The 72,089-nt window shown below is 37.4% G+C and overlaps 1 protein-coding gene across 1 annotated transcript; it reads left to right on the top strand.

The window, feature by feature from the left end:
* The first annotated feature begins 14,050 nt into the window (after positions 1-14,050).
* Positions 14,051-65,452, top strand: LOC139716678 (fascin-like). Its single transcript, XM_071628211.1, has 5 exons — positions 14,051-14,870; positions 22,126-22,312; positions 34,084-34,385; positions 34,943-35,140; positions 65,256-65,452. Exons 1-5 carry the CDS (start codon positions 14,051-14,053, stop codon positions 65,450-65,452), a joined length of 1,704 nt encoding a protein of 567 aa, XP_071484312.1.
* Positions 65,453-72,089: the final 6,637 nt, after the last annotated feature.

The raw sequence follows: 72,089 nt of genomic DNA, 5'->3' as shown, positions 1-72,089 counted from the left end.
TACCTCTGCCATTTTTACCTCTGCCATTTTTACCCCTGCCATTTTTACCTCTGCCATTTTTACCCCTGCCATTTTTACCTCTGCCATTTTTACCCCTGCCATTTTTACCTCTGCCATTTTTACCCCTGCCATTTTTACCTCTGCCATTTTTACCCCTTACCTCTGCCATTTTTACCTCTGCCATTTTTACCCCTGCCATTTTTACCCCTGCCATTTTTAACTCTGCCATTTCAACCTGGCACCTTTTTTTGCTACGCCGGTGCTTAGAAGGGAACTTTATGTAAGGGCGGAATCTGTGGAAATTCAAATTCGTGGGTGTTGTGATTTTTCCCCCGATTTTCCTTTTTTCTTTCTTTTTTTTTTCACGAACCAAAAGTGTGTGTGTATGTGTGTGTGGGGGGGGGGGGGGGGGGGGGAGCTACATCCCCAGCCCCCCGGTTCCGCGGCCCCTGTCATATACACAGGTGAAAATTCTTATCTTTTCTGTTACTTGCAGACGAGTGAAACGTAATTTCTCACATCCAGATCCCTACACCTTAATGAAACCTTAAATTCTGAACTTCAGAGTGAAGGAGAAACAAACAAAAAAAAAATCAGTAAATATTTCGTAGATATTTACGAGATTCATCTGAGCTTATCTAATCAAATGTGATTTCTGTACATATGAATTGTGAAACAAAGCATATTTCTTGCTATGCTACTATTGAGGCATCGCTGGAAAGGATTTATTTCACTATATCCGATGATGGACTGTTTGAAATAAATCTCTTTAGTTATTGAGTTTTGGTCTATTAACAGCAACAGCATATCTCACATGAGAATATGAATATAAATATAAGGTAACTATAATCCCATTGCATAAACATGTTAGCAGGATAACATGGATACAATAAACGAAGATTTATGTACAGGTATAGATACATGCATACATAACCACAATGCATACATATTCACATTCATTGTTTAGGAAAGTAATTGTTAAAATGTGGACGAAAAGTTAGTCCAAGTGCTAGTCGAGAATGGTTCTCCTTTACTGTAAGTCCCACAACTAATTCTCTACATTGGAAAAATAAACACCCCAAAATACCTATACTATACAAAACCGTAAATTTAATTCATAATAGACTTACATTTTATCATCATATTTTTACTCTCAATCAAATCTTAACCTCTTCAGAATTAAAGCACTTTTAAAGCACTTTTGCGTAAGATGCTTTGGGGCAAACGATTCCAAATTTCGCTTGGGTAAAAGAAATAAAATGCGTACCATGGGTTGCTTTACATTTAAAGAGTCTAACCATGGCGTTTTCTATGCTTGTGGTTCTGGCCTCAGATATGATTCAACATATCATATTGTTGGATTAAAAATGTGGTAAATGTCCTTTATGGAAACCATATAGAAATGCTTCTACTGCAAGTTTATGAAGATTATAAATATCCAGTACTTTTGGTATAGACTGGTGAATAGTGGCCTAGTGGTCATGGCCATTTTCTGTGCCAGAAATACACAATCAAGGTGACTTTTGTAACCACTTCCCCAAACTTTAATCCCATAAAGTGCATGTGACTTTATCTAAGAATAATATACAAAGGCATGAGAAAACCAATGGAGCGTAGTTAGGTAGACGCGCATACATAGCGTATACGAACACAACTTTACAAAAATAATTGAGACATTGCAAACAGAAATAGATAAACATTTTATCACAGTAGAGTGTATTTACCTGCTTGGCAGACGTGTGTATTGCTTTGGGGTGTGTTGATGTTGTCGGCGGCGGGATGAGGAGAGGTCATGTTATGTACTGGGAGGGAGGGTATCAGGGGCTATGGTGTTGTGCGGTGGTGCGTGTCTGGCAGGGTTTGATTGATTTGTTCATGTGAGTGTGCCAAGGGAAGAATATTATTTTGGAGTATACTCTCTTAATTCCTAGATTGATTGAAAATTAGATTGAAAATCGCAATCTGATAGATTGGAAGGCAATCTAATTTTCAAGTCTCTCTATGGATTTGTCCATAACCACAATCTGAAAGATTGATTTCCAATCAAAGGAATGTATATATACCGTATGTCCCCCCCCCCCAAAAAAAAAAAAAAAAAAAATTACAACGGGACTCTCCACAAGGGTAAATCGTGAATCAGTCCAAATATAATTTCAGGGTATGAAACTATAACTTATTACCCACATCTTATACAAAAAACCATCCGATTTGCTTTAGTGGTCAAAGAGAAATAAGGAGTTTTCTTGAGCATGTCAGGAATCCCTCCCTCCAAGTTTTGTCCTTTGCGTTCACACATTATGCAATTAGAAGAGCATCCATGTATACTAAATTTGGAAAAATGACATGCTTTTACAAAGACCCACATTTCTCTGTAACCACCTGACCAAACTAAGTGGGGTTTTCTGCAAAATATAGCTTAGACGTTGTATTTTGAGACCCTAAAGTAACATTAATACAGTTTAATCATATTGGAAGTTTTCAATTTGAAAACCCGATTTTTTTTTTTGTGTGTGGACATATATATATATATATATATGCATATATATGCATATATATATATATATATATATATATATATATATAGTGAAAACTTTGAGCAAAGAAAATGGGTTTTCATCGGGATTCGAACCCGAGACCTCCGGATAACTAGACCGGTGCTCCACCGACTGAGCTATTAAAAGCCCGAGGTGTTCGTCCCAATACAAACCCTTAATTCTCTTTGCTCGTGTGGTCAGAAGCTATAGTGTGTGTATGTGTGCCACACACACACACATTAACCTGACATAAACCCAAAGGATGTAAATCAACTTTGGAATAAATGCGAGGGATCGCCGAAGCGATGCAGCTTTTTGTAATATATATTGAAACAAGAAAGGGAAAACTGACCAGAAACAAATATTTTAAATAAATAGTGAAAACTTTGAGCGAAGAAAATGGGTTTTCATCGGGATTCGAACCCGAGACCTCCGGATTACCGGTACTAGACCGGTGCTCCACCGACTGAGCTATTGAAAGCCCTAGATCGGTGTTCGTCCCAAACCCTTAATTCTCTTTGCTCGTGTGGTCAGAAGCTATAGTGTGTGTATGTGTGCCACACACACACGACATGTGCTCTTCATGGTAGATGGAGGAAACGGCTTTATCGGATGTAAAATGAACATGAAATCATCATTATGATCATTAAGTGTGGAAAATCGATACTAGAGTATACCAGTACTATTCAAAATTGAATAACTTTATAAAGTTGGATACTCATTCGAGGAGGATGATGTATTTGTATGAGGAAAAAAAGATTTCAGCGATACTAATAGCACGTTTGTGGACATGAAGAATGCTATCAAAATGAAATGATGCACTATTTTCCCACGCGAAAATACCATAATACGTACATGAATTAATTAAAGTTTTGTTCAATATCTATTTTGTAGAATATTAATCAAATATATATTTTCAGTTTCTTTGGAATTCAAATGTTTCATGCTTATTTGCATGTGTCCAATCCTGGAAGAATTTCGATTCATTGTTTACAGTTTGTAGGAGGAATTTGGGATTACGATGTCGAAAGAATATTAGAGTCATCTGCAAAGAGGATAGAGGAAAGCGAACAAGAAGAGTGAGGGAAATCATAGACATAAGATATGAAATGAAATGTGCCATATAAGGACATGGTGGAACACCACACGATACGTTTCGAGGAATAGATCCATGTCCATTGATAACAAGTAATTGTTATCATGTCATAATGATAACTTTTCATCCAGTCAAAGACCATTTTGACCGTGGATTCCATTATGATACAGTTTTTACAGGTAATTTATTGTGTTAAAGGCCTTTTGACGGGTCCAATCAAATTCCAACAGTGTAAACTTGATCGCTGATTGCATTGGCGATTTTATCCATAAAAGTTATTAAACCATGCGTGGAAGAAAGAAACTAAACTGGGAATCCAAAAAGAAAAGAACAATTTTTTTTTTATTTGAACATCGCAACGTATGTGAATACATATAACTACGTATATGAAATAGACCAATCACGAGAATCTAATTTCTCTTTGAATTCATCAATAGTATCACTTTAGAATAATTTCTAATACCAAATTTATTAGATTTACCAAGTCTTATATCAACTTTTGATATTGACGAATATATTGGGTAATTATCAGAAATATCTGATATACTTGTTCAATCATTAGATACATCACTAACAAATATATCACCACTATAAGGTAGAAGTCATTTCAGACACTCGCGTATAGGTTTCCTAGTCAATGGAATTGAGACATGGAATAGCATTATGTCTAAAAATCTTGATAGCGCTTGCTACTTTTCCATTGCGACAAATTCAAGTCAAAATCTGGCATATTTCCTCTTATCACCCAATGTAGGCATTGGGAGAATAACTTTGAGAGCATCAAAAGAGTTACTAGGGCTACGATCAAGAGGTCTTTATATTTTACCTTAAATAGAATCTTTCTGACCTGAAGTATTAATATCAAGAGAAATGGATTCTATTTCATCAAAACATAATAAGTTATATGTAGTCATTTCCGCTTTAAGTTTATTCGTTATACAAATCCTACGCCCCTTCTTTTCTCATTTTCGTTGTTCGTAAATTGACGATGGAAAACAATACTGAGGACTATTTTTAAGCTATGTTTCAGAGCCAAATTTCAGTTCGTTTGTGGAAGTTGATTTCATTTATATTCAAATGAGAACAAATAGTATGTAGCTGAAGACCTGACTTAATCTGACTTTATGAATAAAACTTGCGATTTGACGTATACTCGCAAAAGGTTCATTTCAATTAAATATCTTAACGGGGTTCTTAAAGTGTATAGTACATACTTGAACTTTGGGAGGAAGCAAATGCTGCAACATTAGAAGAACGCGTAGTAGTATCTATACTAGATTAAAATGATTTTTTACACCGTTATAGAAGTCAAAATACTCTTTAAATGTTAGTCATGAGTAATGCAACTTATTTTCCGGTACATGTGCATTGGGAGCTTATTATGCATACACATTGAATTGGGAGGATATTGTTTGTGCGTCCAGGCACATTAAGATGACGAATATTTCAATTGTTTAAAGAGATCCTTTCAGAGGAGAACACAGTGAAGGTATCAATCTAGTTTGGCCAACATGGTTGATAGATTATTTTGGAAATTCAGAAACAGAGATAAGACGTAACCAAAAAATATGAATTCTACTGATAGAATTGTAGCACAGGCTGCAACTGACATCTTCCTGTCAGCCTCCACCAAATATCGTTTAGAATTTTGACTGACAAGACGGACAGAAAGGAGAAAAAAAAGTGTTTGAGTATTCTATCGATTGAAATTTCATCAACATTACTTTGTGAATGCGTTAATATACACGCAATGAAACAAAATGACGATATCATAGTTTATGTAAAATCATTAGTGTTGAGTGTTAAGAAAAGAAAATGTATGTGTCCATCTGCTTGCTACCATAATTGTGTAAGATGATGATATCATTATCTTATTTCTTTTTTTTTTGGAGGGGGGGGGGGGGGGTCAATATTATTAGCTTGTGCCGAAATTTCTACCGCAAGAGTGAGGCATCCAAAGTTAGGTGCCAGATATGCTGGGCATAATGAGAGGCTACCAGCATCATCCATCACAAAACGTGAACGGTTGTTAATAAATATACTTATGAATATACAGGTACTATTCAGCGCAATAGCAAAAGATTTGTATAATTCTTGTTTACTCATTGACAGAACTCCTACTCAATAAAATCCAATATTAGTTGCAGGTAACGTACCAAATTATGATGACATTTGATTGCATTATGATGTACACATTATGAAGGTAAATCCATCAAATTCCATCTCTCAGTGAAAAGTACACATATCTTCAATATGTTATTGGCATAATGTTAGGAATAAGGCGATTCCCCCTGCCTTCTGAAAGAGGCAAATCTAGTGCTCATTCATTATGCTAGAAAAATGAAACTTGGTTTACTTCTCTTGATGTATGCTTCTCTTGATATATATATATATATAAAAAGCTCTTCGTATTATTTGCAATGAATCGTGGAGAAGTCATACTGATGAGTTATTTCATGAAAACAAAATCTTAAAAGTTAACGATTTGTATTTTTTACACCTAGGACAATTCATGTACAAACTTACCAATAATTCTCTCCCATTTGTGTTTGAGTCCATGTTCACTAAAAATAGATCTGTTCATTTTTATCCTACATGGCAATCCAACTCATTTCATTTGCCATTAACTAGGACTATGTTTGCTAAATCTATATTTTCTTTTACTGGCCCCAAATTTTTGAACTCTCTCGATAATAGTATGAAACATGTTTTAAGTTTAAACACATTCACAGTCAAACTGAAGAAATTGTTCATAAATTCTTATATAGTTGAATGAGTAATATTTCAATTAGCCTCAATTTTGAGCTTTCTTTTATATTCGTTATACTCATTCTTTTCTTTTATCTATTCCTTTCATACATTATGTACATATACCTCGGTGATCCATCGCAACATGTGCCTCGCGTGTGCTGGTATAGACCCTTCATCTCTTCCCCTTTCTCACCTTTTCCTGTCCTCTTGTCTCTTTCTGTTTCTTCTTTCAAATAATTTCCTCTATTCCTCCTTTCCTTCACTGTGTTGTGTTTTTCTCTCTGTATCTTTCTCTTTACAAGAGAGGTTACTTGTGTTTGTTTGTCCGTCTGTTTGTTTGTTTGTTTGTATGTATAGGTCTGCATATGTTGTACACCTTTTATATTATGTCTAGCTAATTGCGTTTTGATGTTATTTTGTCTTTTTGCCCACGAGGAGACTGCAAAATACAAGCTTAGCTTTTTAGCATGTCTCCTCCATTTCCCGCAACTTTAGTTTTAATTCAGTTTTCATTGTTTATTTTGCTTTTGTGATGCGTAGTATTGTCAACTTCACGTATTTTTCTTTGTTACTACATTGTATTGATGTTGTGTTACTTTGTGTATGAAAATGTTGTTGGAAATGAAATAAATGAAATGAAATGAAATGAAATGAAATGCTTCGCATCGTTGTCCTGTACCGAAATCCTTGACATGTGTTCAGCTCTATAGCTGATCATCTCGTAAACCTGAACAAGGAATTTCTATACAGAGGCAACTCTGCTTCTTTGACTACTGCCCACGACTAGAAAGTAAACGTTGGTGAGAACCCGTGGGATTACTATCTTCCATTATTGAAATAAATAGAAATATAGCCCTGGCATGGCTCTTGTTCGACGGATTTTTGTGCATTCTCACTCGTCATTCATCTGTGCTAGAATTGACGTGGTATGCAATTGTGCGATGACGCCGAACTCCTCTCTTTTCAGAAATCAGTGTGTTAATGGATGCAGCGACTCACCCATGGGAATAACCTCATGGTAAAAGGTATGCTTTTTTTCTTTTATTTGGGCGGTAACCAAACAACTTAATTGCGAAGTGAACTTTCGGTAATAACTGCTTTAGAAAAACAGATTTGCTTTGGACGTGCTTATTTCTCGTGTGAAGGTTATTGATCATTAATGCCTGGCATTATTTTTGTAGATTTTATAGTGGGGACTGACCTGAACATATTTGCTCTCTCTTTTCTATTCCCCCTGTTGCAGTATAAAAAAAGGAGGCCTCACATATCTTTCCAAGCTGGCCATACGGCCTCATTTGTGTGTGTACCATTCAGCACAGAATGGAAGTAGCGTAATACAGAGACTATAAAACTCAGGCTTGCCAGTGATGATTAACTTAACACTTTACTGTATTCGTCACACTCTCACACACACGTGTAAACACACACACACACACACTCTCTGGCTCTTTTTTCCCGTCGTCTTTACTCCAATTTTGTTCAATGATATAGGAATCATATTCACAAGCAAAACAAATCACACAAAATGGGAAACAATAAAATATTATTTTTGAGCTCTATTTGAACCGCGTAAGTCGGATGCAAAATATAATTGGCATGAAATGAATAATGATGTTCACAGATATGTAAATAAAGGTGTTATTTGTAGGTTTGTCTGTGAAAGCAAGGATTTCACAGATGATGGGAAATTGCGGAAGCGTTTAACTTTTTTTTTTCTGTTAATATCGATCCGAATCTGGCCCTCAACATTTCACCTGTACATAGACCCTTTCATTCATATTTTCTAAATTCCAATCTTCAGCCTTTATTTTTTTCTCCCTCTACTTGAAGGAGAGGTCTTAGATATTGTCCATTTCCTCAACCATAAGAAGAGTGCAGGTAATGATGGGATTACTAGTCATCTCATGAAATGTATTGTAAATAAAATACTTTCACCACTAACTCACATTTTGAATTTGTCCTAGCTTACGGATATATTGTGCCCACTTAAATAAAAATTGCAGAATTTATACCATTTCGAAAGAAAGGTAGAGAGGAAGAGTTAGGAAAATATCGACCAATATCAATTTTGTCTAGCCTCCTTTTCTAGATTACTTGAGAAGGCCGGTGGTTTATAATCGATTAATCATTTTTTTTTTTTTTTTAATGACTGTAATATTCAAGCTGATAATCAATTTGGCTTCCGAAAAAAAAAATCCCATGCAACCACCGTTGCTATATCATTACTGGTTGAGAAAGTTGTGACAGCCTTCAATAATAGACACAAATAAGACACTCGGTCCGTTTCTGGACTACTCCAAGGCCTTGGACACAACAGATCACGAAATTCTTTTGTACAAACTTAATTATTACGGTATTCATGGAATACTCACTATTCACAGTACAGAATCTTACTGGACGAACTCAATTTGCTACACTGAGTAATCATAACTCTGAAATGAGCTCGATTTGTTGTGGTGTTCCACAGGGCTACCTCTTGATAGGTCCTCTTTCATATATTCTGTATGTCCATGACTTCCGGAACTTATCCTCTCTGCTGTCTTTTCTTCTTTTCGCAGATGACACAAATCTTTTTTTTTTAATTCTCACTCAGATCTTTATGTATTGCTCGATTCCTTGAATAATAAACTTCGATTGGTATTTGAGTGGATTCACGAGAATGAATTATCGCTCAATATAAATACGACAAATTATACGGTTTCCAGTAACACAATAAAGTCTCTTCCAGGTTTAGTATTGGTGAATGGATTGCAGTTAAACCAAATAGATTCGACAAAATTTTTAGGTATTTGTATTCATAGCAATCTGTCATAGAAGATACTTGTTGATTATTCATGTAAATTTTTGTGTTAAAATGTTGGAGTTATTCACAAACTGAAATATCTCTTCCCAAAGCCAATTTCGCATTCTCTCTATTCAACTCTTTCATTAAACCTTTCATGAATTATGGAATATTTGTCTTGGGGAATTGCTCAAAGACTAAAATTTAATGGTTATTTTTTATTCAGAAAAAGGCCTTGCGGATTATAATCGTGCACATTTTTGGATCATACAAATGAATTGTTTGTTTCAAGTAAATTGGTTTTTAAAAAATCTGATATGTATTTATATCATGTTGGAATTTTTATGTATTAGTTGAATATTGGCGATCTCCCTAGTATATTTACCTCAATGTTTGTTAAAGAGATTGGTATCTGTACTTACCCGACAAGACACGGTGAAGCATATTATTTTTCATCGTTCGTACAGTTTTAGCCCTTAATAAGACAATCTCTTCTACCATATGGCAAGCCAATTTGATCTTTAAAAAGATTTGCTGATATCACGAATTCCACATCGTGATATCAAAAATTCGAATTTCTGATATCACAAATGCAATTTTTGATATCACAAATACCCATTGATTTATCATGTAAGACCAATTCATGTTATCACGAAATCGAATCAGTGATATCACACATTCAGTTCGTGATATCACAAATTCAATTCGAGATATCACGAATTCACATTTTTATTATCAAGAAATACATTTGTGATATCACAAATTCCAATTTTGTAATATCGTTAATTTACATGGAATTTCAGCACTTATCTTTCGCCAAAAATCATTTGATTTCGAGCATTTTTTTTTTGGGGGGGGGGGCAGAAAACCACTGTGAATTCACAGGGAATTCAAGCATTAATCTTGCGTTGAAATTTAAGTGTGAATTCGAGCATCAGTTGACGGAAAAACGCAAAAATACACAGGAAATTCGAGAGTTAGTTCAGTGCAGAAAACAACTGTGAATTCGAGCATAAGTTGAGCGCAGAAATACACAGGGATTCCGAGCGCGAGTTCAGTGCAGAAAGCCACCGTGAATTCGAGCTTTAGTTTTGCGCTGAAATTCAACTATGAATTTGAGCGTTAATTTTGCGTTGAAATTCAACTGTGAATTCTAGCGTTAGGTGGGTGCAGAAATACACTGTGAATTCGAGCGTTAGTTTTACGCAGATGTTCCGATGGAATTTCAGGTGTTATCTTTACAGAGAATATAACGGTAGTTAAAGAACAAAAGAAAAAAAAAAGAGTTTTGGCAACCCGTCTTTCATTGAAAGTGATTGGAATTAGTTTTATAAAAATCGATAAAGAAAAAATAGTTTTAAAAATATATCTAAAATTCCATTATTGATATGTTGTCAGTATTAGTCCATCTCATAATTTCGATCATTTTCCTCTCTGTGAAACAATTAATGATATTTTCTAAAAATATTTTTGCTTTATATTTTTTTTCATCTATTGCAAGATGGCTGGCTTTAATGAAATCAAATTAATGATGTGAGTCGTTGTGAGAGTCAATGAAATCACGTGTTTTGTCAAAGCCGACGAGAGGAGGTGCACTGATCACTGATAGACCCGATTACAATGTACTCCTCTCTTGTTAATGCTCTCATTATGATTATCTGATTATTGTGCGCCTTCGATTAAACGACTTTCTGTTTATTGTGCCAGTATGACGTGCCAATAATCAAGGGGAAAATAGAGTTACAGAAAATAACTCCCCAGGACAAAAAAGTGTGACAACAAAGACATATTACCATTTCTCTCAATATGAACATAGATCCAACGAAGGGTATATTCAACTCTTAATAGAAACAAAATACACGTTTTTTTAAATATATATAAAAGGGTTACCCAAATGGGAAAATCACTTTCACGAACATTAAAAAGAACATGACGTATGGAAAGACAAAGTTTAATTTAATATTCAGTGAAAAAAAAAATACATAAACATGTTTGATTCAGAAAGAGAACATTCTTTTTTTTTTTTGCATTTTTGATAATTTTGGAAAGGAATACATTTGAGGGACGCAGTGGAATCTCTTAATTCTTCTTCTCTCGATAAAGTAAAGGCCACCATGCGATGTATTATTCTATTGGTATGGTGTGATGTGCAGGCATATTGTGTACAGCTCAGTGTACGTTCAAAACATTTGCTATGAGGAGATATGTGTAGTGTTTATTATAACGTGTGCAGCTAAAACCTGTTCCTGTGTTCGTATCGGAGCTGAAAATGTCGCACCTCTTCCTTCAAGCGTCCTTAAAAGTTAGAGAAGTACACTTGATGGTCTGGTAAGGTAGGCTGTTCCATAATGCTACGATCTATATTATTGTCTTGTAGTCTCGAGTATAAAACTTTGCTGATAGATGAAGGTTTATGTTTGTAATAGCATAAACCGAGTCCTTCCTTTGAAGAATTTCTGCCTTGTCTTCCCAAACCTCACTGTCAGGAGAAAAATGTGGAAAACACACCAAAAAAAAAAAAACAACAAACAAAACAACAACAACAACAACGAAAACAACAAACAAACCAAACAACCAGCCAACCATCCAACCAACCAACCAACAAACAAAAATCGAAAAAAGCCAAAAACACCAAAATGAAAATAAACAAAAACAAAGAATAAAATAAAACCAAATAGTCGATGAAATATGTCATTTTCGGGTGCAATAATACGAACAGAAAAGCTTTTAAACGCAAAATGCAATTCTGCTCAATTACATGAACACACACACACACATACATACGCACACTGGGAAACAAATAATGGGGACGTTTGGCCTCGAACAGAAAGGAGAACTTTTTATGTCGGATTTTTTTCAGCCTTTCTTGGGCAGTTGAGTTAAAAGAGAGTGTTAAAAGCAAAGTCTCTGTTCTCCAATTAATCGAAGGGATTCAGGCTCTTGCTTGATGGGCGATATCACGAGGTAATCAATTGTTTTCAATGATTCAAATTGTGTCGATCTGCATTGCAAACACTGTTCCACATCCTGCGAGATATTGCATCGTGTGCCGCGTTCAGACACAATATTTCATGGTCACGCTCTCCCTCGTTTGTATCAACGTGGATAATATGGCCGTCGCCTATCGGACTCAATTTTGCAAATTAGCAGGTCGTGAGTGATTGATTATGGTTCTCGAAAGATCTTTACGGCGTAATCCTCACACGATGAGGGATGAAATGCAAAAACTGATAGAACAGAGAGAGAGAGAGAAAGAGAGAGAGAGAGAGAGAGAGGGAGAGAGAGAGGGAAAGAGATGGGGATGAGAGAGGGAGGGAGAGGGAGAGCAAAAGTGAAGTGGAAGGAGTCCACTTATCAAGGCCGCCACCATAAAGCCACTATCGTTCTTTTGTTCTCGCTTTGTTGTCACTAGATACCTCCCGCTCCGAGTGGACTTTTCATAATTTCGCTGCTCTAATTGAATGAAGCGATATCACGAGATTTCCTCTTGTATTCCACTTTAATATATCCCCTTAGAGCATTCATAACTGTTGATGTGATTGCTTTGTATTTTAGTAGGGTTGTGCCTTTTCGACCTCTAATGTTTAAAATGAACTAAAAGACAATGGACAATATAGTCTCAATATAGTGAAAGGTTATCAAATGCAAGTGTTTTAAAGAATGTCGGACAATGCCTCCTATTATGTTTACTGACGTCATAGTTATTGTAATAAAAAATTAATTTCGGAAATTATAGCAAAATTAAGATAGGGCCCTACTTATCTGCTTATGTTGGATTTTATGACAGGGTCAGTTGATTAGGTCTCACATTTTTCAACAAATCGAATGAAATTAAACGTAATTCTGTTACTAATTGCCCGCAAAAAATGAATCAGAGTTCCTGTAAGTTTTTCTAGAACCACAATTTGGAAACGAAAAGATATATAATAAGGATTTCAAGGCTTACATGACAGGAAATTTTATTATCAAAAAGGCTTAAAAGAAGAATGCAAGTAACTGCAAAAGACTGCTTGCGAGTGTCAATGTACATTGTATTCATCTCGAGCATCGGAGAAAAAATAGAGAGAGACAGAGAGAGAGAGAGAGGGAAAGAGGAACGAAAGGAAAATTGATAGATATAGATTGGTAGTGGGAAAAAGAGAAGCGAATGCGTGGAGAGCATGAGAGGAGAAATGGGGTGGGGCTGCTGGGAAAGATCAATTACTCGTACTCTTTATGCGACCGCAGGGACTCACTTTCCACCTCCCTCAATTTTGCATGAATAAAAGCTTTTGTTGTACACCTTCGCAGTTTCCCAGTGGGCCGCCGGTTGTTTCACCGAGTTGATCTCGCGATTACATCCTGTTGTCATGGAAACGAGACTCTGCAACATCCCGCTCCGCTTCATCGTCACCATAATTATCGGGCGTCCGATAAATGCAGATCGTACAACCTTTTCACTCATGCGCTGTGTCAGTGGCTTGCTCCTCCTCTGGAACTACCTAGAAAATGAAAAAAAAAATATCTTTGTGAAATTGCGTGCTTCGTCTCATGAAAAGGACGTCTGGTTTTAATCGTTTGTCAAAGGAATAGAGAGCCTCGCATTTTCTAGATAGAAACTGAACGTTTCTTGCAAGAAGAAAAAAAAATATACCAGAAAAACACGACTTTTTAAACTGGATACTTCGAGATGCTTGAGTTCATTAATCATGCATTGTCTGCTCGTCGTTTCGTGGCCGAACAATTAGCATTAACTGGAAAATTGAATTGGTGCAAGAGTCAAATATGCGATGATGGACTAGGAGAATAGATTGATATTGCATATTCCTCTTCTCAGTTACGTCGCAGTCCGGTGAAACGTGTAGGAACGCAAACCCTGCGAAGCGCCTTTGACAGACTGAGTGAAACATGTCGCGTGCTTACAAGATAGCTTTGCTGTCGTCGTCGGGAAAGTATTTGACGACGGATTATGACGGAAATGTCAGTCTTGACAATGTACCAAAAAGACTGCCCAAGGGTCAACAGTGGACTCTTGAGAGTTCTGCGCCCGAAGGGGATGGATCCTTGTCGTCTGTCTACGCCATCTACTCTACCAATGGTCATTATTTGACGGTTGACAAGTCCGGCAAGGTGTCTGTGGACGCAGAGGAGCCCAAGGAAGAGCAGCAGTTTGAAATCGACGTGGGCTGCTGCGGTAGCGGTGGCTGGCTTCTCCGAAACGTTGCCCAAGATATGTGCCTCTCGAGCAAGAACAAGAAAGTTCTGTGTAAGAAGCAACAGATGCAGAAAATGGATCAGAAGTGGTTCGTTAGGCTGGATATACATCCCCATGTATGCCTCTTCAGCGAAGCCAAGCAGTGCTACGGCCGTGTGCATGCCGGCAGGCTGGCCTTTGACACCACTGTTCCTTGGCAGAGTAACGCGCTATTTACTCTGAAATACACCGAGGGCTATGGCTACTTCCAAGACGCCGAGGGAAAGTATTTGAGTCGAGAGGGCAGGATGATGCGGGACTGCTGTCCACAGTGCCTTTTTGTTCTGGAAGTGACCGGAGATCGAGTGAGATTAAAGGACTACTCCGGCCATTATCTCTCTGTCAACACTCGAGGCCGTCTGCTCAGTACTACCGGGAAGGACCGTGCCACCTTCGACATCAAACTCAGTTATCCCCATGTTACATTTCATCAAAACGTCAAGGGTACCTGGATGAAATTATTTGCTAAAGAAGGTAACCTACTTAAGGCGAAGTCATTGTGCAATCATGAGATATTTCATAAAATACAGCGAAAATTTTGTGTCTATTTCATTGAGGCAGTTTGTCCTTGATCATCATCTTTGACCAAGAAGTAGTAATTAATGCCTAGAAATATGTCACGATTGTGTCAACATGACCTGAATTTAAAAGAACAAAAAAGTGTGTTCAAACTAGGATGGAAAAAGTGTAAGTCGTATCCAATATGTAACGAACTAGTTGCAAGAAATGCGACGAAACTTCACGCACCTATAGACTTCCCCGTCATCGCCCGTAGTATTCATAGTGCGTGCGCGACGGCTTACTTTTGCCCCATCCCGCTATCGATGCAGGCAAAGCCATTTCCAACAATTGGAGGTGCCTTGAAGAAAACGAATTTAAAGTATAGATATACTCTCAGTGATATTTCGCAAACACACTGGTACACTGGTACACTGGTAAAAACGACAACAAACAAACCTTAACAATCATAAAAATTGTAAGAACGTTCATGAACAGAAATCAAACACACCGAATATTACCACTATCATACTAAAAATCTTTACCTGTAAGGTTCCTCTTCTTATTTGACTGTATTACATTAGCTTCCATGTACAGGTTACATTTGTCTTCCATTCGATTCAGTTTAATTTGATTTGATGTATTTCACCGTGGTCTTCCCATATAGAAATTGATTTGCATGAAATGAAATTGAACGACTCATTGATAAAAGCAAATGGCATGGAAGACTCAAAACAAAACGATATGCATCCCAAACAAGAAACTACCCATTCTCATTGTGTATAGAAGAACAATATATTGCATTGTCCATGGACTAAGATATGCATCATCTATATCTTCATCAACCTGTTATTCACTTATCACTTTCAACTACCGAGTTGTATACCCAGCACCCTTTACTTATCATGCTTATAGCACTGAATGGCAAATCAAAGTACATCACATTGCTGCAATAATTGGCAAGCCCAAGGAAAGCCGACTCTCTAAAGCCAACTTGATATAAAACTAAGCCTTGAGTCATGCGTCGGATGTAATGTTTTGCATATAATTTGTGCGTGAATATCAAGTCGATAGGGTATTAAATCGTACCCGTTTTATTTTGGGGAAAAGTTGACTTTTTGCCCGCAGAGATCTGTTTCAGACGCCCTCTCCTGGGAGAGCAAAACAAAACAAAGTATAGAGTCTGAATAATTTGGTGTTTTGAAGTAATGAGAACGCTTAAGCGCTACTTTGAAAAAGTCATAGAAACTAGGTAGAAAGTATAGAGAGCCACTATATTGCTGTTTTGAAGCAATGAGAACGCTTACACACTGCCGTATAACAGCCATAGAAATTAGGTAGTTAAAGCGCACGTTTGTCGGCGCGTGACGGACAACCAAGGAAAGCACAGGCACTATCTGGTGCAGATATCAAACTACTGTCCCCTGCTTCCCCAGCGCAATCCTGTTAATAACCATAATGAAAGGGACAGTGAGTCGACAAAAGACTAGCTCGTCATCATGCATAAATGAGCGATGTTCAAGCACGTATTCATATTTTATCACGAGTTTGAACGCATCCTGTGCTCATTAAGATTATTATGTATCCCATTCACGTACATTCAAGCAATGATACTCATGCACATACATGCCTTATGTGTGCGCTATGTGATGTCCGGTTGTGTGTTTTCTTTATATTTTTACTTAAAAGTTTCAGTTTCAATTTAAAGTAGTTGGTCTACTTGTACAGATTCACAGAGTGCAATAGATTAGCACAAAATTCAAAATGAAAATTTTTATTATTATTATTATTATTATTATCATTTTGTTATTATTATTATTATTATTATTATTATTATTATTGACATTATTATCATTATCATTGAAATGACACAATGATATACTGTTACTCATAACGTAATAGACATGGGGGCTCATTAAAGAAAATAGCATACGTGGGAACATTGACATATTTTATTTTCAAGGTACGAGTGCAAGAGGCCGTCATCTTGTAACATGATGTATGTATAGTAATGCAAACCTGGGATAAGTATTACAGCACGTTTCTGTAGGAGCTGCGAAAGAGTATTGATTTGGTAGAACCGAGTGGAGTTCTACCATCATGCTTTTCTTAACATCTCGCTTTCTTGATATTCAAGATCACACAATAATGTACTTCGCAATCGCTTTTATGTAGCCTGATTGGCTTGGAAAGGCAATTGGGTTTTTTTTTTCTATAGCAAATAACTATTTCCTTTTTAATGCCATGCATGGCAGCCGTACTCTGGAATCAATTATTGTCTAGCCTTTGGTAGTAAGAGTATTTTGCTGTATTTTTGTCTGTTTAGTGGAAGGGACACTTCTAAATTTTGTTCGACATTCTGTTGTCTCATCGTTTCAATGAATACTCCAAGAGAGAGAGAGAGATAGATAGATAGATAGATAGAGAGAGAGAGAGAGAGAGAGAGAGAGGAGAAAGAGACAAAGAAAATATGGAAAAGGGAGATGATTTGCAAATAAGAAGTAGTTATAAATGATGATGTATGTGTGTATGTCGTATATGTGCTCCCACGTGATTAAACTTCTATGTCCTAAAGATTCTAATCAGTAAATTTATATTTTGTTGACTTCACAACAGAAGATTTCTACTTGTGAATAGTCGCAGCTTGACACTATTATCATCACGTGTTTTCTTTACCCCATTTCCTTCTATGTTTTCTTTTAACAGTTACACTCCAAACCATCAATTTGGTGGGTTTGTGTCACACTTAAGCATGAAAGGGTGGAAAAAATGTCAATTGAATCGAAGGTGGTTTGTGGAAAATATTTGAGACAGGTGATCTTGGAGCTTTTCCGTCATAGGTTATGTGTACAGGACAGCTGGCAATGTTGGGATGATAATGATATCAGCATCGTCTTGAAAGAGTAGTGTAAGAAAGTAATATCCTTGCATATGTACTTAAGATAGCTACTTCTTAAGATAGCTACTTCTTAAGATAGCTCATGCTATAGATGATGTTTCTCACACTGTCGGTGTTTTCCTTGACTTCTCCAAGGCATTTGATACAATAGACCATGACATTTTACTTTATAAGTTAAATCATTACGGAATTCGGGGAAGGGCGCTAGAATGGTTCACTGATTATTTAACGAATAGAAAACAATTTGTAAGTATTCACGGTGACGATTCCCAACCAAAACTGATTTCTTGTGGTGTTCCACAGGGTTCCTTGTTAGGCCCACTTCTTTTTATTTTATATATTAATGATATCCAGAACTCCTCTAAGATTCTCTCCTTCGTTTGCTTTGCAGATGATACAAATTTGTTCTTCTCTCATCAAAATCCTGATGCGCTTATAAACATAATAAATAAAGAACTTGTTTCTGTCCAATCTTGGATTTTTGCGAACAAATTATCCTTAAACATTGATAAAACTCAGTATATGTTATTCAGTAATTCGCTACCTGTGTTACCTCTCTCTGTCAAGATAAACAACATTGATCTGTCACAGGTCAACAATACAAAATTTTTGGGTCTTCATATCGATAGTGATTTATCTTGGAGAACCCATGTTAATTATGTAAGCAGAATTATTGCTAGAAATACCGGGGTTCTTAACAAACTTAGCTATTATTTTCCAAGTAATATTCTACAGAGCATATATTCAACTTTGATATCTCCCTATCTCAACTATGGGATTCTGGCGTGGGGAAATGCTTCTAAAAACCTTATCGATTCGTTATTTCTTGTACAAAAACGAGCTGTTAGAATTGTTAACCACACTGGATATTTATCCCACACGAACGAACTTTTTGTAAGTAATAAAATTTTGAAAATTCCCGAGTTATTTTATTACAACGTCGGCCTGTTTATGTTTCAATTTTCAACTGGCCAATTACCAGACGTATTTTCCCAAATGTTTACAAGAAATTATACAGTTCATGATTATCCAACTCGTCAACGTTACGCATATCACCTTCCACGTACCCGAACAATTTTCGCGAAAAAAACCATTATGTTCGCTGGGCCCAAATATTGGAACGAACTCCCTATGGAACTTGTAAGTTGTACCACTGTAACCTCATTCAAACGAAAACTGAAGCAATATCTTCTTAGCAGCTACATTGTACGGCATGCATAGTGTATAGTTCTTGTTGCTCTTTACATGTTACCCCTTGTCTATCCCACCTTAGTCCGACGGGATCCTAACCATGAACACTATTTTTGAACAGTCTGCCTATTGCGCTGTTCATGCACCTATTGTTCCACTCGGTTATCGAAACTCTCGCGCGTGACAGCTGTCGGTTACTATGGTCACACGGAATGCTTGGTTTTAGGACCCATGCTGGAATGTTACTCCTGAGCTTTCGGTATTGTTTACATTCAAGACAAATCTCATTATCCCACCTTCTACTTATGTATTTATGACATACAGTTACGCCATTTTCTATACTCTGCAACACACCCCTTGAATCTCTGCAGTTGTTGTTCACTGCTGCAACATGTGACCTTTCAGCTTTCTGTTTTTCTGTATTTTTATTTAGTGATATATATTTAATTGGATTTTTTGTTTTGTTTGTTTTAATCGGTTTCCCCAGATATAGTTGGTCTTAAAAAACATCCGTACTTTAAACTTCCCCTAATCTGATTACTCACGGGACCTGCGGCTGTACAAGCTAATGCTTTTACGCAGGCCCCATCATATTTTTTTCGCATTATGACCACAGTGTAATTCGCATGCATACAGACCTCGTGTTTATACCAAATCAAACTTCTGTACATTCTGATGAAGTCTCATCTGAATTATGTTTTGTATAATTTTCGTATTTATATACTTTATTGTGATATATGTGAGAAATATGAAAATAAATTGAAATGAAATGAAAAAAAAATGTAAAAAAAGGGTGCGTTTGTGAACAATTTGCGAAGGCATAATCAGGGTTTTGAAATGTATATCTGAAAAACCTGATCAAAAAACGCCAATCAGGTATATCCTGTTTATGCTCTTTTTTCGAGCTTGAGAAAGATCCAATTTTGGAAGTACATTTATGCACTGTGCATTGTTGAAAAACTATAAATCCCTATTGTAGCAAGCTGTTCAGCATATATGTTCCTGTCTACTTCTTGTGAATATGAAGAGTTGAGGTGACGTCAGAATCTTTATACGTGATTTTGCTTCCCGTGTTCAGAGAGAATCACCGATCGTAAACGCACCTTTTTTTTTTTTTGGTGCGATTTGAATCGGCGTTTTGAAACATTGTTTATAATTATCAAATATTTAATTAATGCCCCTGTCACACTTTGCCGGATGAAGCAAACGCGTGGGAAACGAATGTCGATTTTTGGCATCCGTTGATATCCATTTCTATCAGTCTATGCGTTTCATGTCCTTTTCATTCTTTGGATGGACGTTTATATCATGGTGATTTCCGTCAGAGGGGCCAGAAAACTTTGTGCATGCACATTTTGTATTTCTCACCAAATACGGATAACACGATCTGACCCTTGTCTGAAAGATGTACTTTGTCGTTTTCCATACATTTCCATCCGCCAGGCCTTCTGTAGAGTCCGTTGCTGCAACAGATGGAACGGATGGAACAGCTATGTACAGCACATCAAAAGCATACGCACGGTTCTCTATCGATGCACGTCTCATGCGTCACATATTTGTTCCTCGTGCGTTTTGTCCTGTGAGCATACGGTTCATATTCGTTTCTCATGCGTTTGCGCACCTTCCACTGTCATGTACACAGTTGCCCCAGGTGCGTTGTTTGTTCGTTTTGTTCGGCCCTTAAACCGAGCATATACACTCCTCGAATTACGAAAACTTTTGCCCACATTTTATCCCCCGGAAAACACTTTGTCCACCGGATTGACGACTTCAACAACGGATGAGCTGTTAAAATATCGCTCGTTTCTTGTACGGTATGCTGATCCGCGAAAGTGTGACAGGGGTTTAATAATAATAATAATAATAATAATAATAATAATAATAATAATAATAATAATAGTGGCTATTTGTCTAGCGCACAGGTCCACTTTTCAGTGCTCATGGCGCTTCAGAAATGAAAAGATATTTACATGCATATACATATTCAAACATTTCAACAAAGAAGAAAATGGTAAACAAAAACAAATATATACCAAATAAAAAATACAACATATACCAATTAAAAATACAATATTGATCCAACATTTATGACATACAGCAATTGCAGTCCTCACTATGAAAGGAACAGATAAGTTTTAAGGTTGGATTTGAATGACTCTGTAGATGACAGTCCCCTTAACTGAAGAGGCAACTGATTTCACAATTTTCGTCCCATAATGGAAAAAGCACGATCAACCATACCCATGTTTTACTCTGGGTGTTTGGAGTATGAATGTATCTGATGATGAACGTAGTCTTCGTGTCGGATTGTATTTTTGAACAGAATTACTTATGTATACGGGGGAGAAAGAATGAACTGAATGATGTACTAATAACAGAATCTTGAAAATAATCCTTTTTTGTACAGGTAACCAATGCAAGGAAAGGAGAACTGGTGATATTTAATCAAACTTATTAGTAAAAGTTAACAATCGGGCAGCAGAATTGTGCAACTGTTGAAGTTTTGTGACATCTTTTTTTTTTTTTGGAAGATTACATGAATTCGAAAAATCCAACCGAGAAGAAATCAAAGCATGAATAAGTATCTCAGCGGCAGATTTAGACAAATATTTCCTTATGAAACTTGAATTACGCAACTAATATCGAACATTCCGCTGAATATGAGTTACATGACTTCGAAATGACATTTCCTGATCAAATACGACACCTAAATTACGGGCTGTTTTCGACGGAGTAATGCAAGTGCTACCGATGTTGACATGACATGATTGATAATCAACTTTGCTTAACATATGCTTTGAGTCCAATAACAGAAACTCAGATTTATCATCATTTAGTTTAAGACCATTAGATGTTAGCGAGATTTTCAGGTCTTGCAAACATGCTTTGAGTTTTGCAATGGCGGATGAAAATGAAGACACAGTGGGTTTAAAAGACAAATAAAGTTGTATATCATCCGCATAACAATAGTAACAATAACAATGTTTGACAATAACAATAACAATGTTTAAAGGCGTTTTTTTCAGCCTAATTATGACCCCCGAAAGTTCAGCATAAACGCAGTCTAAGACCACAATGACCATGAAAAAGAGAATTCAGCATTTCCGTTTGCCACACCAACATTCTCCTTCATATTTGCAGGCTGTTCGGAACTCGTGTCGATCGAGGCCAGCAAGTGCGAGGATCACGAGGACGAGACCATATTCGAACTCTCCCCTCTCAGCCTCTCTACCACGCCAAACTCCAAGTGGGCGCTCACCACGGCCGATAATAGATACCTGATTGTCGACACGGAGGGCAAACTTTGTGTGTCCAAATCAGCTACGCAGTAAGATCCACACACATTATACACGCACACTCTCTCTGTTTTGTTTACGTGTTTAAAATACTCATAGGACGCCATATTGACATGTACGCCGAGGGGGTCGTTTCGTTGAGATGTGAGAACATGGTTTGAAAAACAATCATCTCAAGTCAGAATGCAATATGATGTTAAAGATTGTTAATAATGCCTCATATTGTCCTGTTCCACTTTGAATCCGCTCAACTGACCTTATCGTGCATGTTTGTGCTCACTTTTCACTACGCCTGCGCGATTGTGAGGACTAATTCCTGGTCTTCAACAGAAAAACAAAAAACAAAAGAAGCGCTGAATATTTCTGTCACGAGTTATCACGAGTTATCATGCCTATAACATTGTATTCACATTTACATATCTTGATTGGGGTTCATTTCATGAAAAGTTTGTATTTGTCTCAGCAAAATAAAGATGAAGATGAAGTTACGCTCGCTTTGACCCCAGTCTTTGACATTAATCATACCATAGAATTAGGCATAACGCATTACAACAAGTTATTTCAAGATGTATGTGTTGGCTAGGAGAAGTGGTACCATCTCATAATTTGTTTTACCAATTAGTGATTTAAGTTCACAATTCACTGCCTGATGCAGACAGGAATATGCATGGGTGCGAAACAAATAGACTCATGACATACTGTTGTTGTTGTTTTTTTTAACCCATCCATGTTCTTCATTTTCAAATCCATCAAGCATCTATTTTTAACGATATCAGCCTCTGCTCTCGTTCATTAGTGATAACTAAACGCAGTGAGGTGTACGGTGCATGAACGGAAATATGAGGTTTCAATTAGATTGGAAAGATGTTCCCAGAAAGCAATCGAGCAAAATGAAGCAACCAACTCTGTAGGTGTGTTAAGTTGACCACATGACTAGCACTCCCATGCTTTTATTGCCTAAACCCCCACCGTCGAATTCATGATTCGTCACCATTCTCTGCATAGATTATTTCCTTTTTCCTGAAGTAAGTTTAGCGTTGTACACGAGGTACTGCCATCAGCACTTCGAGTTCATCTGCATCCATCCACTTTTGAAAACAAGCACATACATACATACAGACAGACACACACACACACACACATACACACACACACACACACACACACACACACACAAACAAACAAATAAACAAACATGATTGCACACATAACTTCACCACGTCTGAAACCCATAGTTCCAGTCGTAAGCTAATTCCCTCTACAGTAGTCTCTAATGCTCTTTCATGAGGTTCGTTCAGTATTAATGTACTCGGCCTTGTTACACTGGAGGTCCTCTTCCAGGTATAGTAATATTAAACCCTCTCCACCCACCCATCACTTACTGGTAGCTGGGTAGAAAACTAATACAAAACAATAAACACTCTGAAATGTAGAAAATCACATAAAGATAATTATAGACAGGACAGATAAGTATGGGCATATAGACATGGTATACCACAGCAGATAGAGATAAAAGGAGATGGGAAGGGCAGATAGGCAGAAAGATTGAGTAAGAGATAGATCAGAAGATATGACAGTGGCTATAGATAATCATAATATATGGCAGATATGACAGTGTGTCAGCAAGCTAGCTAGCTAGCTACATAAATAAATAGATAGATGGATAGATAGATAGATAGATAGATAGATAGATAGATAGATATAGATTGATTGATTGATTTATTGATTTAGGGAGAGAGAGAGATGGAGAGCTCGCCACAGAAACGAAGAAATTAGTTTTCAGCAGACAATTGAATAGATGTAGGTCCGCGTAGACAAAATGACTCTCCTGAGGTGTTTGCAAAATACTTGAAGAATGAGATGGAGATTCTGGATCTCTATGGATAAATGGTGAACATATAAAGAAAGAAGAAGTGATGTTCATAATAACGATAACTAAATGATTTAATGAAAGAAATAGAGAGGGAAAGAGAAAGGGAGGGGGAGGGAGAGAGAGAGAGTGCAACTCTAATTGGAGAGGAAAATGGGGAAAGAGGCGCAGTGTGGGAGAAAGGAGTATTCGTGTTAAAATAGAACGAAACCAAAGGGAGTGTGAGAGAAGGAGAGGCAAGAAAAAGAAGTAATTATTATTATCATTTTTATTATTATTTTTATTATTATTATTAGTATTATTTTAATCTACGGTAGCTGCTTCAGGGTAGGTAGTGCATACACCCGGGTCAAGAGGGACATATGGTTGGTAAAAACATCTTGTCCAAGCTAGGACGTAGGCAGTTGACGGGATTCGAACTCTGGGCCTCCGATTAACAGATAAGAGAATTATCCGCTATTCCTCGGTACCACGTGCCTGGGCGGATCATTACACTGCGGTCAACGTCAGCTTTGAACTTTTGAATACGCAGAAGGAAAAGATTGCTAGTGTCATCATGTGGTGCAATGTATGTTACCATCTCCATTGGCCTCTCACTTTACTTCGAACAGTGCTCGTATAGCCACACATACTTTAAATGCAAAACATAGTTCTGGCACGCCTGCAAAATTATCAAATTTCGCTCCAAAATGTACACGTATGCCTAATCTTAGAACTTACCCGATTGGGGTAAGGCTATTGAACTCGGACTCGGGAACAACTCGGCCTCACTTTGATGGCGGGGCCGACATTGGCCGAGCTGTCCCTCTAGATTGTACAATGTTGTACTATGGGAGCGCTTCGCGTTCTGGCTGGTCGCAGTTATCGTGGTTATGGGCCGAGTTGATACAACGCGCGCATCAAAGAACCTCTTTCGCGCGCCAACAAAAATGTGCGCCTATGCATAGACTGTGAAGATCACGGACTGCGAATAAATTGTCTGAAATAGGGCCGAGTGTCCCTGAGACCGAGTTAACCTGGATCCTTCTGGAATTAAAGTCGGTATACCGAGTCGGTATACCGACTTTTATTATTTATCTCAAAATATTCCCAAACAACTCATCATCCCAGCAAATCGCGTCAGCCAGGTAAGTTTCTTGGTAGACTCTTTCGATATATTGCAAGCAAATATAAAATGGTGCAAGACGGGTTCTCAAACCCTTACCACTACTATGTTTTCACTTTAAGCGAAAACAACTAATATTGCTTTCTTAGGATACGGTCATTTGGATTGATTTAAACTGCATGATTCAGTCGTCAGACGATTACCTGCTACAGGGACAATACATTTTGCTCGCCGTTCTGTTTCTACATGTGCATGTATGTAGCTTGGTTCAACAGACGAGGATGTCATCATCTGCCCCTGGCGCCGGCGCAACTTCACATAATATTGATCGTTAAAGTGAGGCAGTCCTCACGAATTTAAAAAAAAAATGTTGTTGGTACCTCCAATGGACTACTTTCACCAAAAACAAAACTTCAAATCACCAAATAAGCTCGTACATTTTGGTTATATACCGAGAAAACTCCTGAAGCCAGATGTAATCCCGACCATATAATTGCTCATATGAGTTATAGAATAGAAACACCTCAAGCATCGACTTCGAAGAGAACCGAGGAAAGGAAGCGTAGAGAGGTAAGGAAAGTGGCTAGCTACGTTTCATTTACGGTGGGGCTGCAGCCGAGGTTGGACTGCAGTACAGTGCCACTGAGCTAGCTGCTGCCAGTGCCGACTGGACCTGCACGGCAAAGTGGAGCGAAATAATATCCCTGCGGCCCTCTGTTTTTACCCTGCCAGGTGGAAGTCATATTCGTTTGATATCTGAGTACGTACAGAAATATCGATATACAAACAATATTTTCTTTGAAGAATTCGAGTCTCTTATGCCCAGGTAATCTTCGGTTTGATCGCAAAACTCAGTTATACGACGGAGTATGATAAGAATGCGCGCGAGAGTGGTTTGTACGCAAGTAGTATGCAACACGGATGGAAGCTCGAAAAGGACAGTCCCTATTTGATGGCATGTTTGATTTTAAAATGTTTATAAATTCATATTTACAATTTTATTTCATATTAATTATATATGTAAATAAGCTTGAAATATTTTGTTTGAAATAACAAGGCAAGTGCCATAATGTGTCTCGCCCATTCGCGTACAAGAAACTGTACGCAAATGGGATATAACAGATAAAAAAAGAGATATAACAGATAAAAAGAGATATAAAAGAGTAAAAATTTATGGCGAAAAAGAAACGTGCCATAAAAGCTTAACATTGAGCCCTTAAAGTTCGTTGACCCCTGCCTGTGACCTTTGACCTTGTGGTGACAATCCACTCCCCAAGAGACATCTACCATCCAAGTTTGGTAACAAACGGACCTATGGATCAAAAGTTATGACCCATAATAGAAACGCACCATAAAAACTTAACTTGGGCTCTAAAATTTCGTTGACCCATGCTTGTGACCATTGACCTTGTGGTGACCATCCACTCCCCAAGGGACATCTACCATCCAAGTTTGGTAACAAACGGACCTATGGATCAAAAGTTATGACCCATAATAGAAATGCGCCATAAAAACTTAACATTGGGCTCTAAAAGTTCGTTGACCCCTGCCTGTGACCTTTGACCTAGTGTTGACCATCCACTCCTCAAGGGACATCTACCATCCAAGTTTGGTCACAAATGGAGTTATGGATCATAAGTTATGACCCATAATAGAAACGCGCCATAAAAACTTAACGTTGGGCTCTAAAAGTTCGTTGACCCCTGCCTGTGACCTTTGACCTTGTGGTGATCATCTACTCCCCAAGGGACATCTACCATCCAAGTTTGGTAACAAACGGACCTATGGATCAAAAGTTATGACCCCTAATAGAAACGCGCCATAAAAACTTAACCCTTGCGCCCTAAAGTTCACTGACCCCTGCCTGTGAACTTTGACCTTGAGGTGACCTTCATATATGGTAAAATGTGAAACTTTGTATGACCCCTCTTCCCTCGAAGTTTGATTGCAATTGAAGCCCAGAGTAAAGAAATATTGAAGGTTTTGTAGCGTTACGGTCAGACGACGGACGGACGGACGGACGACGGACGGACGACGGACGGACAGACGCCGCATTCGATCCCTTTGATAGTCTCCCCTTACCTCCGGTGGGCTCGACAATAAAACCACTTATTGTCACATTTCATGACAAAATCAGATATGATCATTTTGAACACGAATTTGTTTTCTGAGGCACGGGTGTCAACTTGGTGAGTTGGGCATCACTGACGTTGCACCTTTTTGCAGGCTCTTACACGATCGCTTGCAGGAATATTTTTTTCAAAAATCGCGTACGGAGACAGTGTTTGCTTTCCACGTGTATAAATTGGTGAAAGATTATATTTTTTACTCTTCTTAACTATCAGTACAGTGAAAATTCTCAGGACTGCCTTCCTTTAATCGACTTTTCATGTTGTCTTCACATTCTCTCGCTGATTAGTCATTGCAATTGTTTTTGTATGAAAGTATGAGCTTATCTTGCACTTAAGAAAGTTTGTAGCAATGTTAGATGAAAGAAATAATGTCTGCTTTGGGGAAAAATGATCATGAGTTAGTCGCTCTAATCAAATACATTGTCCGAGTTCAAAGGGTGTATCAATTATTTCCTGATTACTGAATGGAAGCTATAGCATGATTCAGTGCTGATACATGACACTGTGGCTGAGATGACCTCTTCGTCGCTCAGGTTACCAGAAGTAAAGTGATACATGCCAGCACATCCCTTGGAGAACTACATATTTTGGTTGAAAGGTTCAAATTTATTTCATTTCCATCAATAAACAGGGAAAATTATATACAATGCATACGCAGAACATATTTGTAATAATTTCAAAAACGTAAATTAACAAAATACATGTGATAATGAATAACAACATATTTTATATTGTATTTTTAAGGATATACATGATTTATGCACAGTACAAATAAAATAAGGATAGGAATGGAAATGGACATTGCAAAGCAATTAAGCCAAACAACTGATTACGAAACGTTTTCGTATCTTTTAAACGGATAACGCATATTTCAATTATATTAACGAGGATTACCAGGCGAAGACAATGTTTTGCTATATGAAAGTATACCACTCAAAAGAAGACAGAGCAACTTTAATCATTCTCAAATTCCTATCCACTCTACAAACTGACACCATTTGTGCAATATCTTTTGCCGGGTTGATGCTTTGTGAAGATGCATCACTCGTTGCAATTATGCAACGTAGATCTATTTATCGCTAGCCCCTGCATCGTCTGGTTCCAAACACCATTCGTGAAATGCGTATGTGATACCCCCTTGATGATATGATGGACCTACTGCACATGGATATTCATCATTAATTTTGTAAATTAATGCAATGCTCTGTTTATGTCAAAAGCGTTAAAAAAAAATAAGCATTCTTCCCTGCTTTTATCTAATGATATCTGCCGCCAACAAGCCGGGGAAAAGCACAACGCAGCTTTGAAAAATCTATGAACCAAATGCGCAGAAGAGAATATCTCTCTTAATTGAAGGGAAATGTATGTGTAATTGTGGTATGTATTGGTATATCATCGCTCGACATTTTCATTTCAACAAAACGCAGGTACTTTTTCACAGTGAATGTGAGCATTTTACTAAGTAGCGTGTGATTTGCAATCTCATTTTCTACATTTCCGCACATTCTTCCAAACGATACGAAATTATATATATATATATACATATATACATAATATATTTATATGTCTATATATATATGTATATATATATTTTTTTTTGGTCAGACTGGATGCATGATTACGCAATCGTCATTTTCGAGACGTCTGAACGTACGAATGGACAAAGACCGTATAGATTTGTAAATCAGCCATTTCGTCCATCTTGTCGACGAAATTTTCATCTCGCTACAAAATGTTCACATGTCGAAATGACTGATTTCGTAACGAAATAGGCCATGCGACACTTAGCGCCCCATACAAAACCACGGTCTTTGTCCATGGTTTAAACCATTGTTTCAATTGGACCACCTTCGTGAATTCGGGCCATTAAGATGCGCATGATCAGATGGCGCCGTATCCCGTACTTCTAAGTGGTTGGATTCGTCGAAAGTCCGTTCATTGATAACAGGTCCATGACGACATTAAACCTAGTATATCACCAATCGCACTATACTTTGCATTGAGAGTTTCTGGTTTGAACTTTTGGGGAGAAATGACGTAAAAATAGCAATATTTGTTTTATACTTTGGGTCAATTCATCATTTATATATAGGCCTATATCACATATATATATATATATATATATATATATATATACATATATATATGTATACCTATATGATATGTATATATATATATATATGATACTCGTTTGTTTTTGTTTTTTATTTTCGTGGAAAATGAGCAATGAAAATCACCTGCGGATTGCTAGCCCGGTGCTCTACCGACTGTGCTATAGAAAGTCTTTGTTCAGTGTTCGTCCAAGAAACCCTCAATTATTGTCAATATTCGGATGGTCAGAAGTTATAGCAGTGTGTTTTTGTGTGACACACACGCACACACTTAATCCTGGCATAAACCCGAAGGATAATTCAACTTGGGGATAAACTTGATAAAAGCGAGGGATCATCGAAGTGATGCAGTTTTTTTTTTTATGTATTTAAGAGACGCAAACAGAAGAAAACTGACCAGAAATTAATATACTTTATTAGTGGAAAAATGAGCAAAGAAAATGAGATTACATCGGGATTATTTTATTTTGAACAAAAATAATAAATGCAAACAGAAGAAGGGAAAAATGAGACGTGACGTCATGTGGTTGATGCGATTTTGTGGAGGGATCCTACATTGACCTTACGAAGAATTGCTAAGTGACGTCACAATAGTTTTACGACATTTCACAAAGTCATCATGAAGGAGGGCGCGATGTAACAATATTGCTTTGTGGCATCATTTCACAAAAAAGGAGATATTTGTAAGATGTCGTCATAAAAGAGTGACTTCATTTTCCAAGAGTAATGTATATCATGGAGTGTCAAACATGGCAACATATTGTAAAAGTTAGGAATGCATATTTAATCACATGGAACCCTCTCACCCTATCACCTTTAAAAGGGTTTTTTCCTAAAAATCCAAAATATGATAGGTGTTATACGTTCGTGCGTTCGTGCCTGTGCCGATGCTTTGAGGTATTGGTCTGTAAATGTCGGGCTACTCGAAATGCCGTGTATGATCACGCCATTCAAAAACCTCTAATGAACGATGTTTTTTTTTTGTTTGTTTTGTTTTGTTTTGTTTTTTACAATTCTATGAATACACTGTAAAAACATCGGTGTTAGATTTAACACCACGGGTGTTAAATCTAACACCGATCAAACTTCAATAAAGGACCACACCCACAGGTGTTAAAAATGCGCTGTGATGGTGTTGAAAAGTGTTCACCTGACACTTCGTGATGTTAATTTGACACTGTACTGGTGTTAATTCAAAAATGACACCACATGGTGTTGATTTGATATTTGCTGGTGTTAATATCAATGGTTTAACACCCGTCCAGCTTCAATAAGGGACCACACCAGCTGGTGTTACTTTGATGTAAATTTATTTTCACATTTTTTCAGAAATCTAGTATTTTAATGTAAAATTCTTGATCGTCTTGTTTAAATTAAAAATCAACAAGAAGTGCAGTTACTAAGAAACTCTTCAAAAAACAGTTTAAAATTTGGAAATGACACCCGTAGGTGTTAATTTAACACCATAAATGAGCACCGAAAATTTAACACCAGCTCGGTGTTCACTATTTAACACCGGACTTTTTGCAATGTAGTTTAGATAAATTACCGTTTCGGGGATTGTAAGATAGATTTGTTCACCACCGTGTCAATTGCAAGCTGATGAAATGAGAAATTCTATTCACGTCTGTTATGAAGTTACTGATGTGAAGATAATTATTATAATGTCCTGCACATTGCGTCACATCTGGTGACCGTTTAAGTGTGAAGGGAGAGAGAGAGAGAACAAACCACTTATAAAATTATCACAATCTGATTGCTGAAGCTTTAGACTTGTTCGGTTTGGGAACTGTTTATCTATTTATTATTTTGTTTGGTTGGTTGTTTGTTTGTGTGTTTATTAATGTCTATTTCAGCCTTGACTGGGGGAGGGGCTCCAGTAGGTCTAACAATAGTGGAAGGGACTGTCCACGACTGGCTTAGGTGAGGATTCAGATTGTAACGTTTTGCGAGATATTTAGAAACCACTCTATGAAATGTTATTTGAGCAGATAATTTTAGGGGAATCAAAAGTTTATTTGACGAAAGTCGGTTTTGAAGTGACTGAGATATCTAAAACAAGAAAAAACAAAGAGATCCTAATAAAGTCGTGGCCAGTCAATGTTATTAGGATCGCTTTTTTGTTGTTGATATCTCAGCCACTTCAAGGCCAATTTTCATCAATTAAACGTTGAATTCTTCTAGAAATTACATTCTCTTTCATATTTCACAAGAGGTTTCTCATTATTTCACCAAACATGTTATAAACCTGAATCCTCACCTCAACCAGTACAGTACAGTCCCTTTAATGCATGTACTGACATAGCAATGCACCTGACTCTTTGCATAACCCCGCCATGTTCAGCGTTTTAAACGGAATAGGCCTCATAGATCATTGCTACTAATTTTACGGTCCGCACACGAATGTCTGATATGATATCAAAAATTTACGGTGGACATGGCAAACAAGAGGTGTATTTTGCGTTGCCCTAGCAACAATGAATTGTTTGCAGGCACCGTTGACGTGAATAATTGATTTCTTGAAACAATATCCTCTCGGTTCATGCCAAAATAAAGAAATAACTAGTTGCAGAAACGTGCCCATCGTGTCGGCGGTGAATACAGAATCGCGAGCAATGGAGACAAATTCAACAAAATCGACTCAAAATGACGCAGTATGATGGTATACTGGTTACCGTGGTACATACAATGGGAAAAGGATCTCAAATAAGCATAACAGTGTTGTCGATAAACGTATGCCTCAATGCCTAAGTTAGTTAAAGCTACTTGCAAATTCGCACGTCAATGGGGTAATATAAATCTGCTTAAGTTCAAATAATTCATCCTGTTGCCATATTCCTCTGAAAAACAGGAATCACATATCTCGTGGTTTTTATTTGTAAGTCTACATCACATGCATTCGTTATGCAGTTTTGAGTTTGCTATGACGTTATGTACGAGTGGTATCATAACAGAAGTGTAATGCACACATAACACATTTAAGCAGCTGTACTTTCCATACAGTCTCATCCGCTGTTAAAAAGGAAACATCATTTTATGGACCGACTTGATTTTGGTGTTTTTTTTTTTCTATTTCAGCCATTAAGGGGGGGGGGGGGGAGTATGCTAATATCTAATCTATACACTGACATATAGCAATGCCACTACCTCATTGCATAACCCATTGAATCCTCTTTACAGCTCTTCCTCGAAGTGTTGCCGGAGGCATGTTGTATTTTAGTTGTTCGTCCGTCCTTCCGTCCTTCGTCGTCCAATTCATCTGGACGTAATCACTTGTGTGGACAACTAAACTTTAGAAACATTTGAGGTATCCTTACAAAACTTGGCATAATTATGTATGTTCGAGTGAACGACGTACGTTGTGCCTATCAACTTTTGAGTGCACATACTCAGGTTAGAGGTCAAAGGTCAACATTAAATTCTAAGTTGTATACTATTATCATTATATCTCTGCAAGGCAAAGGTACTTATATTTGAAGAAAAGGTAGTATATACATGTATTACCCAGGTAAAGACGCTTTAGGGAAATTTTTGGCCAGGGGTCAAAGGTCAAATAAACATGTCTACCTCGGAAACGGCTCAAGGTATCGAAATCAATTACATATTATGCAAGTACTGCCCGGCAAAGACTTTCTTGGGAATTTATAGTTCATGAGGTCAAAGGTCAGCTTAAAATGATAAAACTCTGCTATTCTATGCTGAAAGTACGCTTTTTACCATATCTTGCAGGGTACTTTTGGCCATGGGGGTCAAAGGTTAGGTGACAGTGTTAGAATTTCGCAATTTTTCCCCTATTTTGAAAATGTTTCAAAGTACTGTTGTGAAAATTGGATACTACCAGTTGGTAATTATTTGAAGAAAGCCGTGGGACATTGGGGCAAATTGCAGGAGTCAAAATTGAATTGAAAATGTCCAAATACCTCCTCTCTGAAACAATTACAATAAAGCCATCTGACTGAAAACTGGATCAAGGAATGTACACCCTCAATACATTTGTGGTTGTGCCAAACTTTCAAAACACATCACGTTTTGTCAATCATGTGAAACTGTCATCTCACATTGTCAAGATGAACCCTAGAACTATTAGGAGAACCTTGCTATATGTTAGAGGCATACCTATTGTCCTAGCTACATTTTAGTCTTCTCACCTTGTAAGCCCTCCCCCCCAAACACACACACGCACACACACACACACACACACACACACACACACACACAACAAACAAACAAACAAACAAACAGTTGCGGCCAATCTTAGCTACGGCGTTTTAAACCAAATCGGTATAATCATAAAAGTAAATATTTTCCTTGGTGATTGATGTTATCTTAAGTACTCCTAGTAATTGCTAGGCATGTTAGAGCTTTGGCAGAGGCTGGTTCGATCCGTCAAAAAAAAAAAAAGATGACGAACAATCATAGGCAAACGAATATCACCCACCAGGATATTGATGGTAAAAAGTATAATATTATATCGATATTTAAAGGTAAAGATGAAAAGTTGAAAGGTTTAACAGATGATCAATCAGGTTAAAAGTAATCATCCCCCATGATGCCGTTAAAATTTGATGTCATTTTCTCATTACAGCACTGCCAAGCAGTTCGAGTTCGAGTTTGTCGCCAACGCGTTCGTTCTCCGCCACTCTCACACTAGCCAGTGCGTACGCATCGACGACAGCGGCCGGCCCTATCTGACCGCAAACATCATCAACGAGTCGACGAGGCTGGCTCTCGAACTGGTCAATAGACCGCGGCTGATTCTGCGCGGTGAGTACGGCTATATCAAAGTCGAGGGGAGCGGAAAGAAAAACAAGGTCAGGTGCGACTCCGCTGAATTTGACGACCTCGGGCTGACCTATGAACCGGAAACAAACACTTACCGCATTGCAGGTGAGCTCAGCATGTCCCACATTTTTCTTAGCCCTTATCATATTCATTTTTAAATCGTAGTGGATGTATGACTTTACACATTGAGCAAGTTCGGAGGTACATGCATCACACACAATTACCAAAATGTGCTGCTATTCGCCTTTTGTCATTAACCACTGACTCCTCTGCCCATTATGAGGAGAGAATATTGCACGTCGAATGTCCAAACAATGATATAATTGTGTATAGGCGAAATGTTACCTATAATGTATGATAACATATAGAGATTATGTTTATGAGACTTGCTTGTTTCAACAATTCAACGTTTTCTTCATTGTCATGTCTCATGTTAATAATACATCAATGGTGACTTATGAATAATGCAATCAATCACATGGTTTACATATGTGGAAATCATACTTACAAGTGATTTAGCAACTTTTAAATGCTTTCAATTTCCGACACGTCGTATGTATAATGTATTATGCACAGCAATGAGATATACACGTTCTCAACTAACTTTAAATATCCCATTAATGTTTTCCTCTTACATCACTTTTCCCCATTACTAATGAAAGTCCTAGGAGAAATTCCGAAGTACTGGAGCTTGGATTCTCTGCACGAACACGTAATTGTCACCGACGCAGATAACCGCACTTCGTTTATCGTGGAGATGCACGTGCTGTGCGGCCGCGCGCTGCTAGCATTTCGACCACTGCAGAACAACGACATGAACTACCTAAAGGGCTACAAGGGTGGCGCCCTAACCGCCAGTGGTGAGACACTCTCGAAAGACACCATGTGGGAATTCTATTAGCCGACGTAAATAATGTGGCGAGACCGTCAAGGTATAAAGGAACATATAATACCGAAGCCTCAAAATCTGAGTCCACATCGCAAGATGCTGCACATTGCACACACACACACACACACACACACACACACCCTCCCTCACACACACGCACACACACACACCCTCACACACACACACACACGCACACACACACACACACCCTCACACACACACACACACACACACACACACACACATACACACACACAAATAGAATAACGAAGATATTGGGAGAAAACGGAGGAGGAAAAAACACACTGTGCATGGTTAGTCAATAGTTTGTACAACAACCTCAGTGTGACAGCGTTTTCATTGCTTTCACCAATATTGCTCTTAATATCATGTGAATCGTTAGAATTAGAAGGTAATAAAGATCAGCCGCATCATGTTATGTTTACTGATGTCCCTGTCAAACTTTGCCCAAATTAAGCAAACGCATGAGAAGCGAATGTCAATTTTGGGCATCCGTTGATATTCATAAAAGCGTTTCATGTCATTTTTTATCCTTTGGATGGACGTTTATCTTCCTGTGATTTCCGTGAGAGCGGCAACAAAACTTTGTGCATGACAAAGTTTTTTTTTTCCTGGCCAAAAACTTATAGGGAGAACTGACCCTTGTACGATATAGTTGTACGTTTTCTCCTGTATCTGTACCGTACTTTGTCGTTTTCCACGCGTTTCCATCCGCTAAGCCTCCTGCAAAGTCCGTTGCTGCAAGAAATGGAACGGCTATGTACAGCACGTCAAACGCATACGCACGGTTCTCTGACGTTCGATGTACGTCTCACGCGTCACACATTTGTTCCTCGTGCGTTTTGTCCTGTGGACATTCGGTTCATATTCGTTTCTCATGCGTTTGCACACGTTTCACTGCTCTGTACACATCGCCCCGGGTGCGTTTTCTTCGGCCGCTAGACCATGTATGTACGCTCCTTTAAAACGGAAACTTTAAACTATGACTACTGGATTGATGAGATTTAAAGAACGGATGAGCAAAATGTCGCCCGTTTCTTGTACGGTGGACCTATCCGGCAAAGTGTGACAGAGGCTAAGTTTGTAAGTTTTGCGTAATGTACATTAGTAAAGCAACGTAAGTGAGGGGACTACATCACACAAATTCAGTTTCTAGCAGCCCCTCAATTTTCTAGTCGTTTATGAATCAAGATCTGTTTGTGTATAATATCTCATTACACTGAAAATAATGACTTTAATTTTATAGTTTGTATTACACATGCGTATATGTGTTTGGAAATGATGATAAGCATGAATGAATGAATGAACGAATGGGATATATATGTATCGAAGGTTATTATCTGTTCATCTATAACCAATTTGAATCCCCCTTTCTTTTCTTTTCTTTTTCAAGAACAGAACTTTGGCCACCCTTTATCTTTAATTTGGCTAAGTAGGAATTAAATTATTTTTTTTTATTCCTTAGATAATTGAAAAACAGTGGCTCTTAAGTAAATATACATTTGCTTTGGAGTTTTTATTTCATATTTTTGCTTTATTTCAGTTTCTGTCAGACTTCTGTATCGCTTTAGTTTCAAACAGAGGTCAAGGAAATATCCCAACAAATTTTGCACATTACCCTTTATACTTAAAAAGACCACATTGCAATGACTGCTGTTAATGTTCTATTTCAATTAGACAATAACTTGTCTTGATGAAAACGTATACACGTTTTTTTTTTGTTTCAGCTGAGAAATTATACCAATATGACAATTTCTGAGGTCCACATTATGATTATAGACCCTCATCAGCTCAGCTACAATATTCTTTGTTCTTTAACCAGCGTTTTGTTATGCCACCAGCCGGTTACTAATTCAGCATAACATTAAAGCTGTATAAATAATGTAAAATGCATCGCATTTTCGGAAGGGGGGGGGGGAGTTGGGGCATTGAATGACCTGGAAATGAGATTTACATGTGTAACTGTGTTTATTTCGTGGTGTCCCATTTCTGTGCAGACCAGTTCCAGCACATACATAGCTGCAATCATTTTAAGGATATTGTAGTGATGTGGATATTGTTATGAAAAATAAAACATGAGATATTACTGCATTAAGAATTTAGACACAGTTGTCCTGTATGACCAAACGGTAAGATACCACCTCCCTGCAATGAAAAAAAAACAACAACCCTGAAATAATAGAAGTTATTACCTCATATTCGAAGAGGCAATCGTATAACGAGATTAATTTTGATTTCTTTTCGTATGAGTATTTCTGATCATTTGTTTGAAATAGATTAATATTGGTAATTTGTTTTTGAGAACATTAGTCCTAGCGACACATTTCGTTTTTGATGGGATGTGGGAGCCGTCGACATTTTCTCAATTTGAAATGCAATCTATACTACTCTTTTTCTTGACAAGCCTATTTCTTTTTGGTATGTTTGATAACACTGAAATATTAGTGTAGTGGTGTATTTTTGTGATCTGAAATAGAATCGTAGAAAACTGATTTATTGTTACCACGTATTATATTTGTTTCAGATGAAAAAAATGCTGTTTTTCATAACGCACTTTGGCGTATAGGAAATAGTCAACAAGTTTACAGTAGAATAAATTTAACCACTCACAATTCATACAGTAATTTACTTAATTTATTCTCGTCATTTGCTGTTTTAAGCTAAAAATGTTCTTGTTTTTCTTTTAGATACTTTGTTGATATGACATTTCCAGATCCCGATGTTGGGCAGTGATGAGATTGAGCATATCCCCACTTTGTACCCTTTCATCATGAATATGGTTACTTCACAGCTGATATTAAATGTAACAAAATACATTTTCAGATGTTTGTTTTTGTATGCCTGGCTTACATCTTTCTTTTTCCTAAAAATTTAAGTGTAAATATTTGATGGCGCGACAAAGAATAATGTACAGTGTCCCTGAAACATGGGAAACATAATCCATTTGGAATCCTTCTTGGCAGATGATATGACATGTGTGTGTGTGTGTGTGTGTGGGTGTGTGTGTGTGTGTGTGTATGTATGTATGTGTGTGTGTGTATGTTTATACAGTGGGATGATGCTGATACTCGTACCGTATACGCCTCAATCATCTTTGGAAGTATATAATCGAGACAATAATGAGGACAGAAGATGTCGCACTTTGCCGCCTGGTGATAGCTTTCGACCTCAGGTCTTCGTCAGGTTTATTGTCTTTTGATACGAAATTAAATAGATGAGCATAACGGATCATATTATGGAGTAATGAACATACATACATATATTATATATATATATATATATATATATATATATATATTATATATATATATATAATATATATATACACTGTTAGAACGCTGTGTAAAATTTCGTTGTTTAAAATATTGTTGTTTAAAATTCTAAACAATGTTGTTTAAATACAGAAAATTGGAGCTTGATTGCCTTAAACAGCGGCTGTTTAAAAACAATTCGGAATGATTGTCCAAACAATTAAACATCGTTGTTTAGAAATTGATGGGCAAAAGTCATGTGATAGTCATGAACCAATCAGCGGGCCTGCATGTATCCTTCGTCGCAAATGATCGCCGCCGGGCGGCCATACCACCGCGCCTCACACACACACGTACGTACATCACACGTTTATAAGTACGTATAGCTACACTTTGTATCCACAGTAGCGCGGCTATTCATCATGATGGACGGCGGTGACGATGACTGCAATGCAGCTACATGTATATGGAGTCACGAACATTCTCAGCAAATGGGGTCTAGCTGTAGAAGAACTTTGCCAGTCATTCCAAGGTATTCATTTATTTAACTGATAGTTACATCGCTTCATGCCCATCTGTAATTTGAATGATGTATGAAGCTAGTCACGGCTCGACACGCTTTGGGTTCTTGGCCGGGCTGCGCTACGCCTCGCCTTCATGCATGTAACGTTACATCTAACAAACTGTTAATGTTAACGTTTAACGTTAAGTTAGGTCGTCTGTACCGGTAGAGGATTCTACATTATGTTTTTCAACCAACTCGTGCTTGTATAAACACTTGCATAATTCAATCCTTACATACATTTTCAAAACTTCACATAAAATACGAATTTCTTTTACAAAAACTAATCATCTAAATCAGCGTACGGAATATTCCCATTGTTGACACGGTACAGTGTTACTGCGACAGCCGCCACACGCAGTGTGGCGGCTGCGCCGTGCTCCCATAAAAGATCTTCATGTTGAACAAACGGGTGCCTTTGCGGCGCTATATTTCCTTAATTTTTCAACAGAAACTACTAGGAATACTTACATGGGTCGATGAAACCTAAATGACTATCATCGGCGACTGTTTGATGCATTTCATTGCTTGTGATGCACAAAATGATGTCTTATAAGCAGCTCACCGATGTTCACAGAATTCACAATCACTTGCACAAGCGCACACAGAATACTTGAACTAACATAAGCGAAACTGCGGGGAAGCCGCCAGGACCGCGCCTGGCTGCGCGGTCTCCGGGGCTAGGTACAGTGTAGCCTATTCGTTGTAACTTTTGTTACAGTACCGGTATTCTAAGTTGTAACCTAACAGGCACCGTATCACATCATGCACATATATAGGCGCAGTGTCCGAGTTCGATGACGTAGAAATCTAACAAGTTAGTTAGGCATAGGGTCTAACGTGACAGTTAGGGCCTAGCTAGGCAATATGCTAGGGCCTAGTCAAGGGCTAGGGCCTATATTTTAGACTGCTAGTGCTAACTAGACTAAGTTCAATTACACAATGACCTGTCTCGATCATTTCCTACGTCTCTACCTCATAATTTAGAAATTATGGTCGGCTGTATTAGCCCTTTATATCGACCACCCTCTTGTAATAAACCAACTGTGTATTAATTGGCGCACTGAACGCTTAGTATACGCACTTCACTGCACGCAAAGCACATAAAAATGGATTGGCTTTGACTGTTGATGAGGATGGTGTGGGAAAACGCGAAAATTCATTAACAAAGTTGATGGTTTTAAGCAAGGACAAAATTTCGAATGAATATTTTCACCGAATCGTAATGTAATGTCTATGGAAGTTTCTAAAAATCTTCGTACAACACGGTGTTCAATACAACTCAGTTTGCGTGCATTGTCAATGCAAAAACAGCGGTCGATCTCAATAAGGAGCGTTACCGCGGGGAGCTGAAACGAGGCCACGCAAGTTGGATGGCGATATTTTTGCACTGAAACTTCGAATCGAAAAGGGAACAAAGGCATTTGATAGCCTAGCTCTGGATTTTCTCAGTCACGTAGGTCAAGTTTTTTGCATGAATTTCAGTGTTAAATATTCTTATCAAGCAAATAAACATTAGGCGGTCGATGAGTAGTACGTCCAACCGTACAACCAAAATCTACTGTAAACATAACGAACCCCCTAAATCCAATACTGAAGTGCAAGTTAAGTTCTGCTACTTTTGCTGGAGCAATTCATTCTTTACTGAGCATCATTGCCATCAATGATGCTCGATGAATTAAGGTCTACGTAAGCTTCCAGTAGAAAAAAATGCCTAGAACCCCTATAAAAAAATGAAGATAAAGACAGAAAACAGATTGTGGTGTTTTTAACGCACAATATAGTCTATGCACCACACGTAAACTTAATGCCTGTAGTAATAATATACCACCTTAGTAGAGTGCTATTTGTTTCGTGTAGGTAGGTGGTTTGGAACCAATTTTTGGCACTTTTGTCACTTTCGAATAAGTTTCTATGCAAAGATTAGGAGCTTTCTTCTCAGTCTGTCAAGATTTCCATGCCAAACGAAGCACATTGTGCAAATTCACACAAACTTGTGAGAAAAATGTTTATAGAATGAACATTTTTGCAGAAGCTAATGATCATGCATAATTCACTCCATCATTTATGTTTTTGTTATTAACTTGAGTATTTTATTTTTTTCCAATTGGTTTATAGCATTCTTTCTGGGCCACCCTTAATATGATTACAAATGCAATCTTGTTCCCTAATTTGTACAGATCAAGCAAGACTTCAGCCAGGAGATCATGGTTGAAGACAGGATGTTTGCAGCATGGCCATGTATGCTGACAAAGTACTCTAGTACCGTATGGGGAATCAAGATGTCCATCGTAGCAAACGCTGCTTATTTGTCACACGGGTCACACCGATGGCCTTTCCCAAGGTACATTTTAAATAGTATTGCTCTGTGTAGAGATTCTAATCTACAGCCCCAGTACCACCCTTTCCTTTTTTGGATTTGAGTCGAGGTGAATTTATTAACAACATTAACAAAATACTTACAGTATGTTGTACATGACTATTAAAAAAAATCTTTAGACCGAGAAATTCATTCAATGCTTGTTAATTAATTTCTAAGACTTTCAGAAGTGGATCTGTAATTTCAAAGCCAATATCAAAGAGATCATCCGGGCTCTTGATGACTCTGCTTTGTCCATCATTCAACTTGCATGTCACGTTCCCGTATTTGGTTTTGTTGCCGATTCGACATCATGAGCTTCCTTGGCATTTATCATGCACTGATCGAGTGACACATTGCATGCCTTTAGATCTTCATTGATGTACACACTTTTCATGTTCTCTTTTCCTTTCAGACTAGAATACCCAGAATACAGTTTGTTCCTTTTGTTTGCAATAAAGTGGACTTTGATCTGCCTGCTCTTTCCTTCTTGCCTTTTCCCCAAGATGATGACAAGATCATGAAGATGAGATGTCCTCTTTCCAAATGTCTAAGCCAACTTCCTTGGCAACATTTGACTCGCCCTCAGTAAGCTCTTCCTCTGTCTCCTCAGCCCCCTCTGGCAGGCCAGTCAGGCAGAGATTGTCCCTCCTTAGCTCATGTTGGACCTCGTCCTGCTGGAACTGAATCCTCAAGAGATGACATGTGGATTCAGAACATCTTTAATTGTGCTCATACGAGCTTCTTTCGCTCCTTGTATCACATGCGGTAGTGCAGCTTTAATGACTGTAACTACAGCTTGGACAATTATTTGGGAGAGGCTGTCTCCTGCCCATCTCTCACATTATAGCACCCCACGGCCACACAGTTCATGTACACTGAAACTTCTGGACGGCTTGTCCTTGCCTCCTTCATCTACCATTCCCCTTTTCTTCTCCACTGCCTGATCAACTCACATGATAATCAAGCTTTTGTCATTATAGGATAACATTCACAGAGAAGTTTTTTATGAACTATTAACGTTTTTGCATTCTTTTTCCTACTACTTGGAATAAAAATCACTGGACCTTGAACATCTCTTGCTCTTGCTAATCTAATTAAGATATATGCATATTAACTGATCTTGCTTTATGCAATGCCAGAATATGACATGAACCTCCTGCAAAAGCCCAAATGTCATTCATATTGCAATAGTCTTTGTTAAGCACTTAACAGTAGTGCAAGATTATTCTTATTAAGGCACTGGCTGTCAACACCAGTCAACTTTCTTTCATCCAAGTTCATGGTAACTCTGATTGCTGCTTTGTAGAATAGCATGATGATTATTACAGCATTATATAATTCTAATGCTTGGCCTTACAAGTTTGGCTCTACTCATCCACAATTAGCCTGTACTTGCCCGTCTTGGTAGTAAATGCCGTTGCCAGAATCAGTCCCTCATTCAAAATGTGTAGTATTTTCTACAATACCCTCCAAACAACTTTAAAACAGCCCCCCCCCCCCCCCCCCCACAGTTAGTAATCCTGGTTGCAATCAAGTACAATATAAGTACATAAGCTAGCATCTGAATATGAGCTGATACTTGTCAGCATTTCTCTTTATCAGCCTTGATTGTGTTAATAGTTTTAAAGGGTATATTTGTACTTGTCATTCAAAATACTCCCCCTGTGTCATACATTTTGCTCCACAGAGGAAAAAGAGACGCTTGCATTCAGCATGCTGCCGCTAGTTTGCCGAGGCTGGACTGCGAGGGTGTGGGGCAAGTGCTCCTTTCAGGAGTCGATGGAGTTATTCTACGACTTTCAACCTGTAAGTATCTAACTATTCGGAGGCTAATCTTCTAAAACAAGTGATGTGTTGCCCTCTTATTAAAATGATGAGATGGACTTTGACATTGCAATACAAAATATAAAAATCATCAAGCTGTGGTCCATAGTTACAGAAATTCCCAGTTTATGCTGTTTCATTTGTTAGTTTAGTCCATGGATGCTACATATTTATGCAAATTTACTATGTTGCTAATGTATCCTGTGAATCACAATAATTTTTTTTAATGAAAAAAAAATCTTATATTACATAGTCAACATACATATTTACTTTATTTTGTGCCCGACTGCTCAATCACACACTTGTCCAATATCAATATGTCCTTTTCATTTTGATAAAAAGGGGAAAAAATTCGCATGAAATGCAAAATTGGTCCCAAATGTCGCCAATAAGGAATATTCCATTCATCAATAAATATTGCACTTGACTTATGGTATCATTATATTCAGCAAGATGCTGGAAATATATCGCATACCACTCATATACATTCAATGTGATACAGGGTGTCTCCCCCCCCCCCCTCCCCCATATCAAAAAGAAAAAAGACCTCGCATATACTCCTTAATGTTCCTACATTGTAAGTGGACAAATACTACTATTATTGGAAAGAGTAACTTACCCAAAATACTGAAATGCAATTCAGAAGTACTTTTTGTTTGATAATACTTTTTGCCTGGGCTTGCCAGCAATAAAATTGATTTTCTTTCAGAAGTTCCCATAGGCCACACCGTTGAAAATTCATTCAGCCAGGTCATGGTTAGCCCTTGCAAGAATAGAAAATGTAATACATGGATGTTATATACTACATAAAATACCCAATTTAGGGTATATGTTTGCAAATGAAATGTTGCAGAATTTGGTCAGGCACTTTATTATGAACTCTACCTTGAACATTGGAGAGGTGTGGGAAATATATCTGTTCTGATGGACTTCATTATACATGTACCAATGCCTCAACCCAACACTTCTGCGTAGATTATTTCAAGATTTTATCGAGATATGCATGTTTCTTTTCCCCTTCCATTTCATTTTACAGGAGGGCACAGACCTGGCTTTCTACATTGGACAAATTGACAGGAAGCAGAGACCACAGCCCTTCATCTTGCTGATGGGAGGATCCTGGAAGAAGCCACTGCAAACCTTTGTCATGAGGAAGTTTTCGCTACACGACACGAAGACCGAGAATACGAGGAAGCGATCACTTGTGACGGTCCCCGTACTCTGATTCACGTCCCCATATCTATGCAGTTTCGCTTTCCTGTACAGGACGGAGGCGTGGGGACAAGATCGCTGATTGGTTGGCTGACTGGCTGGCTCACTCCTGCCCAGCATTGGGACCGAACGCTATTTTGGCCAAGTACCGTTCTCGTTTTCCCCCGGACGGGACGTTCCTCGGATTTGATCATGTGCAGAAGCAAATTTCGCACATGACACGCTTAACTCCCGGCCGCGTTGTGCTTGCGAAAACTCCCTATTGTAGAGAGACAGGGATTCTTGTTTCCAACTTTGACAAAGGCTGTGGACTGTGCATTCATAGTGCATTATGTCCTAGATGTGGAGTACCAGGCTCAATGTTTAGCTGCCTGGCAGTTCTTGGAGACAGTTGTGTACAAAATGCCTGGTAAAGTGACGTCCAATTCTGTGAGAGAGATCAGGACATACCTGAACTCTTCAAATCAGGAAGATTAGATGCATAGAATGAGATTTTCATGGTCATCAGAAGTTTAATTGACAAAGTTGACTTTTAGGTCATTCGCCAAAGCAAAGGTTTGGTATCTATGTTTTATCTGTTTATAAATCAATAAGTAATGGATACATGTCACATGGAAAGATCAAAGGTCATGAGAAGATTGTTCTATTAGTGGGTAATGTTGGCCCTTGAAAACTTGTGATAAAGATGGGCTAGAAATGAATTAAAAAGGGTATTTTGCATAGTAGTGACTTAATGAAATATTGGGCAAGATCTTCACAGGTTTATACTGAAGCATGACAGTCAATTTTCAGAAATATAGCAATTGTGAAATTAAAACCTCATATCTGTTGAGCATAATTGAGATGACACTCTGTACTGAATGTGGCCTTCATAAAATTCAAGATGAACTGTTTCGTAGAATGTATATTTCCATTATGAATTCATTTCATTGTATATAGAGTAATCTTCATTACTGCCATCTCTATCACAGGAGTGACAGAGATGATCTTTGCTGGACAGATGTGCTGTACTTGGCACATCCCAGATATGAAAAAAAACACCTGTATGTGTTAGTAGCAGGTATGACTTCTCAAATTACACCAGTAAACAGGAGTAAGTTTCATTATAATTACAATGTACTGTATTTGTTATTTGGTCTGTTCAGATATGCTGAATATAGGTATGGAGTAGAATTTTCACAAGAGATAAAACTTATTTCTTAATGTGAATGGTTTCTCCATCTGCAGTTTATTTACAGTCATCATTGTACTGTCAGGAAATATAATCTAATAACCCCTGACTTACTATTGCAGATGTTCCCCAAAAGCATTGCAACTGAAATATTCAAAATGTTGTTACATCAAATTGAACATTGTTAAAAATGATCTAGTTTGATAGAGAATACCTTCAGTAATATTTTCTTAGTGGGGCAACAAAGTACAGTATTGGGACAGAAAAGCAAATCCTTAGAGGGCCATTCCCTTATGCTTCGCTTATGAGATTTCCAAGCGCATGTACAACTGTAATAGTGACAAACACTTCAAGAACAAAGTCAGTGGTTCTAAGAAAATCAGATAATTATTCCAGGAAACAAGACTCATTCAAGATTTATCTTGTCTTGTCAGGGTATGATCACTATAAAACTGGATAATGTGTCTGTAAGGTGTGCATTGGACTGTAAAAGCATTCTGAAAAATTACATTCTCTGTGTACTGTTCATTCAGTTAGCCCTTTTGGACCCATCTGAGGGCAACTGATGGTCCCCATGCACCCACACAATATGAGAAATGAAGCAACAAAATATTCAATGTGGCACAGGTATAGATAATCTCAAGCTGAACACATCCATGTTATGCATAATAATTAATTCTTTAATTATTGCATGTTTCAAATTCAATTTGCCATTGCAGTTTAGTTGAAATATTGTGAAATGTGATTTTTACGGCGTTAAGCGCCCATTTGTATGTAAGTGGAATCAAAATGTACATTTGACAATACACTAAGCTTTAGATGAGTCGAGGTCAATTCAGCTGGGAAATCACTTAACTCAAGCATAACAAAAGCTCGTGATTTTTCCTTTGCAGTCAAACTGCATATTTTTACTAAATCCGCGCGAGTCGACACATTTTTCTCGGTTCTCGAGAACTTCGACTTATCAAAGGTTCACTGTATAAGAAGAATTGTTACTCTGTTATATTCTGAAATGGATGAGACAATTCTTCATTGGCTCAATTTGTTATTTGTAATAAGTTTGCACATCGATGGACAGATTGACCGATTGAAGGTTTTCTAATGATACGCTGTCAGTGATATAGACAGTGAAAATGTGCTGAAATATATGATTGGCCAAAAAAATAAACATTTTTGTTATTGTGCTTATATACAAGTGAGTTGTACAGTAATATGGGATTAAGAACTGTTTAAATTCTAAACATGAATATTTAATATTTGCTTTAAACAACCCAGTTGTATAAAATTACTTTTAAACAACCCGGTTGTATAAAATGACTTTTAAACAACAGTTGTTTAGAGTTTTAAACAACGTTTTTTAAACAACTCAGTTGTATAAAATTACATTTAAACAACAGTTGTTTAGACTTTTAAACAACTTTTTTTAAACAACCCAGTTGTATAAAATTACTTTTAAACAACAGTTGTTTAAATTTTTAAACAACTTTCTTAAACAACCCAGTTGTTTAAATTTCTTTTAAACAACAGTTGTTTAGAATTTTTAAACAACAAAGGGTTAAAAGTTTAAACAACTACGTGTTGTTTAATTTTTAAACAACAGTTGAGCGATTCACCGGTTAACTTGTGGTTGTTTAAAATTTTAAACAACCTTGTTGATTTTTTTCTAACAGTGTATATTATATATATATATATATATATATATATACATATATATATATATATATATATATATATATATATATATATATTGTACGACCTTGTGTGCATGTCTGCTTTGGACATCTCTGATGTAAAGTTATTATATTATTATAGTAGCCTACATATAAAATATATGACCTTGTGTGTATCTGTGCTTTAGAAACGATTTTCAGTCTAACATCACGTCGCATCCTGATCACTTATGAAGAATGCGATGACTTCGATCTTAAAACAGGCACTTCCCCGGCAGGATGAAGAGTTTTTATGCCGTTGATAGGTTTTTATCACATATAATTGTATACACGTTAAGATACATAAAACTACTATAGTGAGTCGTCGCTTTTCCGACGTACAAGATAACTATCTCACATGGTTAACGATGACGCTGCGCCCTATTCAAGTCAGCGGATCCCAATCCGAGTTGAATAGAGGGCCCCCATCTTTCACAGAATGCCAAATCATGTTTCATGCGCAAGTAGACCATTGACTACTTGTTTTGCTTTAAAAAAAATCAGTAAATTTAGAAGAATGACGTCATATCAGTATATCCAAAACTTTTGGGCAAAACTGCATGCTTCATGCACAGCTGCCGCATTCAGTTCAAAATTTGCGGAAAGTGAATAATTTTACCACCGTCCGTATAAGTAATGCGCATTATTTGTTTTAAGAAATGGAGACAACCATATTAGCAAGATTACCAGAAACACACAAATAACTGCAATGCATTTGTTAATCACGTTCATTGCAGCTGCACTGAGCTAAGACTGGCGATTGTTGGATCCATATACGGTCCGTTCACTAGAGCAAGTTATGTACTGCCCAGTGAAAAGCAAAGAAGGGCTTTACAGTCATAAAAGAGTGGTCACGTGATAGCTCGCAGCCAATCATTTGATTAGGATCAGCATCATTTTTTATAAGTCACACTTTTTTGTTTTATAATATATTTTTTATTTCATTCGATATAAGGTCCATCTTTACAATGAAATTTATATGAAAAATAGCAGCTTTATTTTTCTCTCTTGTGCTGCTAAATCTTGTACATGTATTTGTTTTTAACATACAGTACAATATATTTTGGGTTTTTTGCAAGTCATACCATGTACGAAAAATTACATAAAATTCTGCATAGATCACACAAACACACACACACTTATAAGATGACGAAGTAGATTAGTAATGTATTTTAGTCCAACAGTGCTATTTATTCAAATGAATAGTACTGTTGGATTGAAATGCATTATTACCCTATACTTCGAACTGCAAACATCATTTATATATATATAAATATATATATATATATATATATATATTATATATATATATATATATTCAATTCAATTCAATTCAATCATAGTTTATTTCCAATCATCGAAAATAAAAAAACATAGTACAAAGTATACATGTGTTGAAATAAGGTTCAAACGTTTGCAAAAGATTCATGTAATATATATACGAGACAAATTATAGAACAACATATAACATGTACAATATTTAGGAAAAACACTGTATAAATTCTTCGTGGGCGAGCGGAAAATAAATTCGATTATGGAAAATAGTGATCCACTAAAAAGCAAAGCTTGTCGGACGTGGATCGCTAGATAAATAATGAGTAAATTATATACTATTCTATAATAATATACATGTAATTATTTTGAGATACACCGGTTGGGAAAAAATATAGAATACCAATGCTAGTGCCCGGACACTGCTCACTGAACCACGTGTACCGGGAAAATATGACAAGGACAACACGTTCGTACACACATTCGATTACCCACACGTATATACACTGTAAGACGCGAGACAGTACCGAGAGGAGAGAAGACGGTAACAATACAAGTCTACGAAGAACAAAAGACAGGAGAGGAAGAGGAGAGAAGAAAGAAGAGAAGTCTGCACACAGAACACGCCAAGTGCTGCGACATCAGGACAGGTGAAGGCTCAAGCATGAATCAAAACAATTAAAATTATCTATGATTATAAGTAGAAAGTAAATATTTTCTGAGTTTGTATTTGAATGTAACAAATTTGGGGGAATCTTTTAAACTATTATCTAAATCATTCCAAAGTCTGGGTCCGGTATAAAGAAATGTATTTTGGGCATGTGCGGTTCTCATTAATGGAAGATGAAATTCGTCGGATCGTCGCGTGGGATAGTTATGAACATGACTGTTTCGATGAAATAAATCATGGAATATTTTAGGTAAAAAGTTACTGTTGTAATTAAACATGAACTGGCCAAGTTGAAACACATACAAATCATTTACTTTTAATATTTTATGGTCAGAAAACAAAGCATCTGTATGTTCTCGGGTATGTAAATTAAAAACAATTCTAAGCGCTTTCTTTTGCAATAAAAGAAGTTTATCAAGTAACATCTGATATGTATTACCCCAAGCAAGAATCCCGTAATTTAAATAAGGTAATATCAAACTAGAATAAATAGTTAATAATGCAGATGAAGGAAGATAATATTTTAATCTATTCATTACGCCAATGTTACGTGATATAATTTTACATATGTTATCAATATGATTCCTCCATGAAAGCTTGTTATCAACGCAAACACCAAGAAATTTAAAGGAAGAAACTTCTTCTAAGGGAGTAGTATCAAATGTTATTTTGCCTGGGAGGCTATCTAAAGAATTACTAAAAAGCATAACTTTTGTTTTTTGAATATTCAATGACAATTTATTTGCGTATATCCATTGTATAACCTTTTTCAGTTCCTCATTGACTGTTCTTATTAAAATGTTTGGGTCAGGGTGAGAAAAAAAAAAGGTTAGAGTCATCCGCGAATAATATGAATGAAAGTTTCTCCGAGGATCTATGAAAATCATTAATATAAATAATGAACGAGATATGAAACTCGTCACACTGAAGACGAGTTAGGTGATACGCTTGGGGTCATCAGATGTCGGTCATCCGTGATCGACAAAGAAAAGAATGTAATACAGAACCTTGAAGTTCTAATGAGATACTTAGTTGAACTTTTTTGGGCCTACATTATTCAGATCACATTTGTTTTTCTGTCACACAAACTAAGTGGAAATTCTGTGCGTGTGCGACTAAGTCGATTTACGGACTTTTTGAGTACTTACAGTGCATAAACTTAGACCCCGTTTACGGTGCGGGGCTGGGCCGAGCCGCGGCCGAGCTGCAATCAAGGACAACCTCAATTGCGAGGCCGAGCCCCGCAATTTAGTCCGTTTACACTGCCGGGCTCGGCCGCGCTTTTGATTCGAACCTTTCAATATTTTGTCGTAGTGGCGCTCTACCCTTTTAAACAAACGCAATTTGGTATTGTCTGGTTTTCAGATCCTTTGCCAACTGAATTCCGTGGCGACGAAGTCGCCGTTCGGGCAAAGGCCTTTGTCGAAGGAGAAAATCCTTTGCAGGACAAAACCACCTTAAACTATACTAGTTTTCGACGTTGAAGTAGTTAATATCCTGAATAGCGAAATAGTACAGGCGAGGGTTTGGAAGCCAGACTAAAATTGGCCGCGCATTTAGCCCAGTTTGCGCTTACACTGAGAAAAAGGCCGGGCGCGACCGCGGCTCGGCCGCGGCCGAGACCACCTCCAGAGCGTGGCCTAATGCGAGGCCAATTTTGGCCCCGCATTTGGCCTTTTGCGCGTTTACACCGAACGCGGCCGAGCCTCGCACTGTAAACGGGGTCCAAGTGATCCTCGGCACGTACAAATAAAACATGACAATTAAGTGTTTATAACCATCCTGGCTTTAACAGTGGCCTTTTAAAACATGACCTTTGACCATTATTTACATAACCAATATGACTCCCTCTAATCTTGCTATCACAATGATCAGTTCAGAGAGCTCTTACAACTATATACAAGCCTGTGAGATTTACCAGCAGTAAAACCAATGAAGCCTCCGATACAAAACAGGGGATATAGAGCAAGTGAGTCTGTTTACATGAGAATGTGATTTATCCTGGACGAAAGTGATACCTCAATTAAAGAGAAAAGGGCAAAACATCACCTTTAACCATGTAACTATAGGTCTCCTCCAACTAAGAGTACACTTTGAACGTAAGCTTATACGTGAATGATAATTTATGACGATCTCACGTGATCGACACACATTCAAAGGGGACAGTTAGAAGTGGAAGGAGTGCTTAATCGTGTCATTAATTCCTAATCAATGACACCACTACTTTAGGCATATCATAATTTCTCATCTAAAATCAATGGCCTATAGGACTCATGCACCATTACTTGTATCGTGCATAAACTTTGTTTTTTAAGCTTTGAGTGAAACGTGTCATAACATAATTCTGTAATTCCATCAGCAGTGATCGATATAATAAAGAAGAAAGATATATCACCGTATTGAACGCTTAGAACCTAACGGGGGGGGGGGGGGGGTATTATAGCATGATACTCGGTTCTTTACTGCCCAGATGCCAACAACACCCATCACCCACGGCTACGCATAGAGAAACAGCCATGGCGAAAATAAAACTTTGCTTTCTCGTAGGCAGAATGACACAGAACCCCGTCAAACACACTTTTATTGGCAGGGATGGGCATGAAAAAGTGTATTACTAATACTAAACAGCGTATGCATTCCATTCATGTGGCGCGAGATACCTCTATAGCAACATAAAGCCTGTCTTCAACTCCGTTGGTCGAACAATGGCAACCTGAAATTTCAAAGAGATGAGCGAGACGCTATATACACCTGGCCCAGAGTTAATTTATTCAGTTCTCATTCCTACTTTAAGTTGGGTTATGCTATTGTAATCATTCCCATCTGCAGTATAACAAAACCAAAGTGAGGGAAAAGGGGAGAGAAAAACGAGAGGTGGCAAAAGGAAAACTGCATGCACAACTGCAATCCATGTCATTGCGTGTGACAGGTGAAGCAAATGTATTAGTTGTTATAGCAGTGGTTTATGAGCATAAACTGGCAAATAGACAGACAATGTCAAATATAAAAACCATCAATTTAATGTCAGAGAAGATGGTAAACAAGATGCATTGAAACTGTAACTAAATCGCTGCTCTTCTACTCGATCACGGAACGTCTAACTCTATATTCAACAAAAAACAAATGTTAGGGGAAAGAAACAAATTTAGATATAACATTCTTAAATTAAAAACAAGAAAAAAAAATGTCCACGTCAGGATTAAAAAAAAAAACGCCGCACGAACATGCATTATATTCTAGATGGGAATACGGTCTTGATGCAAAGGTCCAATGATTGTCTCATTACTTTAAAAGCAATCTATGGTTCCCTTACCATCACCAGTACCACACCACAATGACGTCTCTAAAATCAATGGTAGCACATTTATCATTGCATCATGCATTAACTCCCTTTGCCTAAACTACCAGTGGAACGTGTCATATTATATTGCGTATTTCGATCAGTAGTGATTGACTTTAAAGAAGAAAGATGATGCAAAAAATTGAACGCTTACCACATTGCTTATAGGGCTATTCCAGTTTGGTACTGATCTGTTCTATTCTCCCAGATGCCAGCAACATAATCACCTATGGCTAACTAGTGAAACAGCCATGACGAAAATAAACGACAGAGAACCCCGTCATAATCACTACACTTGGAAAGGTGTTGCCCGAAATTCCTCATTATGAAGCAATATCAAGTCACTTCCTTCCCTGCCTGTCTTTAACTCCGTTATTTGGTCAAACAATAACCTGGAATTCCAAAGAGATAAGCGAGACGCCATGCACCTGGACTAGAGTTAATTAATTCAGTTCCCATTCATGTTAGTTATGTAAACGAACACGTTCCTAAATATCCTGCTACAGTATAACAAGAACAAATGAAGAGAAAAGGAAAGAGAAAACGAATCGTGGCAAGCGGGACACTGTAACAAGGGGAAATTTACAACATTAAGTGTGACAAAATTATTGAAGCAAACCCAATCTCCAAACTCCAATACAAAGCAAGGGAAATAGAGCAGCCGTGTTCACGGGTTACGTACACTTGATAAAATAATACGATAAATGACATCGGAGTAAAGCTGAACTGCCGAAAAAAAAAGAGAGAAAAAAAAAGAAGAAAGAACGGATAAAAGTCCTGCGGGGGTCGAACCTCTCGCCTTCCGGTATGGCGTTATGAAGAACCAGCGCGCTAACAGATTATGCCACATTGCTGTCCTGAAGATCGAGTGCAAAACTTAAATGTAAATACTATTGTGACAGTGTCGACTTGTGATGGCGCTATTCAATTTCTCACAAGTGGCAGCGTGGATTCGATCAATATACAGTTGCAAAGAAAAATTGGGAATCGTTCCGTACAGATTGCATTCTCATTTTCAGTTTTAAATTGCAAAATTGTCAACCTGATGAGGAGATTTGAAAACATAAAATGCATGATTACTAAAGCTTATTGTCTAAACTACAACATATTTATGTTTCAGAGGAAATGGAGCAAAATCAGATGAGGTAAAGGTGCTTAAACGTTGTCAAGTCAATGCATGGTTTAAAAAAAAAAATCACCTCCCATAGACATAACACGTAAACTTGTCTGATTTTGAGTCTTTACCTTTAATCACAATTTCTAGTGTGATGACGTCATCATATTTCAAAACCATCACATGGACTTGAAAGGCAAATGTTCAAACTGCAACATATCTGAATTTGGGATAATATTGAGCTTAAACAACAGAGATACGAGCAAATGAATGTCAGAAACAGTACCTCAAAAAAATCAATTCCACTTTTTTCATCTAAAATGACGATATGATGACGTCATCGCGTTTTCCTGGCAATATTGATACCAGGAATGTTATTTACAATTCATATACTTTTGTAATATGCAATAGAAATATAGGGTCAACGGACGATTTAAAGAGCCATGGCGAAATAAACAAAGACATGTTTTTTCACTATATTTGCAGAAAGACGCGCACGTGGAATTTCAACTTTGACGCCAGTGCATTCCTTTGTTATAGGTCGAAATCGATCGGAAATCAATGGATATTGTTACTCAAAGTATCAGGAATCCAAATCAGTCAAAAAAATTGCATTTTCATGTTGCTTACGGGCTCTGCGCGCGGAATTGCGCGGACGGACGCGCACGCGAGAAAATGTTTGAAACGCTTAAAATTGTCTGAAACTTCGAGATTTCCCATTGGGAAGTCGTTTTGAGCCTTTTAAAATTTTGACGCGCGCTTACGCGCGCGTAATGATGACCTGTGTAACTAGCGTTAAAAAGTAAGATAGAGCGTGACCTGAACTTCATGTCCACCGAAAATGATACAGAAATGACATCTAGTTATGAAGTTATGATCGATCATGTGACAAGGTCCGAAAATCACAAAATGGCGCCTAGATGACGTCATAGATATGTTACTGTCATGAAAACCTTATTGTGGCTAGATTTTGTCATGAGACATGTTGACTGAAAATGTCATGTTATTTCGTTATGTCATTCTTGAGATATTGACGACACAAAATTGTCCAGAAAGAAAGAAGAATAAAAAAAAATAAAGAGAGATTTTGACAATCACAATAGGTGATACGCTGATAGCGTATCACCTAATAAAAAGGAACACGAAAGAAGGAACTCAACTCGTACAGGACAATTTGTGTCAAACAAAATCTTAATTATGCACGGGTGAAAAAAACACCTGCCACATCAGGTTTCATATCATTTTTAACTCCGACATGAAATTTCATGCAGTAGTCAAAGTTCATGATAACATATGAAACACCCTTCAAAATCACTGAATTCAAACTTCTACTGGAAGCAATAATTGGTGTACGGTTTTTTCTCTCTCTCTTTCTCTCCCTACCATTCTCGGGTAAGTGAAAAAAAAGCTACATTCAGCCACATAAGCATGGCAATTAGAACAGATATAGCTGTAACATTGTGGTATTTACGAACGGAATGCGAAGCCAGAAAAGAATACTAAGCTATAATGGCATCTTTTAAGGGATCGAGCTCTGGAATGACTAAGATCGTACATTCAAAAAGAGGAAAAGCATGGATATTAGCCATCAGTCCTTCCCCCTTTCTGTGAAAAGGGAATAGAAAAGGCTGAAATCAATCGCATTTCAAGGTGACATTCCAGGTATTATCAGACTGAATGTTTGCCCTTTCTTTTCATGCATTCAGAGGCGGGAGACCTTCACTTGAGATTTGTCGTCCGACACTTTCCGCAAGAAAACGAACAATGGCGCCATTTGGAACTCGCGACGCCACGACAGTTAAATAATTATGTCTTTCCAACTCGCTATTCGCTGTCTGTAGCTCCTCACTAGGTGGCGCTCGATCTAGTACATCCGTGGTTTTGGTCGCAGCCGTGGCAGATGTCAAAAGAATCCCTTACAACGTAACCAAAATCTGGGCAGGTGGGGCGCTCGGGTTGGGGGACGGGGGGGGGGGGGGGGGGGGGGGGGGAACGGGGGCAATCGTGAACACAGTAGTTTACCTAAAACATAATCATCACGTGTATTAAATTTACAGTAAAGTTCGAGATCGATCGCACAAATCCATTCTAAACTCTCGCAAAAAAAGATATATATATATACATATATACATGTTATTTTGATTTATATACCATTTACATTTAAAGAGAATTTCACGAACTTTCGTTTTTGTTTTCAGTATAAATTTCATATTGTCTCTGACATGATGTTTAAGTTTTTGCCACCCCCCCCCCCCCCCCCCCCGCCTTGTAATTAATTATACAGGGTGTGCAACCATTAGTATCTGCTCGGTCCAGCAATCACTGTTGTTACTCACATCGCGTTAGTCTATTTTTAGACAAGCAGTGCGCGAGGCCTGTCCAAAGGCTAGATTGGAAAGTTAGAACCTCAATGTTCAATTTTGCGAAAAACGAAGAGCGCCCGCAGCGAGCACGATTTGCGATACAAATACCTGGATAACCTTGATGACTGCTGCAGCATGCAAAATCTCTGAACAGAAAAAGATATCATGATATTAAACACATGGGAAGCTGTGTTAAAATCACTCAAAGGCAGGAACTTTAAATTTATGACATGCAGCTATAAAGCTTCCCACCGAGGCAAATCCGACTCTTTAATGTTGTGATTTTATCTTACGTTTTACAACAGGTTGTCCGTCGGTCATTATTTGTCCCCTGTTTACATCTGGTCAATGTGTCTTCTGCGACCCACATGGAATTCATTAAATACTATAAACAGGTATATTTATGTTCAAATGTACCAAAATTACCATCCATTTCCACAAAACTTTTCATTGTCATGAAGACTAATGTTCACACATGCCTAACTCGGTCTTCAACAGCCTTGTAAACACATAGATTGTTTTAGCCCCAAAATTAATCGGTTATATTTTGAACCTGATGTTCGGAATACCTCACCATTTATTATAGACGACTTGTTAAAGGAAGATATTACTGACTCATGGAACAGACCCTTAAGACATAGAAATGCAATAACTATTAAATTCGGCACTTTAAAGTCTTCATAATCATTTCTCCTCATTGATATACTTTGCTGCAAGGTGGAACAGTGTAAATAGTAGACAGAAAACTTCAGATGAATTAAAGAAATTTATGCTGAAGACTTTCACCGCAAAATAAGATAACTCTCATCCTTCTTAATTCAAGATTTTTTTAATTCAAATTGTAAAAGACAAAGAATTTGATGAAAAGTGTGATTTTTTGAATAATAACTTCAAGAATAGTATTTCCTATGTAACAAGTGAGATGTCAATGGAAAGGTTTTATATTTTCTCCCCTATATCTGATTGTGGACTTACTTAAAAAAGAAAAATGTTCATAAGTGGCGCTTACCCCGTTCAGTGCGGGAACCTGGTGGCCTGTGTATTAAGTCTATGGGGATTGCAGAATTCAGTATGGAATGGGTTGAACTCTTCATAATCATTATCCCTCAGCATGATAATCATAACTCATCTTAGTTTATGTCCTTCTTAGATTACTAACTTACTTACTAATATGATAATACTTATTTCGGAATCTGAAATTAAAGTTTTCTCAGTTTCAAAGTTCAGTCATTATCAAGAATTACCAAACGATTTTATCGATGACTCCTTTAAAATTGTAACAATCTGATCTCGTTGTGGCGTAGGTATATGTAGCTACTGCCTCGAAGGAGTTGCGGACTGTTCCTGGACAACCTCAAAGGAAGAATTCATGTTGAAAGATGATTTTATCATTTTTTTCTATAGTCTTTTTTGAAAGGAAGTCGTGTCCGTGCTGTTACTGGCTAGATGAACAATCAGTATTTTGATACTATATATCATTGAGTTCTTTAGTGCGATCTTGTTATGTGATGGTGAATGCATGATGAATTTATCACCACCGGCTTGCACCTGCCGCAATAGCTATCGTGCATTTATAATTCGTCTACGTGCGGGACACCGCAGTACCTGCGTGACCTGTCAGGTAGAATCTGTCTATACTAAAGGCAGTTTTCCATGCATTCATATTTCTAGCCACATCCAAAGAGCACATTACCTACCTGGAATATAGATAAGATATGGAAAATTTTATAATTCTTTTAAGACATTGAATAAACAGTTGGAGGCATAAATAAAAACATTAAATTCTTTGGAATTCCTACACATTTCTTCAAATGGTCTCCCTATATACTGTGAAATCACGGATTATTTTACCGTTAATTTTTTTTAGTATCATTGACCAAAAAAAAAAAAAAAAAAATCATACATTTGTGAAAAAAGTTGTCGGATTTTCCTAGATTTTACTGATGTGTTGTTAAAATGAAATGAAGGGTCAGATATCGCGTTGTAAGCAGCAATACATTATGTAATGTCTAATTGTAGAAGTCTGCTTATCATAATATTTGTTTTTTTCTGTTTAAAAGGAGAATAGCTTCAAGTTGATAACTTATTGACCTACATTTACAAACACGCGCACACGCACACGCACACATGCACACACAAGATATTACAAACCATTCTTTATGTACAAATGGAAGGACCGGAGAATTGTGATATTGAAGAGAATCACTTTTGCATACTGAATGATTATTATCATGACCCAAATAATGATTTCAGAGAGTAAACAGAAAATTTGAAAGAGCTACTCCTTTCACATACTGTTGAAATCAAATGAAATGCGTTATTCTATTTGTTCTTACTCTTCTTATTAAAAGTGAGTACTTAGAAGAGTTTACCTTTAAGTTTATTGGATTAGATCAACCACCACATGTGTTTACGAGTGATATCCGTCAAGTCTTTATTCTTATCGTATACTAAACTGTCAGAATATGCTTTTGGAAAACGGCCAGACTCAGAATCTACGTCAAGTGCTCTCCTTGTACCATGAATTTTTATCATTTTTTTCTCCTCAAATGATCACCTCCATAATGCCTCCTTTGATAGAATTTGCTAAATCTGCATCTGCATCTGTAATATCATATCAATCTTGCAGCAGACGATGTGAATGTGTTTACGCTAGCGTGAAACTTTTAAACGACCACGGGATACTACTACTACGACTACTACTACTGGTGCTATCAATAACAACAGTAATGGAATTAAAGCTATTCAATGTCCTTTCATTTACATTGTCACCGGAATTTATTCTAGCCAATGGATTATTGAAATTTTGATTCCACATTATGAACATAAAAATATGACAGATCGTACAAGAACTGTTTTGCAGAAAGTAGCAAAACTTTAAAATGTCATAACTCCCTTATTTTTCATCCCATTTCAGTCGTGTTTTTTTTTACCTTTGAACTCGAAAGATTTTACTCTTATGTTATCAGGCTGACTTAAATTTGGACTGGTTTTTCCCTTTAACACGAAAACTCAGAAGCAAGGGTGCGCTGATTAATCTCGACCAAGCAGTTGTAAATTTCCCGGTCCCAGCTATAAGCGGGAAACAGCTGATGCGGTTCCTGGGCATGGCGGACTGTTATCTCCGCTTTTGTCACAGCTTTGCGGAAGTAGCATCTTTGCTGTCTAATCTACGTCGGGAGGATATTCAAGTTTATCTGGTCGAATAACTGTCAGAGTGCTTTCAACCAGACGAAAGCCCTATTCTAACACCCCGGTTTTATTGGCACCAGCTTTTTAATAGAACATTCTTTGTTATGTCACAAGTGAGCTTCAGCTATTAATACCTATCTGACGATGGGCATACTTCAAAATGTTTAAAACTGGCGCTAAGGTCATTTTGCAATGAAACTCTTCATATATGATAATAATAACAATAACAATACTAATAATACTAATACTACTACTACTACTACTACTGCTACTACTACTACTAATGATAATGATGATATATATATATATATATATATATATATATATATACACACACACACACATATATATACGTATATATACATAAGTGCGAAGAGTTTGTGAAGGATTCAGGAAAAAGTGCTGTATAGCAGAGCGTTATAGTCATCTGTATATATATATATATATATATATATATATATATATATATATACATTATATAATGACATGAAATGGTGTGGTAAGTACGACAACTCAGTATTAAAATTGCCCAATTTCACAACTTAAATGCGAAGAAAACCAACGGCACATCCAGTTTGAGTTGATGTGGGATAAAACATGATCTTTTATTCTAATCTGATACAACATCAAAACAGTAATCACATACACAATAGTCTGCTGCAATATCTGCGTCTCGCAAACACGCTATCTGAACTTGACGAAACATAAGCATACTTTATATGTGCCATCGTTGTGTTATGAAATTGTCGAATATACAACACTAATTCATTGTTACATTAATCATCTTAACGTCTTTCTGATTATCACGCTCGATAGTTTCTTTGAAATATCGTTTGTGTGTTATTCTTCTGCTAGGCCTCGATTAATGTAAAGTAATCATATTCTGTGATGAACAAATCATGTTAACATGATTGTATCTTTTATTCCTTCGGTATATTCATCAAGATAATTTGAATAACGTCGTTATTAGTAAGCACGCACATTTTCCAAGAGTTTTGATCCAGACAATGGAATCAACCTTCTGTAACAGCAACTTTGCTTTTGCAAAAAAGAATAAACCTTGCTATCTATTTCCTCGACACTGTTCTGCGTTCCTCCAGAAGGAGAGATAAAGTACTTCTTCACTTTCAAAGTGAAGAAGTTTCCGAAAACAACGCCTTTGTTCGGAAAGAGGTAAAGACAGTTGCAATGTGCCTATGCGCTGCAAGGGCACTAAATGCTCTCTTAAAAGGATGGTACAGTAGTGGTGGAGATGAGGAATTAGGCTTTTAATTTTTTGCGAGATACCAAGATATCACTTATGAAATATATAAAGACAAAGTATACCATTCTAAGAGGAATTCAAAGTTTATTTGACGAAAATCGGTTTTGGAATTGCTCACCAAATTGGAATTGCTCACCAAATAATGTTAGAAACCTGAAGTTAAGTCTCAACCAAAAGATAGAACAACACTTTCCATTCTTCTCAGAGGGACTCAAAGTTTATTTGATGAAAATCGGTTTTAGAATTGCTGAACGTCCAAAAACAAAGTAGAAAAAAAGCGCTCGTAATAAAAGTTGGGTCCCAAGTTTTATTAGGATCACTCTGTTTTGGATATCTCAGCCAGTGTGTGTGTGTGTGTGTGTGTGTGTGTGTGTGTGTGTGTATTTTGTCAGTCTGGTAATGGGCTGGTTTTAAGGCAAGGGAGATGTGAATATGGATGAGGTTTTGATGTTCTAAGGGGTAAGTAAAACGGTATATAGTTTTAGGAAAGGTATATAAGAATATAATATATATATATTTATTTTTTTCTTGGGGGGGGGGGAGGGGATGGGTTTTATTACAGGTAGGATATACTTTCATATTTTTCTTGATAATTTCCTGTATACTATCGCATATATTATTGTCATCTATTTGTTACTTAGAAAAATAAAACATAATATGTCTCAATTGTCACCAATGTTAAAGTAATTATTCTGTACAGCAGTAATAAAGTGAATTGATGTTCTTGGTATTATGTGAATGGAAGTGAATAGCTATTGTTTGAGGGGAAAAACACACAGTGGAAGGTATCTATGTGTGTAGTTTCTGCAAAATCACGCAAAGCGAAAAGTAGCTATTGTCAGTGTGATTATCATAGCCTTTGTCAAGCACTCTCTATCTGTAGAATTTTGTTTGTTTGTTTGTTTGTTAATTTCATTTTCCACATGAGGAGATGGCTGGATAGCCCATGTTTAGCATTTATCTGAACTAGCTGGTTTTTCGTGGGGTCCAGCTGGATGTTAAGCGAGACCACTTCACTGGGTTATGCACCTTGCTCTTTACGACAAATGAATAAAGCGGGATCTGTTACGTGTATGAGTCGTGGCTAACTCACACACGGGACCTCCATTTAATGTCCTATCCCAGGGACATAGTTTGGTTTTTTGCTTTTTGCTTCTTTCTAGACGGGACGGAATGCTTACACAAAACATTGCTCAGTGAAACTCGGGACTCGAACCTTGTACCCTTGGATCTGTAGGCAGACGCACTACCGGCTGAGCCAAATCACCGCCCTAAATTGCAAGAGAGACTGCGAGAAGGACTTCCGGGCTATCAGTCCGAACCCACCAACTTACTCCTTTAAATTTTGTTTGGTAGTGAAAATCACTACCAATCAAAAGAACTTACTATAAAGAAGCTTCTCCTGAACACATTTCGCACTGACGGCCGAATCTAGCAGTTTCATGCAGTGCTATGTTAAGTAGGAGTAATGCATTGTTTTGAGGTTTCTACTGGCTTATAATGATCACAGTCACAGATTCCCCCGCCCCCCCCCCCAAAAAAAAATAGATAAATTACATGGAAAGTGATCAGACTTTAATACAATTGATTTATGATTCAAGGACCACCTCAGCACTCCTGTTGATGATAGGAGAATGCATAATCCACGACAAGTGCTGGTTTTTCAAATTCATGAAATTCTTCCGTCGAGATATTTTTTATTGCAACTGATTGACAAATTGCCCTACATCGACGTAAATATTATAAGCACTGAATTGATCGGTGTTTTAGAAGTAGCCAGTATAAAAAATCATGAGCGTACATACTCGAGCAGGATTCGAACCTACGACCTCCTGATCACCGAACAGGCGTCATCTCCACTAGACCACCGAGCTTTCGCCCGACAGTAAGTGTTGGTTCTAATCCTTACAGCATGCAGCGGGTACTGCTTTGTTATTCAAATTCATGAAATTCTTCCGTCGAGATGTTTTCATTGCAACTGATTGACAAATTGCCCTACATCGACGTAAATAAGCACTGAATTGATCAGGAGGTCGTAGGTTCGAATCCTGCTCGAGTATGTACACCCATGATTTTTTTATCATGGCTACTACTAAAACACTGATCAATTCAGTGCTAATTTACGTCGATGTAGGGTAATTTGTCAATCAGGTGCAAGTGCTGATTTATGTCAACTCTCACTGTCCAATATAGGGTCTGGCCGGCCGCTTCGAAGGCTACATCCAAGATCCGGCTATTGAGGATGCATTCAAGCGAAAGAACTCTGCGAACTCCATTGTGCTGGTATTTGCAGTAAAAATGACCAGTTCGTCGGTGACAAAATTGTCCCACTTCCCGTCCTTAAATCTTATGCACGAGGAAAAAGGATCAAATTAAAGAAACACAGACATATCAGTGCTCTCATATAAACGAAATAACATGATACTTTGGAAGTATAACCTCGTGCTGTAGTAATGTTATTACAAAGTATCGTTCTTTGCTGTTTTATTGTCTAACTCACGGCAATAATGATAATGATGATAATAATAATAATAACAATGATAATAACATGGTTTGCTTTCATATGAATACAATTCAGCAGCTCGAAGGCTGACACGGTTACTTTACATCGGACTCACAAGAATTCACAACTAAGATTAATGTACAATAACACTGAACGTAAATATGCGTAATGATATCAGACCTAAGCTTCAATAATGGAATGGGTAAATATTGCAAAACAGGAAGTGAAATTTACCAGCGTACTTCTGTAAGGCAAGCTGGAGAAAAGCGGTCGTGACAGTAAAGAAGTGAGAGTGGGAAAAATATGTCCAATATTAAACAAAAAGCACGAACAACTAAACACAAAGAACATTTACTTTCCCAGACATTACTGAATCTTATCACCGTTGCATGGCTTGAGAAATAAGAGATTTTTTTTTTTCAATCTGTTAAGACTGCAATAAAAAAGGTTTTGTGAAAGGACTGAAACAAAAATCAGGAGTCATATACAGTAATTGATCACCTGCATGGAAACACACATAGCGTAATATCTCACATAAGAGCATTTGCATGTAAGGAATAATATGCAAATGAATTCTCTTTAACTCTTTTTTATGATAAGCTGAAGACTTAATCTCTTCTTTTTTTAATATTTCTATTTGATCACGAGATATCTTACCGTTGAACGACGGCGTTGTTGGTTCAGTATTCACATCCGCTCTGGTATACCAATCATTAATTTTGTTCTATATTAGAAGATACAATATTGCAAACACGAATTCTTAAACTGAATCCAATCCCCCTTGGATAGCTGGAGAAATAACTTTTAGGACTACAACATAGAACCTTTGACATAGAGAATATTTAAAGATTAAAAACTGAAAACGAAATTAAAAACCACCTGCATGTGACACAACATATCGTATTTTCTAATTTCCGATGCAGTGTTTCTAAACATTAAAGAAAGATTCACGTAAGCTTTGTTTTGAAGATGCTAAGTATTTTGAATAAATGCTTCTAATCTTACCGGCCGAAATTGCCTGTTTCACTGAATTTCGTTTACTTTCACACACTGAAGAAGCTGAAGCTTCACTCACATAAAAACAGTCGAACAGTAGTTCCCAGGTAGTTTTTGCCATTCTAGCTAAATCAACGGAAAACGTAACATTTTTACCATTTAACTAGAGCACGACATAATCATAATATTGTTGAGTGGTGGTGTTTTTGGTTCATCATTTCCGTTCCGTTTCATTTCGTTTCATTTGCCTTTAAAAAACATTAAGAATTAGAGGAAAATAATAAAAAAGAAGGTAACTGGTATGAGTGTTTGTATAACATGATGAGAAAGCTGAATTACATTATGTTTCAGGAATGAAAAAAATATATGAAAGTAGATTAAAAGTAGCATCAACTAAGATTATGTGATTTGTTGAACTACATTTACCTTCATGCACTGTAGCAACTTCATTCGCACATACATCATTATAGTCAGGGCAACAGTCACCTTGGCTTGTACAAATCTGGTCACAGTAGCATCGATCTCGGGACTGGAAGCAACTCCATTTGGGATCCACACAGCAACTCTTTTTGCAAGAACCTATCGTGGTAGTATTTGAGGCCACAAGGGAGGAAAAGAAAGCAATTTCTTGTATCTGATTTCACTATGGCCAAAATACAAGCATAACACGTGTTATATATTAGCTGTGATTTGAAGGTCGCAACATTCGCACAGTGGGCGTTGGACACATTTTCGTTTCGAGAAGCAAACTTTTTATCGTTGACACCATATAGCTAAACAAATAAATTTGAATATAAAGACCATTATTGATTCTTGCCCAACAGCCCAAGATTGTACACAGGAGATCATAATTTTTTAATCACTTAATATTCAGGTTTTACACTTTTTTATATCTGCTAAAACGTTTTATCAAAACACTTCATTCCTAAATATTTTCGTTAGATTCTGCATAATTTTGTCCGAAAGTAGGTCAGTCTCCTTAGAATATTGAATCTTTCTTCTTTTCTTTCTTCTCGTTGGAGCGTGTGATTATTTCAGTCTGATTCGGTGTTTCTGCCGACTACAAGGCATTCTGTTGACAACTACTACTTCTACCACTATATATAAGTATAACCACAACCAGTGTTAACTGTTAACTGTTAAAATTTACTCCGACGGGGATGCTCCCTTTGACAACATGCCCTATCATAAAGTTACCAGATGATGTGGTGTTGAGTGATGGTATGGTCTCAACTGCTGGCTCTATGTCTCCCATTGTAGTTCCCACGTATTCGTCTGTTGGACGAGGCGTGTTTTCGCCCGTCTCGAGTTTGGTTCCGGTTTCCGCGGTTTGCTCCTCGGTCAGATTCCTCAGCAGCTTGAAAGTCGATGTGGACGTACTTGACGTCGTCAATGCGGTCAACGGCGTTGCTGTATTCGATGTTGAAGATATGTCGACAGACTCTACTGATGCATGATTTCGTTGTGGGTACGAGAACATGCAGAAAGGACACAGAATCAGAACACTTGAATTCGATTCCATTTCAACTCAAACTTCACTACTTAAGAGTAATGGCAATTTTTGAGAGCAGATAGCAATATCTATCATCTATCTTTCTATATAAATATGTATGATATGTAAGAAGGCTATATATATATATATATATATATATACCCTTAATTTACAATATATATATATATATATATATATATATATATATATATATATTTAAAGAGTTTGTTCGCAAAAACCGATAAGTCCATCTTTGAAGATTTTGAAGTTCGGTCTTTGTCATAAAGTACAAAATAATACATTTTGAACGATATATTGGTCACTACATACAAAGATACATTTTTGAAGTTATGGTCAAAAGAAGCAAAAATGTTCTTATTATTCTCTTTATTTTACTTGACCTTTAATCGCAAATATCTCCATTTGGAAAATATGGACTTATCGGTTTTTGCGAACAAACTCTTACAAGTTTAGTACTAAGACGCTCTTGGAACTCCATGATATGTGAACACAACGGACAAAACTTGGAGGGAAGGAATTCCTGACATGCTATACAAAACTCTTCAATTCTCTATGACCACTGAGGCAAATCGGATGTGGTTTTCTGTAAGATGTGGGTAATAAGTTAAAGTTTCATACCCTGAAATTGTATTTGGAATGATTCACTATTTATTTTTTTAATTTATCATCGCGGAGGGTCCCGTTGTATCTTTTTTTTTTTTTTTTTTTTTTGGGGGGGGGGGGGCATACGGTATAAAATAGAGAATAAATCAAATCAAATCAAATCAAATCAAACTAGTCAAGACCAAGACCAAGACTTCATAACTTCATATCCAAGTCAAATCTTTTGAACATCTTAACTAAGCGCATCAGTGATCTCTCTTGTTTCTCTAATTGTACTTATTGTTATGATGATATTACGGTATATGAAATATGTAGGAAAATTCCCCTTCAACAGTCTCACGTAACCATGGCAACACCATCACCTTGTTAACATTTCTAGCTGACAGTTATCCCAATAATGATATTCATCCTCACAGTCAGTCTTATAAGAAAACTATGTAGGCCTACGAGAATTATTGCATGTATAAACGTAAGACATACCATGAACATTATATATCACCAGCGAAGCAACCAGGGAGAATACCAGTGGCAACAAAGTTGTCTTGTGTGCTCCCTGTGTTTAAACGGACAAAATGAAAATCATTTAGAATTGCGATACAACCGAAAAGTTAGAATCGGTATAAAACAAACTAATAAACAAACGAACGTATCTGCGAAAGTGTATAATAGTGGTTTGGCTGCAGTGAATGTTTTGTTATCTATTATTGCAGGGCTGCACACTAACCCATTTTTTCTGCCGGTCCAACCTGTCTCTGTCGGACCGGTAAATTTTTTGCCGGTCCGAACAGAAAATTTACCGGTCAACAACAACAACCTAAAAAAACATTAAATGACTTGCAAACTCATTTTCTTGTTTTTTATGGACGTACCCCCCCCCCCACCCATGTACATTTTACAGATTAATATATATTTTTTAACTTGCATTATTTATTGCACACAAAAAATAAAAAAAGATAGGAAAAAATAGAATGTTTGTTTGTGAATTACAGTGTAAAATGATAATGAACAAAATCAGATTGTATCAAATGCGTTTGTGACTTTTTCTAAACATCGGCACACGAACTTGCTGCGTAACCTGCTCTTGGTGGTCAGTTGGATTGCGACGATTTAATGAATTATTTTAGCTGTGATATTTTCTGAAGCACGCGCTACAAGGGGTTCTTTATTTTTCTCCCGATAATCTATTCGCATTTGTGCATGCGTTCTTGAAAGGTACACGACATGCAGGGCCGAATTCGCTATCCTTTTTGCGCCCATTTCCACCTCAAATATTAGCGGGATTGTGACGATTTCATAAATTACTTCGGCTGTATTATTTTCTGATGCAAGCGCCAAAAGAGGTTGAAAATGTGTCCTTTATTTTTTCCGGACCAAACTCTTCGAATTTCGTAAGTGCGTTCTTAAAAAGATGCACCATATGGCCGAATCCATGATACTTTTTTCGCCTATTTCTAACTCAAATATCAGCGGGATTGTGACGATTTCATAAATCACTTTGGCTGTAATCTTTTATGATGCACGCGCCAAAAGGGGTTGAAAATGTGTCCTTTATTTTTTCCCAATAAACTCTTCGAATTTCGAAAGTGCGTTCTTACAGATGTTCCACACAGCCGAATTCATGATACTTTTTGCGCCTACGCACCGGCAAGAATGGTTGAAAATGCGTTCTTTATTTTTCTCCCCATAATCTCTTCGCATTCCGTACATGCGTTCTACGACACGGCCGAATTCACGATCACTTTTGCGCCTATTTCTACTTCAAATGTCAGCGGGATTGCGATGATTTCATGAATAACTTCGGCAGTAATCTTTTACGATAAACGCGCCAAAATGGGTTGAAAACGAATGTGTCCTTTATTTTTCCAGGATAAACTCTTCGCATTTCGTAATGCGTTCTAAACAGATATACGACACGGCCAAAAATCATGATTCTTTTTGCGCCTATTGTTTCCTCAAACTTCAACGGGATTGCGATGATTTCATGAATTATTATTCGGCCGTAATCTTTATGATGCACGGGCCAAAGGGGTTGAAAATGACATTGTGTCCTGTATTTTTCTCCCAATAATCTCTTCGCATTTCGTACATGCATATACGACACGGCCGAATTCACGATCCTTTTATCGCGTATTTCTACATTAAATATCGGACGAATTGTGGCAATTTCATGAATTACTTCAGATGTAATCTTTTGTGATGCACGCACCAGCTAGAATGGTTGAAAATGCGTTCTTTATTTTTCTCCCCATAATCTCTTCGCATTCCGTACATGCGTTCTTGAAACGTGTACGACATGGCCGAATTCACGATCCTTTTTGCGCCTATTTCTACCTCAAATATCAGCGGGATTGCGATGAGTTCATGTATGACTTCGGATGCAATCTTTTATGATACACGCGCCAAAAGGGGTTGGAAATGTGTCCTTTATTTTTCCCCGATAAACTCTTCGCATTTTGTAAATGCGTTCTTAAAAGATACACGACACGGCCAAAAATCATGATTCTTTTGCGCCTATCGTTTCCTCAAGCTTCAACGGGATTGAGATGATTTTATGAATTATCACTCGGCTCTATGATCTGTATGATGCACGGGCCAAAAGGGGTTGAAAATGTGTGCTGCATTTTTCACCCAATATACATCTTCGCATTGCGTACATGCCTATACGTCACGACCGAATTCACGGTCCTTTTAGCTCCTATTTCTACATCAAATATCAGCGGGATTGCGATATATGTCATTAATAATGTCGGCTGTAATCTTTTGTGATACATTCACCAGAAGGGTTGAAAATGCGTTCTTTATTTTTCTCCCGATAATTTCTTCGTATTTGGCGTTTTCAAAATTATACTAATACATTGCATGCAGGGCCGAATTCGATATTCTTTTTGCGTCTATTATTGTTTACTCAAATTCCAACGGGATTGCGAAATTTTCATGAATTACTATTCGGCTGTAATTTATATGATGCAAGCGCCAAAAGGGGTGAAAATGTGTCCTTTATTTTTCTCCCGCTAATCTTTTCCCATTTCGTACATGCGTTCTTATCTACAAGGTATACGACACGGTCGAATTCACGATCCTTTTTGCGCCTATTTCTACCTCAAATATCAGCGGGATTGTGGCGATTTCATGAATTACTTCGGATGTAATCTTTTGGAACACACGCACCAGAAGGGTAAAAATGTCTTTTTTATTTTTCTCCCGATAATCTCGTCGCATTTTTGTATGCGTTTTTGATAACCAAGACGGCATGCAGGACTGAATTCAAGATCCTTTTTTTGCGCCTATTATTTCCTCAAATTTCAACGGGATTGCGTTGATTTCATGAATTGTTATTCGGCTGTAATCGTTTATGATGCACTCACAAAAATGTGTCCTTTCTTTTTTTTTCTTTTTCTCCTCTATAATCTCTTCGCATTTCGTACATTATCTTTTAGAAGATACGAGCGGCCGGTCGAATTCATGATCCTTTTTGGGACGATTTCTACCTGAAATATGAAAGCGGGACTGCCATGATTTCATGATTTTTTTTTTCTCCCTAGTATTATCTCTTCACATTTTGTGCATGCGTTCTTAAAAAGTACACGGAAGGGCCGATTTCGTGATCCTTTTTGCGCCTATCATCGTTATGAGAACATTCTGAGCGAATGAAAATATTAATTTGTGAAATGACTGTGCAAAATGAAAATAAACGCAATCAGATCTATTTACTGTATCGCTGAATATCGAATGTGTTTTTACTTTTTCTAAAAATCGACACAAGTAAATTAGTTCTAACATAACTGCCACGCTGCTGCGAAGCCGGGATCGGATCGATCTTGCGTTAAAAAAATCATGAGTAAAATGACCCAGAAATGCGTGCGCTTCTATCAATGCTTCTTGTCTGGCATGACCGCCGATCGCAAGCAAACGAGAAGCAGTTACACTGTACATGCTTTGCATCGTGTGCTTTGCATGTATTGCATTGCATGGCAGTGCGTGAGCAGCGCCAAATGTAACTGGTCGACTGCTAGTGCTCAAAACTATGTTTACTGTACAAATTGCACCGGTAGACATAAACGAAAACTTGCGTAAAACTTGTTGAACAGTGCGATATCTTGCATTCTGTTTCTCCCTGATCGGGGCTGCTCTTTTCCTTTCTACTGACCCCACCAATGCTTTTTTTTTTACTGGTCATGTCGGACCGGTAACTTGTGGATTTCCTGAAAAGTTACCGGTCCGACAGTGACTTTTACCGGTCTTTGACCGTCGGACCGGCGCCAGTGTGCAGCCCTGATTATTGTCGTAGTTTGTTCTTTTTCTTTATTTTTTCTCTTCCTTCCTCAATAGAGATTTATTGCCTACAAGTATTGACTCATTTACAGAAAGTCTTAAAAATGTGATTTTTTTTCTTTTGTCAGCGGGGGTCGGGAAGGGAATTGCTAAAATCATCACAACAAAATCATAACAGACAGTCAATGAAATCTACAGTCTGGAACGATTTGTGAACGTGTCAGCGTAAAAATAAATACATTATTGCGTATGCGAACGAGTAATTTGAAGAGCCAGAATTACTCATGCTACCAGTCTGGCTATCGACTCTAATATTCCTTTTTGCTCATTGAGACACATCCAGTTCTATTCAACTCATTTCATTCCCATTCAATTTTTTGATTTCATAAAAGCAATATAGCCGATATTTTATGTATAATGATTAAATGAAAAGGACACCACTTAAAACATAGCCAGTTGCTTGAGGGTTGTGACTTCCTTTACAGAGATGCATAAAAATAAAGATAAATTGGGGTAAAGTAGACGCATTGCTACATAAAGTTGCACTGAATATAAAAGAGTAGATACATATAAGAAACATAACAAATATAAATACAACACAAAACAGAAAGTCTTGAGCGTACACTGCTTTAAAACCTTGATGAAAACATGATAACTCATAAGATGCAAATTTTAACTTAAACTCATCAGTAATACCTATGAGATTGGATTCCTGTGAATTCCATCATTGTCCATATTTTCGGAAGTTTATATTGCACTGAATTCATACATTTAATCTCAAGTCGGCATAACGGTATAGCACAATGTTGTTTATAACGTATGTCAAAATTATGATTCAGAGAATGCGTTACAAAATAATCGTTAAAAATGCACGGATGCACAGAATCAAATTAACAAAAAGGGATAGACAACCTAATTCTTTGAAAAGAGAAGGGGTGTGAGCGAGATAATGGAAGGTGGTGCACAATCGAATAGCATCTTTTCTGGAGAACAGTGAGACGATTTATAAGTCATTTAAGTCTATGGCACCAAACCAAACCAAGTTACAATAATCTTGGTTAGACAAAACAAGGGCGTTACATCATCATGACATGTCAATAAGGTTTTCCATGGTAGTACCACACGAAGCTTATACATCATCTCAACAGATATACACTAATCTTCCTGTGGATGTGATTTATGTGATTTCTCCAGGATAATTTCTCGTCTATAATGACCCCAGATAAAACTGATTGAATCACCTCTGGAAATAACATTACCACTTGCATATCTGCATATTTACACATCACAGCCTAATTCCGGAGGACTGAACTATAAATTTTGTCCGTATCCATTTGTAATCTGTCACTTTTAAACCATCAGTCACAAACTTTTTGCAGTTCATTATTCGTCATTTTGTTCAGTACAGTTTTGTCAGAATGAGAACCCAACACATTTACGTCGCCCGCATACAGTACAAAACGAAGTAGATTGGATGCACTGATGATGTCATTCACGTAGACCAAGTCTAAAGTTGTCCCAATATGCTCCCTTATGGGACCCCACATGTTATGGGTAAAACATCTGAGTTGTTGACTTTGACCACTGAGTAAGCCTTCAAACAAATTGAAGACCTGAATATAAGAACGACCCAAGTCCAATTTTTGGCCAAATTCAGTTTGACATGGGAAATAATGTAGCTTATGCATGGACCCATCTTGTGTATA

Source organism: Diadema antillarum, unplaced genomic scaffold, assembly GCF_040938485.1.
Source record: "Diadema antillarum isolate AM-2024a unplaced genomic scaffold, OU_Dant_1.0 scf00000007, whole genome shotgun sequence".
Lineage (NCBI taxonomy): Eukaryota > Metazoa > Echinodermata > Echinoidea > Diadematoida > Diadematidae > Diadema > Diadema antillarum.
Note: the sequence above shows the minus strand (reverse complement) of the source record. Positions and strands in the feature narration are given on the sequence as shown.

What these genes read in the sequence shown, in the direction of transcription:
- LOC139716678 (XM_071628211.1), top strand. Translation starts at nt 14,051, where the DNA reads ATGTCGCGTGCTTACAAGATAGCTTTGCTGTCGTCGTCGGGAAAGTAT. An exon ending in GAAATTATTTGCTAAAGAAG is followed by an intron (nt 14,871 to 22,125) that starts GTAACCTACTTA and finishes TCATATTTGCAG; the next exon opens with GCTGTTCGGAACTCGTGTCG. An exon ending in GTGTCCAAATCAGCTACGCA is followed by an intron (nt 22,313 to 34,083) that starts GTAAGATCCACA and finishes TTCTCATTACAG; the next exon opens with CACTGCCAAGCAGTTCGAGT.